Source organism: Argopecten irradians, chromosome 5, assembly GCF_041381155.1.
Source record: "Argopecten irradians isolate NY chromosome 5, Ai_NY, whole genome shotgun sequence".
NCBI lineage: Eukaryota > Metazoa > Mollusca > Bivalvia > Pectinida > Pectinidae > Argopecten > Argopecten irradians.
In genome coordinates this window covers 2254674-2326762 of record NC_091138.1, presented here as the reverse complement: position 1 = coordinate 2326762, position 72089 = coordinate 2254674, and the positions used below count along the sequence as shown (strand labels likewise).

At 38.8% G+C, this 72089-nt stretch overlaps 4 protein-coding genes across 5 annotated transcripts; 1 reads left to right on the top strand and 3 right to left on the bottom strand.

Moving 5' to 3' along the window:
• Positions 1–33477: 33477 nt before the first annotated feature.
• LOC138322642 (decapping and exoribonuclease protein-like) lies at positions 33478–44305 on the bottom strand. The gene is made up of 6 exons (XM_069266635.1): positions 43851–44305; positions 37641–37867; positions 37392–37487; positions 35273–35393; positions 34766–34901; positions 33478–33591 (listed from the first exon to the last, which is right to left on the bottom strand). Exons 1-6 carry the CDS (start codon positions 44189–44191, stop codon positions 33493–33495), a joined length of 1020 nt encoding a protein of 339 aa, XP_069122736.1. The 5' UTR covers positions 44192–44305; the 3' UTR covers positions 33478–33492.
• Positions 44306–44346: 41 nt separating this feature from the next.
• LOC138322643 (inactive serine/threonine-protein kinase 19-like) lies at positions 44347–56045 on the top strand. Its single transcript, XM_069266637.1, has 9 exons — positions 44347–44393; positions 44537–44595; positions 45257–45394; positions 46569–46714; positions 47038–47179; positions 47460–47556; positions 49275–49431; positions 49896–49984; positions 50397–56045. The coding sequence occupies exons 3-9, from the start codon at positions 45265–45267 to the stop codon at positions 50437–50439; spliced, it is 804 nt and encodes a 267-aa protein (XP_069122738.1). The 5' UTR covers positions 44347–44393; positions 44537–44595; positions 45257–45264; the 3' UTR covers positions 50440–56045.
• Positions 56046–60299, bottom strand: LOC138322644 (uncharacterized). The gene is made up of 5 exons (XM_069266638.1): positions 59240–60299; positions 57858–57939; positions 57416–57532; positions 57002–57162; positions 56046–56650 (listed from the first exon to the last, which is right to left on the bottom strand). Exons 1-5 carry the CDS (start codon positions 59552–59554, stop codon positions 56603–56605), a joined length of 723 nt encoding a protein of 240 aa, XP_069122739.1. The 5' UTR covers positions 59555–60299; the 3' UTR covers positions 56046–56602.
• Positions 60300–60493: 194 nt separating this feature from the next.
• On the bottom strand, positions 60494–63042 carry LOC138322645 (mammalian ependymin-related protein 1-like). 2 transcript variants are annotated; one of them, XM_069266639.1, is made up of 5 exons: positions 62654–63026; positions 61960–62047; positions 61598–61702; positions 60802–60956; positions 60494–60648 (listed from the first exon to the last, which is right to left on the bottom strand). In XM_069266639.1, exons 1-5 carry the CDS (start codon positions 62918–62920, stop codon positions 60592–60594), a joined length of 672 nt encoding a protein of 223 aa, XP_069122740.1. In that variant the 5' UTR covers positions 62921–63026; the 3' UTR covers positions 60494–60591. The 2 variants fall into 2 exon arrangements, with proteins under 2 accessions (XP_069122740.1, XP_069122741.1); XM_069266640.1 differs by lacking the exon at positions 61598–61702 and having other exon boundaries at positions 62654–63042.
• Positions 63043–72089: the final 9047 nt, after the last annotated feature.

Sequence of the window (72089 nt, the reverse complement as noted above, 5' to 3'; positions counted from 1 at the left end):
TTGTTCTTATTACAGAGACAGAAGGTTAGGGGATTGTTCTTATTACAGAGACAGAAGGTTAGGGGATTGTTCTTATTACAGAGACAGAAGGTTAGGGGATTGTTCTTATTACAGAGACAGAAGGTTAGGGGATTGTTCTTATTACAGAGACAGAAGGTTAGGGGATTGTTCTTATTACAGAGACAGAAGGTTAGGGGATTGTTCTTATTACAGAGACAGAAGGTTAGGGGATTGTTCTTATTACAGAGACAGAAGGTTAGGGGATTGTTCTTATTACAGAGACAGAAGGTTAGGGGATTGTTCTTATTACAGAGACAGAAGGTTAGGGGATTGTTCTTATTACAGAGACAGAAGGTTAGGGGATTGTTCTTATTACAGAGACAGAAGGTTAGGGGATTGTTCTTATTACAGAGACAGAAGGTTAGGGGATTGTTCTTATTACAGAGACAGAAGGTTAGGGGATTGTTCTTATTACAGAGACAGAAGGTTAGGGGATTGTTCTTATTACAGAGACAGAAGGTTAGGGGATTGTTCTTATTACAGAGACAGAAGGTTAGGGGATTGTTCTTATTACAGAGACAGAAGGTTAGGGGATTGTTCTTATTACAGAGACAGAAGGTTAGGGGATTGTTCTTATTACAGAGACAGAAGGTTAGGGGATTGTTCTTATTACAGAGACAGAAGGTTAGGGGATTGTTCTTATTACAGAGACAGAAGGTTAGGGGATTGTTCTTATTACAGAGACAGAAGGTTAGGGGATTGTTCTTATTACAGAGACAGAAGGTTAGGGGATTGTTCTTATTACAGAGACAGAAGGTTAGGGGATTGTTCTTATTACAGAGACAGAAGGTTAGGGGATTGTTCTTATTACAGAGACAGAAGGTTAGGGGATTGTTCTTATTACAGAGACAGAAGGTTAGGGGATTGTTCTTATTACAGAGACAGAAGGTTAGGGGATTGTTCTTATTACAGAGACAGAAGGTTAGGGGATTGTTCTTATTACAGAGACAGAAGGTTAGGGGATTGTTCTTATTACAGAGACAGAAGGTTAGGGGATTGTTCTTATTACAGAGACAGAAGGTTAGGGGATTGTTCTTATTACAGAGACAGAAGGTTAGGGGATTGTTCTTATTACAGAGACAGAAGGTTAGGGGATTGTTCTTATTACAGAGACAGAAGGTTAGGGGATTGTTCTTATTACAGAGACAGAAGGTTAGGGGATTGTTCTTATTACAGAGACAGAAGGTTAGGGGATTGTTCTTATTACAGAGACAGAAGGTTAGGGGATTGTTCTTATTACAGAGACAGAAGGTTAGGGGATTGTTCTTATTACAGAGACAGAAGGTTAGGGGATTGTTCTTATTACAGAGACAGAAGGTTAGGGGATTGTTCTTATTACAGAGACAGAAGGTTAGGGGATTGTTCTTATTACAGAGACAGAAGGTTAGGGGATTGTTCTTATTACAGAGACAGAAGGTTAGGGGATTGTTCTTAATACAGAGACAGAAGGTTAGGGGATTGTTCTTATTACAGAGACAGAAGGTTAGGGGATTGTTCTTATTACAGAGACAGAAGGTTAGGGGATTGTTCTTATTACAGAGACAGAAGGTTAGGGGATTGTTCTTATTACAGAGACAGAAGGTTAGGGGATTGTTCTTATTACAGAGACAGAAGGTTAGGGGATTGTTCTTATTACAGAGACAGAAGGTTAGGGGATTGTTCTTATTACAGAGACAGAAGGTTAGGGGATTGTTCTTATTACAGAGACAGAAGGTTAGGGGATTGTTCTTATTACAGAGACAGAAGGTTAGGGGATTGTTCTTATTACAGAGACAGAAGGTTAGGGGATTGTTCTTATTACAGAGACAGAAGGTTAGGGGATTGTTCTTATTACAGAGACAGAAGGTTAGGGGATTGTTCTTATTACAGAGACAGAAGGTTAGGGGATTGTTCTTATTACAGAGACAGAAGGTTAGGGGATTGTTCTTATTACAGAGACAGAAGGTTAGGGGATTGTTCTTATTACAGAGACAGAAGGTTAGGGGATTGTTCTTATTACAGAGACAGAAGGTTAGGGGATTGTTCTTATTACAGAGACAGAAGGTTAGGGGATTGTTCTTATTACAGAGACAGAAGGTTAGGGGATTGTTCTTATTACAGAGACAGAAGGTTAGGGGATTGTTCTTATTACAGAGACAGAAGGTTAGGGGATTGTTCTTATTACAGAGACAGAAGGTTAGGGGATTGTTCTTATTACAGAGACAGAAGGGTCAGAGATTGTTCTTATTACAGAGACAGAAGGTTAGGGGATTGTTCTTATTACAGAGACAGAAGGTTAGGGGATTGTTCTTATTACAGAGACAGAAGGTTAGGGGATTGTTCTTATTACAGAGACAGAAGGTTAGGGGATTGTTCTTATTACAGAGACAGAAGGTTAGGGGATTGTTCTTATTACAGAGACAGAAGGTTAGGGGATTGTTCTTATTACAGAGACAGAAGGTTAGGGGATTGTTCTTATTACAGAGACAGAAGGTTAGGGGATTGTTCTTATTACAGAGACAGAAGGTTAGGGGATTGTTCTTATTACAGAGACAGAAGGTTAGGGGATTGTTCTTATTACAGAGACAGAAGGTTAGGGGATTGTTCTTATTACAGAGACAGAAGGTTAGGGGATTGTTCTTATTACAGAGACAGAAGGTTAGGGGATTGTTCTTATTACAGAGACAGAAGGTTAGGGGATTGTTCTTATTACAGAGACAGAAGGGTTAGGGGATTGTTCTTATTACAGAGACAGAAGGTTAGGGGATTGTTCTTATTACAGAGACAGAAGGTTAGGGGATTGTTCTTATTACAGAGACAGAAGGTTAGGGGATTGTTCTTATTACAGAGACAGAAGGTTAGGGGATTGTTCTTATTACAGAGACAGAAGGTTAGGGGATTGTTCTTATTACAGAGACAGAAGGTTAGGGGATTGTTCTTATTACAGAGACAGAAGGTTAGGGGATTGTTCTTATTACAGAGACAGAAGGTTAGGGGATTGTTCTTATTACAGAGACAGAAGGTTAGGGGATTGTTCTTATTACAGAGACAGAAGGTTAGGGGATTGTTCTTATTACAGAGACAGAAGGTTAGGGGATTGTTCTTATTACAGAGACAGAAGGTTAGGGGATTGTTCTTATTACAGAGACAGAAGGTTAGGGGATTGTTCTTATTACAGAGACAGAAGGTTAGGGGATTGTTCTTATTACAGAGACAGAAGGTTAGGGGATTGTTCTTATTACAGAGACAGAAGGTTAGGGGATTGTTCTTATTACAGAGACAGAAGGTTAGGGGATTGTTCTTATTACAGAGACAGAAGGTTAGGGGATTGTTCTTATTACAGAGACAGAAGGTTAGGGGATTGTTCTTATTACAGAGACAGAAGGTTAGGGGATTGTTCTTATTACAGAGACAGAAGGTTAGGGGATTGTTCTTATTACAGAGACAGAAGGTTAGGGGATTGTTCTTATTACAGAGACAGAAGGTTAGGGGATTGTTCTTATTACAGAGACAGAAGGTTAGGGGATTGTTCTTATTACAGAGACAGAAGGTTAGGGGATTGTTCTTATTACAGAGACAGAAGGTTAGGGGATTGTTCTTATTACAGAGACAGAAGGTTAGGGGATTGTTCTTATTACAGAGACAGAAGGTTAGGGGATTGTTCTTATTACAGAGACAGAAGGTTAGGGGATTGTTCTTATTACAGAGACAGAAGGTTAGGGGATTGTTCTTATTACAGAGACAGAAGGTTAGGGGATTGTTCTTATTACAGAGACAGAAGGTTAGGGGATTGTTCTTATTACAGAGACAGAAGGTTAGGGGATTGTTCTTATTACAGAGACAGAAGGTTAGGGGATTGTTCTTATTACAGAGACAGAAGGTTAGGGGATTGTTCTTATTACAGAGACAGAAGGTTAGGGGATTGTTCTTATTACAGAGACAGAAGGTTAGGGGATTGTTCTTATTACAGAGACAGAAGGTTAGGGGATTGTTCTTATTACAGAGACAGAAGGTTAGGGGATTGTTCTTATTACAGAGACAGAAGGTTAGGGGATTGTTCTTATTACAGAGACAGAAGGTTAGGGGATTGTTCTTATTACAGAGACAGAAGGTTAGGGGATTGTTCTTATTACAGAGACAAAGAAGGTCAGGCGATTGTTCTTAATAAAGAGACAGAAGGTTAGGCGATTGTTCTTATTACAGAGACAGAAGGTTAGGGGATTGTTCTTATTACAGAGACAGAAGGTTAGGGGATTGTTCTTATTACAGAGACAGAAGGTTAGGGGATTGTTCTTATTACAGAGACAGAAGGTTAGGGGATTGTTCTTATTACAGAGACAGAAGGTTAGGGGATTGTTCTTATTACAGAGACAGAAGGTTAGGGGATTGTTCTTATTACAGAGACAGAAGGTTAGGGGATTGTTCTTATTACAGAGACAGAAGGTTAGGGGATTGTTCTTATTACAGAGACAGAAGGTTAGGGGATTGTTCTTATTACAGAGACAGAAGGTTAGGGGATTGTTCTTATTACAGAGACAGAAGGTTAGGGGATTGTTCTTATTACAGAGACAGAAGGTTAGGGGATTGTTCTTATTACAGAGACAGAAGGTTAGGGGATTGTTCTTATTACAGAGACAGAAGGTTAGGGGATTGTTCTTATTACAGAGACAGAAGGTTAGGGGATTGTTCTTATTACAGAGACAGAAGGTTAGGGGATTGTTCTTATTACAGAGACAGAAGGTTAGGGGATTGTTCTTATTACAGAGACAGAAGGTTAGGGGATTGTTCTTATTACAGAGACAGAAAGGTTAGGGGATTGTTCTTATTACAGAGACAGAAGGTTAGGGGATTGTTCTTATTACAGAGACAGAAGGTTAGGGGATTGTTCTTATTACAGAGACAGAAGGTTAGGGGATTGTTCTTATTACAGAGACAGAAGGTTAGGGGATTGTTCTTATTACAGAGACAGAAGGTTAGGGGATTGTTCTTATTACAGAGACAGAAGGTTAGGGGATTGTTCTTATTACAGAGACAGAAGGTTAGGGGATTGTTCTTATTACAGAGACAGAAGGTTAGGGGATTGTTCTTATTACAGAGACAGAAGGTTAGGGGATTGTTCTTATTACAGAGACAGAAGGTTAGGGGATTGTTCTTATTACAGAGACAGAAGGTTAGGGGATTGTTCTTATTACAGAGACAGAAGGTTAGGGGATTGTTCTTATTACAGAGACAGAAGGTTAGGGGATTGTTCTTATTACAGAGACAGAAGGTTAGGGGATTGTTCTTATTACAGAGACAGAAGGTTAGGGGATTGTTCTTATTACAGAGACAGAAGGTTAGGGGATTGTTCTTATTACAGAGACAGAAGGTTAGGGGATTGTTCTTATTACAGAGACAGAAGGTTAGGGGATTGTTCTTATTACAGAGACAGAAGGTTAGGGGATTGTTCTTATTACAGAGACAGAAGGTTAGGGGATTGTTCTTATTACAGAGACAGAAGGTTAGGGGATTGTTCTTATTACAGAGACAGAAGGTTAGGGGATTGTTCTTATTACAGAGACAGAAGGTTAGGGGATTGTTCTTATTACAGAGACAGAAGGTTAGGGGATTGTTCTTATTACAGAGACAGAAGGTTAGGGGATTGTTCTTATTACAGAGACAGAAGGTTAGGGGATTGTTCTTATTACAGAGACAGAAGGTTAGGGGATTGTTCTTATTACAGAGACAGAAGGTTAGGGGATTGTTCTTATTACAGAGACAGAAGGTTAGGGGATTGTTCTTATTACAGAGACAGAAGGTTAGGGGATTGTTCTTATTACAGAGACAGAAGGTTAGGGGATTGTTCTTATTACAGAGACAGAAGGTTAGGGGATTGTTCTTATTACAGAGACAGAAGGTTAGGGGATTGTTTCTTATTACAGAGACAGAAGGTTAGGGGATTGTTCTTATTACAGAGACAGAAGGTTAGGGGATTGTTCTTATTACAGAGACAGAAGGTTAGGGGATTGTTCTTATTACAGAGACAGAAGGTTAGGGGATTGTTCTTATTACAGAGACAAGGTTAGGGGATTGTTCTTATTACAGAGACAGAAGGTTAGGGGATTGTTCTTATTACAGAGACAGAAGGTTAGGGGATTGTTCTTATTACAGAGACAGAAGGTTAGGGGATTGTTCTTATTACAGAGACAGAAGGTTAGGGGATTGTTCTTATTACAGAGACAGAAGGTTAGGGGATTGTTCTTATTACAGAGACAGAAGGTTAGGGGATTGTTCTTATTACAGAGACAGAAGGTTAGGGGATTGTTCTTATTACAGAGACAGAAGGTTAGGGGATTGTTCTTATTACAGAGACAGAAGGTTAGGGGATTGTTCTTATTACAGAGACAGAAGGTTAGGGGATTGTTCTTATTACAGAGACAGAAGGTTAGGGGATTGTTCTTATTACAGAGACAGAAGGTTAGGGGATTGTTCTTATTACAGAGACAGAAGGTTAGGGGATTGTTCTTATTACAGAGACAGAAGGTTAGGGAATTGTTCTTAATACAATGACAGAGATCGAAGGTTAGGGGATTGTTCTTATTACAGAGACAGAAGGTTAGGGGATTGTTCTTATTACAGAGACAGAAGGTTAGGGGATTGTTCTTATTACAGAGACAGAAGGTTAGGGGATTGTTCTTATTACAGAGACAGAAGGTTAGGGGATTGTTCTTATTACAGAGACAGAAGGTTAGGGGATTGTTCTTATTACAGAGACAGAAGGTTAGGGGATTGTTCTTATTACAGAGACAGAAGGTTAGGGGATTGTTCTTATTACAGAGACAGAAGGTTAGGGGATTGTTCTTATTACAGAGACAGAAGGTTAGGGGATTGTTCTTATTACAGAGACAAAGGTTAGGGGATTGTTCTTATTACAGAGACAGAAGGTTAGGGGATTGTTCTTATTACAGAGACAGAAGGTTAGGGGATTGTTCTTATTACAGAGACAGAAGGTTAGGGGATTGTTCTTATTACAGAGACAGAAGGTTAGGGGATTGTTCTTATTACAGAGACAGAAGGTTAGGGGATTGTTCTTATTACAGAGACAGAAGGTTAGGGGATTGTTCTTATTACAGAGACAGAAGGTTAGGGGATTGTTCTTATTACAGAGACAGAAGGTTAGGGGATTGTTCTTATTACAGAGACAGAAGGTTAGGGGATTGTTCTTATTACAGAGACAGAAGGTTAGGGGATTGTTCTTATTACAGAGACAGAAGGTTAGGGGATTGTTCTTATTACAGAGACAGAAGGTTAGGGGATTGTTCTTATTACAGAGACAGAAGGTTAGGGGATTGTTCTTATTACAGAGACAGAAGGTTAGGGGATTGTTCTTATTACAGAGACAGAAGGTTAGGGGATTGTTCTTATTACAGAGACAGAAGGTTAGGGGATTGTTCTTATTACAGAGACAGAAGGTTAGGGGATTGTTCTTATTACAGAGACAGAAGGTTAGGGGATTGTTCTTATTACAGAGACAAAGGTTAGGGGATTGTTCTTATTACAGAGACAAGAGCGGACAGAAGGTTAGGGGATTGTTCTTATTACAGAGACAGAAGGTTAGGGGATTGTTCTTATTACAGAGACAGAAGGTTAGGGGATTGTTCTTATTACAGAGACAGAAGGTTAGGGGATTGTTCTTATTACAGAGACAGAAGGTTAGGGGATTGTTCTTATGTTCTTATTACAGAGACGAAGGTTAGGGGATTGTTCTTATTACAGAGACAGAAGGTTAGGGGATTGTTCTTATTACAGAGACAGAAGGTTAGGGGATTGTTCTTATTACAGAGACAGAAGGTTAGGGGATTGTTCTTATTACAGAGACAGAAGGTTAGGGGATTGTTCTTATTACAGAGACAGAAGGTTAGGGGATTGTTCTTATTACAGAGACGAAGGTTAGGGGATTGTTCTTATTACAGAGACAGAAGGTTAGGGGATTGTTCTTATTACAGAGACAGAAGGTTAGGGGATTGTTCTTATTACAGAGACAAAGGTTAGGGGATTGTTCTTATTACAGAGACAGAAGGTTAGGGGATTGTTCTTATTACAGAGACAGAAGGTTAGGGGATTGTTCTTATTACAGAGACAGAAGGTTAGGGGATTGTTCTTATTACAGAGACAGAAGGTTAGGGGATTGTTCTTATTACAGAGACAGAAGGTTAGGGGATTGTTCTTATTACAGAGACAGAAGGGTCAGAGATTGTTCTTATTACAGAGACAGAAGGTTAGGGGATTGTTCTTATTACAGAGACAGAAGGTTAGGGGATTGTTCTTATTACAGAGACAGAAGGTTAGGGGATTGTTCTTATTACAGAGACAGAAGGTTAGGGGATTGTTCTTATTACAGAGACAGAAGGTTAGGGGATTGTTCTTATTACAGAGACAGAAGGTTAGGGGATTGTTCTTATTACAGAGACAGAAGGTTAGGGGATTGTTCTTATTACAGAGACAGAAGGTTAGGGGATTGTTCTTATTACAGAGACAGAAGGTTAGGGGATTGTTCTTATTACAGAGACAGAAGGTTAGGGGATTGTTCTTATTACAGAGACAGAAGGTTAGGGGATTGTTCTTATTACAGAGACAGAAGGTTAGGGGATTGTTCTTATTACAGAGACAGAAGGTTAGGGGATTGTTCTTATTACAGAGACAGAAGGTTAGGGGATTGTTCTTATTACAGAGACAGAAGGTTAGGGGATTGTTCTTATTACAGAGACAGAAGGTTAGGGGATTGTTCTTATTACAGAGACAGAAGGTTAGGGGATTGTTCTTATTACAGAGACAGAAGGTTAGGGGATTGTTCTTATTACAGAGACAGAAGGTTAGGGGATTGTTCTTATTACAGAGACAGAAGGTTAGGGGATTGTTCTTATTACAGAGACAGAAGGTTAGGGGATTGTTCTTATTACAGAGACAGAAGGTTAGGGGATTGTTCTTATTACAGAGACAGAAGGTTAGGGGATTGTTCTTATTACAGAGACAGAAGGTTAGGGGATTGTTCTTATTACAGAGACAGAAGGTTAGGGGATTGTTCTTATTACAGAGACAGAAGGTTAGGGATTGTTCTTATTACAGAGACAGAAGGTTAGGGGATTGTTCTTATTACAGAGACAGAAGGTTAGGGGATTGTTCTTATTACAGAGACAGAAGGTTAGGGGATTGTTCTTATTACAGAGACAGAAGGTTAGGGGATTGTTCTTATTACAGAGACAGAAGGTTAGGGGATTGTTCTTATTACAGAGACAGAAGGTTAGGGGATTGTTCTTATTACAGAGACAGAAGGTTAGGGGATTGTTCTTATTACAGAGACAGAAGGTTAGGGGATTGTTCTTATTACAGAGACAGAAGGTTAGGGGATTGTTCTTATTACAGAGACAGAAGGTTAGGGGATTGTTCTTATTACAGAGACAGAAGGTTAGGGGATTGTTCTTATTACAGAGACAGAAGGTTAGGGGATTGTTCTTATTACAGAGACAGAAGGTTAGGGGATTGTTCTTATTACAGAGACAGAAGGTTAGGGGATTGTTCTTATTACAGAGACAGAAGGTTAGGGGATTGTTCTTATTACAGAGACAGAAGGTTAGGGGATTGTTCTTATTACAGAGACAGAAGGTTAGGGGATTGTTCTTATTACAGAGACAGAAGGTTAGGGGATTGTTCTTATTACAGAGACAGAAGGTTAGGGGATTGTTCTTATTACAGAGACAGAAGGTTAGGGGATTGTTCTTATTACAGAGACAGAAGGTTAGGGGATTGTTCTTATTACAGAGACAGAAGGTTAGGGGATTGTTCTTATTACAGAGACAGAAGGTTAGGGGATTGTTCTTATTACAGAGACAGAAGGTCAGAGATTGTTCTTATTACAGAGACAGAAGGTTAGGGGATTGTTCTTATTACAGAGACAGAAGGTTAGGGGATTGTTCTTATTACAGAGACAGAAGGTTAGGGGATTGTTCTTATTACAGAGACAGAAGGTTAGGGGATTGTTCTTATTACAGAGACAGAAGGTTAGGGGATTGTTCTTATTACAGAGACAGAAGGTTAGGGGATTGTTCTTATTACAGAGACAGAAGGTTAGGGGATTGTTCTTATTACAGAGACAGAAGGTTAGGGGATTGTTCTTATTACAGAGACAGAAGGTTAGGGGATTGTTCTTATTACAGAGACAGAAGGTTAGGGGATTGTTCTTATTACAGAGACAAGGTTACAAAGGTTAGGGGATTGTTCTTATTACAGAGACAGAAGGTTAGGGGATTGTTCTTATTACAGAGACAGAAGGTTAGGGGATTGTTCTTATTACAGAGACAGAAGGTTAGGGGATTGTTCTTATTACAGAGACAGAAGGTTAGGGGATTGTTCTTATTACAGAGACAGAAGGTTAGGGGATTGTTCTTATTACAGAGACAGAAGGTTAGGGGATTGTTCTTATTACAGAGACAGAAGGTTAGGGGATTGTTCTTATTACAGAGACAGAAGGTTAGGGGATTGTTCTTATTACAGAGACAGAAGGTTAGGGGATTGTTCTTATTACAGAGACAGAAGGTTAGGGGATTGTTCTTATTACAGAGACAGAAGGTTAGGGGATTGTTCTTATTACAGAGACAGAAGGTTAGGGGATTGTTCTTATTACAGAGACAGAAGGTTAGGGGATTGTTCTTATTACAGAGACAGAAGGTTAGGGGATTGTTCTTATTACAGAGACAGAAGGTTAGGGGATTGTTCTTATTACAGAGACAGAAGGTTAGGGGATTGTTCTTATTACAGAGACAGAAGGTTAGGGGATTGTTCTTATTACAGAGACAGAAGGTAAGAGATTGTTCTTATTACAGAGACAGAAGGTTAGGGGATTGTTCTTATTACAGAGACAGAAGGTTAGGGGATTGTTCTTATTACAGAGACAGAAGGTTAGGGGATTGTTCTTATTACAGAGACAGAAGGTTTAGGGGATTGTTCTTATTACAGAGACAGAAGGTTAGGGGATTGTTCTTATTACAGAGACAGAAGGTTAGGGGATTGTTCTTATTACAGAGACAGAAGGTTAGGGGATTGTTCTTATTACAGAGACAGAAGGTTAGGGGATTGTTCTTATTACAGAGACAGAAGGTTAGGGGATTGTTCTTATTACAGAGACAGAAGGTTAGGGGATTGTTCTTATTACAGAGACAGAAGGTTAGGGGATTGTTCTTATTACAGAGACAGAAGGTTAGGGGATTGTTCTTATTACAGAGACAGAAGGTTAGGGGATTGTTCTTATTACAGAGACAGAAGGTTAGGGGATTGTTCTTATTACAGAGACAGAAGGTTAGGGGATTGTTCTTATTACAGAGACAGAAGGTTAGGGGATTGTTCTTATTACAGAGACAGAAGGTTAGGGGATTGTTTCTTATTACAGAGACAGAAGGTTAGGGGATTGTTCTTATTACAGAGACAGAAGGTTAGGGGATTGTTCTTATTACAGAGACAGAAGGTTAGGGGATTGTTCTTATTACAGAGACAGAAGGTTAGGGGATTGTTCTTATTACAGAGACAGAAGGTTAGGGGATTGTTCTTATTACAGAGACAGAAGGTTAGGGGATTGTTCTTATTACAGAGACAGAAGGTTAGGGGATTGTTCTTATTACAGAGACAGAAGGTTAGGGGATTGTTCTTATTACAGAGACAGAAGGTTAGGGGATTGTTCTTATTACAGAGACAGAAGGTTAGGGGATTGTTCTTATTACAGAGACAGAGGTTAGGGGATTGTTCTTATTACAGAGAAGAACAAAGGTTAGGGGATTGTTCTTATTACAGAGACAGAAGGTTAGGGGATTGTTCTTATTACAGAGACAGAAGGTTAGGGGATTGTTCTTATTACAGAGACAGAAGGTTAGGGGATTGTTCTTATTACAGAGACAGAAGGTTAGGGGATTGTTCTTATTACAGAGACAGAAGGTTAGGGGATTGTTCTTATTACAGAGACAGAAGGTTAGGGGATTGTTCTTATTACAGAGACAGAAGGTTAGGGGATTGTTCTTATTACAGAGACAGAAGGTTAGGGGATTGTTCTTATTACAGAGACAGAAGGTTAGGGGATTGTTCTTATTACAGAGACAGAAGGTTAGGGGATTGTTCTTATTACAGAGACAGAAGGTTAGGGGATTGTTCTTATTACAGAGACAGAAGGTTAGGGGATTGTTCTTATTACAGAGACAGAAGGTTAGGGGATTGTTCTTAATACAGAGACGAAGGTTAGGGGATTGTTCTTGATAAAGAGACAGAAGGGTCTGAGATTGTTCTTATTACAGAGACAGAAGGTTAGGGGATTGTTCTTATTACAGAGACAGAGGGGTCAGAGATTGTTCTTATTACAGAGACAGAAGGTTAGGGGATTGTTCTTATTACAGAGACAGAAGGTTAGGGGATTGTTCTTATTACAGAGAGACAGAAGGTTAGGGGATTGTTCTTATTACAGAGACAGAAGGTTAGGGGATTGTTCTTATTACAGAGACAGAAGGTTAGGGGATTGTTCTTATTACAGAGACAGAAGGTTAGGGGATTGTTCTTATTACAGAGACAGAAGGTTAGGGGATTGTTCTTATTACAGAGACAGAAGGTTAGGGGATTGTTCTTATTACAGAGACAGAAGGTTAGGGGATTGTTCTTATTACAGAGACAGAAGGTTAGGGATTGTTCTTATTACAGAGACAGAAGGTTAGGGGATTGTTCTTATTACAGAGACAGAAGGTTAGGGGATTGTTCTTATTACAGAGACAGAAGGTTAGGGGATTGTTCTTATTACAGAGACAGAAGGTTAGGGGATTGTTCTTATTACAGAGACAGAAGGTTAGGGGATTGTTCTTATTACAGAGACAGAAGGTTAGGGGATTGTTCTTATTACAGAGACAGAAGGTTAGGGGATTGTTCTTATTACAGAGACAGAAGGTTAGGGGATTGTTCTTATTACAGAGACAGAAGGTTAGGGGATTGTTCTTATTACAGAGACAGAAGGTTAGGGGATTGTTCTTATTACAGAGACAGAAGGTTAGGGGATTGTTCTTATTACAGAGACAGAAGGTTAGGGGATTGTTCTTAATACAGAGACAGAAGGTTAGGGGATTGTTCTTATTACAGAGACAGAAGGTTAGGGGATTGTTCTTATTACAGAGACAGAAGGTTAGGGGATTGTTCTTATTACAGAGACAGAAGGTTAGGGGATTGTTCTTATTACAGAGACAGAAGGTTAGGGGATTGTTCTTATTACAGAGACAAAGGTTAGGGGATTGTTCTTATTACAGAGACAGAAGGTTAGGGGATTGTTCTTATTACAGAGACAGAAGGTTAGGGGATTGTTCTTATTACAGAGACAGAAGGTTAGGGGATTGTTCTTATTACAGAGACAGAAGGTTAGGGGATTGTTCTTATTACAGAGACAGAAGGTTAGGGGATTGTTCTTATTACAGAGACAGAAGGTTAGGGGATTGTTCTTATTACAGAGACAGAAGGTTAGGGGATTGTTCTTATTACAGAGACAGAAGGTTAGGGGATTGTTCTTATTACAGAGACAGAAGGTTAGGGGATTGTTCTTATTACAGAGACAGAAGGTTAGGGGATTGTTCTTATTACAGAGACAGAAGGTTAGGGGATTGTTCTTATTACAGAGACAGAAGGTTAGGGGATTGTTCTTATTACAGAGACAGAAGGTTAGGGGATTGTTCTTATTACAGAGACAGAAGGTTAGGGGATTGTTCTTATTACAGAGACAGAAGGTTAGGGGATTGTTCTTATTACAGAGACAGAAGGTTAGGGGATTGTTCTTATTACAGAGATGTTTTCAGAGACAGAAGGTTAGGGGATTGTTCTTATTACAGAGACAGAAGGTTAGGGGATTGTTCTTATTACAGAGACAGAAGGTTAGGGGATTGTTCTTATTACAGAGACAGAAGGTTAGGGGATTGTTCTTATTACAGAGACAGAAGGTTAGGGGATTGTTCTTATTACAGAGACAGAAGTTAGGGGATTGTTGTTCTTATTACAGAGACAGAAGGTTAGGGGATTGTTCTTATTACAGAGACAGAAGGTTAGGGGATTGTTCTTATTACAGAGACAGAAGGTTAGGGGATTGTTCTTATACAGAGACAGGTTAGGGATTGTTCTTATTACAGAGACAGAAGGTTAGGGGATTGTTCTTATTACAGAGACAGAAGGTTAGGGGATTGTTCTTATTACAGAGACAGAAGGTTAGGGGATTGTTCTTATTACAGAGACAGAAGGTTAGGGGATTGTTCTTATTACAGAGACAGAAGGTTAGGGGATTGTTCTTATTACAGAGACAAGAAGGTTGTTTAGGGGATTGTTCTTATTACAGAGACAGAAGGTTAGGGGATTGTTCTTATTACAGAGACAGAAGGTTAGGGGATTGTTCTTATTACAGAGACAGAAGGTTAGGGGATTGTTCTTATTACAGAGACAGAAGGTTAGGGGATTGTTCTTATTACAGAGACAGAAGGTTAGGGGATTGTTCTTATTACAGAGACAGAAGGTTAGGGGATTGTTCTTATTACAGAGACAGAAGGTTAGGGGATTGTTCTTATTACAGAGACAGAAGGTTAGGGGATTGTTCTTATTACAGAGACAGAAGGTTAGGGGATTGTTCTTATTACAGAGACAGAAGGTTAGGGGATTGTTCTTATTACAGAGACAGAAGGTTAGGGGATTGTTCTTATTACAGAGACAGAAGGTTAGGGGATTGTTCTTATTACAGAGACAGAAGGTTAGGGGATTGTTCTTATTACAGAGACAGAAGGTTAGGGGATTGTTCTTATTACAGAGACAGAAGGTTAGGGGATTGTTCTTATTACAGAGACAGAAGGTTAGGGGATTGTTCTTATTACAGAGACAGAAGGTTAGGGGATTGTTCTTATTACAGAGACAGAAGGTTAGGGGATTGTTCTTATTACAGAGACGAAGGTTAGGGGATTGTTCTTATTACAGAGACAGAAGGTTAGGGGATTGTTCTTATTACAGAGACAGAAGGTTAGGGGATTGTTCTTATTACAGAGACAGAAGGTTAGGGGATTGTTCTTATTACAGAGACAGAAGGTTAGGGGATTGTTCTTATTACAGAGACAGAAGGTTAGGGGATTGTTCTTATTACAGAGACAGAAGGTTAGGGGATTGTTCTTATTACAGAGACAGAAGGTTAGGGGATTGTTCTTATTACAGAGACAGAAGGTTAGGGGATTGTTCTTATTACAGAGACAGAAGGTTAGGGGATTGTTCTTATTACAGAGACAGAAGGTTAGGGGATTGTTCTTATTACAGAGACAGAAGGTTAGGGGATTGTTCTTATTACAGAGACAGAAGGTTAGGGGATTGTTCTTATTACAGAGACAGAAGGTTAGGGGATTGTTCTTATTACAGAGACAGAAGGTTAGGGGATTGTTCTTATTACAGAGACAGAAGGTTAGGGGATTGTTCTTATTACAGAGACAGAAGGTTAGGGGATTGTTCTTATTACAGAGACAGAAGGTTAGGGGATTGTTCTTATTACAGAGACAGAAGGTTAGGGGATTGTTCTTATTACAGAGACAGAAGGTTAGGGGATTGTTCTTATTACAGAGACAGAAGGTTAGGGGATTGTTCTTATTACAGAGACAGAAGGTTAGGGGATTGTTCTTATTACAGAGACAGAAGGTTAGGGGATTGTTCTTATTACAGAGACAGAAGGTTAGGGGATTGTTCTTATTACAGAGACAGAAGGTTAGGGGATTGTTCTTATTACAGAGACAGAAGGTTAGGGGATTGTTCTTATTACAGAGACAGAAGGTTAGGGGATTGTTCTTATTACAGAGACAGAAGGTTAGGGGATTGTTCTTATTACAGAGACAGAAGGTTAGGGGATTGTTCTTATTATACAGAGACAGAAGGTTAGGGGATTGTTCTTATTACAGAGACAGAAGGTTAGGGGATTGTTCTTATTACAGAGACAAAGGTTAGGGGATTGTTCTTATTACAGAGACAGAAGGTTAGGGGATTGTTCTTATTACAGAGACAGAAGGTTAGGGGATTGTTCTTATTACAGAGACAGAAGGTTAGGGGATTGTTCTTATTACAGAGACAAAGAAGGTTAGGGGATTGTTCTTATTACAGAGACGAAGGTTAGGGGATTGTTATTACAGAGACAGAAGGTTAGGGGATTGTTCTTATTACAGACAGAAGGTTAGGGGATTGTTCTTATTACAGAGACAGAAGGTTAGGGGATTGTTCTTATTACAGAGACAGAAGGTTAGGGGATTGTTCTTATTACAGAGACAGAAGGTTAGGGGATTGTTCTTATTACAGAGACAGAAGGTTAGGGGATTGTTCTTATTACAGAGACAGAAGGTTAGGGGATTGTTCTTATTACAGAGACAAGAAGGTTAGGGGATTGTTCTTATTACAGAGACAGAAGGTTAGGGGATTGTTCTTATTACAGAGACAGAAGGTTAGGGGATTGTTCTTATTACAGAGACAGAAGGTTAGGGGATTGTTCTTATTACAGAGACAGAAGGTTAGGGGATTGTTCTTATTACAGAGACAGAAGGTTAGGGGATTGTTCTTATTATAATTGATTCTGTTATACACAGCATTATATGAGATCAATTGTTTAGTGATGACATTGGGCTAATATGTGACATTTTGTTTATACTCTATACAGCTGACGACTAACTTATTTACATAAACATTTGATGTATTCAATTTATCTCTAGTGGTTGATCACAGTGAGATAATTCAGTATGACGTAAATATATAATGGGGAGATATGAGAATATAAAATAACAGATCCAAGAGGATGTTCATATTCACAAGCAGATCCAAGAGGATGTTCACATCCAGATCCAATACATCCACATATTCCACAGCAGATCACAGCAGATCCAAGAGGATGTTCACATCCAACATATTCACAGCAGATCCAAGAGGATGTTCATATCCACATATTCACAGCAGATCCATTAGAGGATGTTCAAATCCACATCACAGCAGATCCATGTTCACATCCATATCCAGAGGATGTTCACATCCACATATCACAGCAGATCCAAGGCAGGATCCATGTTCACATCCACATACTTCACAAGCAGATCCAAGAGGATGTTCACATCACACATATTTCACAGCACATATTACAGCAGATCCTAAGAGGATGTTCACATCCACATATATCACATCAGAATCCAGAGAGATGTTCACATCCACATATTCACAGCAGATGCCAAGAGGATGTTCACATCCACATATTCACAGCAGATCCAAGAGGATGTTCACATCCAGCATATTCACAGCAGATCAAGAGGATGTTTCACATTCCACACAGGTATGTTCACAGCAGATCCAAGAGGATGTTCACATCCACATATCCACAGCAGAATCCAAAGAGGATGTTCACATTCACATCCCACATATTCACATAATTCAGGCATCCAAGAAGATGTTCACATATCCACATATTCACAGCAGACTCCATGAGGATGTTCACATCCACATATTCACAGATCCCATGTTCACAGCAGGATCCAAGAGATGTTCACATCTCACATATTCACAGCAGATCCACAGAGGATGTTCACATCCACAATATATCACATCAGATCCAAGAGGATGATGTTCACATGCCACATATTCACAGCAGATCCAAGAGGATGTTCACATCCACATATTCACAGCAGATCCAAGAGGATGTTCACATCCACATATTCACAGCAGATCCAAGAGGATGTTCACATCCACATATTCACAGCAGATCCAAGAGGATGTTCACATCCACATATTCACAGCAGATCCAAGAGGATGTTCACATCCACATATTCACAGCAGATCCAAGAGGATGTTCACATCCACATATTCACAGCAGATCCAAGAGGATGTTCACATCCACATATTCACAGCAGATCCAAGAGGATGTTCACATCCACATATTCACAGCAGATCCAAGAGGATGTTCACATCCACATATTCACAGCAGATCCACATATTCACAGCAGATCCAAGAGGATGTTCACATCCACATATTCACAGCAGATCCAAGAGGATGTTCACATCCACATATTCACAGCAGATCCAAGAGGATGTTCACATCCACATATTCACAGCAGATCCAAGAGGATGTTCACATCCACATATTCACAGCAGATCCAAGAGGATGTTCACATCCACATATTCACAGCAGATCCAAGAGGATGTTCACATCCACATATTCACAGCAGATCCAAGAGGATGTTCACATCCACATATTCACAGCAGATCCAAGAGGATGTTCACATCCACATATTCACAGCAGATCCAAGAGGATGTTCACATCCACATATTCACAGCAGATCCAAGAGGATGTTCACATCCACATATTCACAGCAGATCCAAGAGGGATGTTCACATCCACATATTCACAGCAGATCCAAGAGGGATGTTCACATCCACATATTCACAGCAGATCCAAGAGGATGTTCACATCCACATATTCACAGCAGATCCAAGAGGATGTTCACATCCACATATTCACAGCAGATCCAAGAGGGATGTTCACATCCACATATTCACAGCAGATCCAAGAGGGATGTTCACATCCACATATTCACAGCAGATCCAAGAGGGATGTTCACATCCACATATTCACAGCAGATCCAAGAGGATGTTCACATCCACATATTCACAGCAGATCCAAGAGGATGTTCACATCCACATATTCACAGCAGATCCCTAAGAGGATGTTCACATCCACATATATTCACATCAGCAGATCCAAGAGGATGTTCACATCCACATATTCACAGCAGATCCAAGAGGATGTTTCACATCCACATATTCACGCAGATCAGAGGATGTCATCACATCCACCATATTCACAGCAGATACAAGAGGATGTTCACATCCACATATTCACAGCAGATCCAAGAGGATGTTCACTTCCACACATATTCACAGCAGATCCAAGAGGATGTTCACATCCACATATTCACAAGCAGATCCAAGAGGATGTTCACATCCACATATTCACAGCAGATCCAAGAGGGATGTTCACATCCACATATTCACAGCAGATCCAAGAGGATGTTCACATCCACATATTCACAGCAGATCCAAGAGGATGTTCACATCCACATATTCACAGCAGATCCAAGAGGATGTTCACATCCACATATTCACAGCAGATCCAAGAGGATGTTCACATCCACATATTCACAGCAGATCCAAGAGGATGTTCACATCCACATATTCACAGCAGATCCAAGAGGATGTTCACATCCACATATTCACAGCAGATCCAAGAGGATGTTCACATCCACATATTCACAGCAGATCCAAGAGGGTAATGTTCACATCCACATATTCACAGCAGATCCAAGAGGATGTTCACATCCACATATTCACAGCAGATCCAAGAGGGATGTTCACATCCACATATTCACAGCAGATCCAAGAGGATGTTCACATCCACATATTCACAGCAGATCCAAGAGGATGTTCACATCCACATATTCACAGCAGATCCAAGAGGGATGTTCACATCCACATATTCACAGCAAGATCACATCCACATATTCAAGAGGGATGTTTCACATCCACCATATTCACAGCAGATCCAAGAGGGATGTTCACATCCACATATTCACAGCAGATCCAAGAGGATGTTCACATCCACATATTCACAGCAGATCCAAGAGGATGTTCACATCCCATATTCACAGCAGATCCAAGAGGGATGTTCACATCCACATATTCACAGCAGATCCAAGAGGGATGTTCACATCCACATATTCACAGCAGATCCAAGAGGGATGTTCACATCCACATATTCACAGCAGATCCAAGAGGATGTTCACATCCACATATTCACAGCAGATCCAAGAGGGATGTTCACATCCACATATTCACAGCAGATCCAAGAGGGATGTTCACATCCACATATTCACAGCAGATCCAAGAGGATGTTCACATCCACATATTCACAGCAGATCCAAGAGGATGTTCACATCCACATATTCACAGCAGATCCAAGAGGGATGTTCACATCCACATATTCACAGCAGATCCAAGAGGGATGTTCACATCCACATATTCACAGCAGATCCAAGAGGGACATCCACATATTCACATGCAGATCCAAGAGGATGTTCACATCCACATATTCACAGCAGATCCAAGAGGGATGTTCACATCCACATATTCACAGCAGATCCAAGAGGGATGTTCACATCCACATATTCACAGCAGATCCAAGAGGGATGTTCACATCCACATATTCACAGCAGATCCAAGAGGATTTCACATCCACATATTCACAGCAGATCCAAGAGGGATGTTCACATCCACATATTCACAGCAGATCCAAGAGGATGTTCACATCCACATATTCACAGCAGATCCAAGAGGATGTTCACATCCACATATTCACAGCAGATCCAAGAGGGGATGTTCTCACATCCACATATTCACAGCAGATCCAAGAGGATGTTCACATCCACATATTCACAGCAGATCCAAGAGGGATGTTCACATCCACATATTCACAGCAGATCCAAGAGGATGTTCACATCCACATATTCACAGCAGATCCAAGAGGGATGTTCACATCCACATATTCACAGCAGATCCAAGAGGGATTGTTCACATCCACATACAGCAGATCCAAGAGGGATTCCACAGCAGATCCAAGAGGGATGTTCACATCCACATATTCACAGCAGATCCAAGAGGATGTTCACATGTTTCACATCCAAGAGGATATTCACAGCAGATCCAAGAGGATGTTCACATCCACATATTCAACAGCAGATCCAAGAGGGATGTTCACATCCACATATTCACCAGCAGATCCAAGAGGGATGTTCACATCCAAATATTCACAGCAGATCCAAGAGGGATGTTCACATCCACATATTCACAGCAGATCCAAGAGGGATGTTCACATCCAAATATTCACAGCAGAGTCCAAGAGGGATGTTCACATCCACATATTCACAGCAGATCCAAGAGAGATGTTCACATCCACATATTCACAGCAGATTCAAGAGGGATGTTCACATCCACATATTCACACAGATCCAAGAGGATGTTCACATCCAAATATTCACAGCAGATCCAAGAGGGATGCTCATATCCACATATCCACAGCAGATCCAAGAGGGATGTTCACATCCACATCTTCATAGCATAGGGACACTCGTGGCTACATAATATGATTTTTTTTAATCAAGTTCAATTAATTCCATGATTCTTTACCTATTCTGATCACATTGAAACTGAATAAAATTTACACAATGAACCTGACACTGTAAAGTATTTTCAAGAAGAAAGTACAACAAATGTAAATGTTCTCTAAAAATAAATTGACTTTAATATAGTACCGTGACAATTTAAAAATACAAACAATGCATCAAATATCGATTGTTGTTTGTGATAGTAAATCACAATTAAAACTCCTGTTTGAGGCATGTCCCTGCGTATGTCTGTTTACATTTTGTAAATGCTTCCCATTGGACAGTCTATCAGATCTTCATGCAGAAGATCCCATGGGGGTGTTGTCCATGATGTTTATCAATTCTACATCACCATCATCTTAATTACCAGCTCAATCAACAACCATGTCAGTCATTAATTATTAACACAGTAAGTGAAAGCTTCAGTAAAATCTAAGGAATTGATAAATCTATTTGAATACTGTTTACAGTAAAACAGAACAGGTTTGACAAGTCAGTTTTCAGGCTGTGGCTTGGATAAGTTGTGCTAGCTGGACCATGTGTAAAATAATGAGTTTCCTTTGTACTTATCTCTCTCAATCATCTCTTGATAAATGATATACAATTACTACCGGTAAACTCTACTGTCTTGTATTCAGTTGAATTAAACACTGTACTGCCATGCACCACTATTTTCTCCTCTCTTTTAAAAGAAAGATAGATTATTTACAGTGTTTTCTGTGTTTAGTAGGTATCAAAGGATTGGTAACTAGAGATTTCGTTTTAATGTGAACAACAAAGTAGTTTCCCCTTTATTGGTTAAAATTGTGAGGAACAAGTCACAAATACAGTGTACTACATGTTTGAATACTTCAAAGAGAAAAAATGATATCTGATCTTTGTGAAAATGTCTAACCGATCCAATTATATCACTCTAATCTATAATGCTGGGTCATGTTCATTACATAATTCTTATTCAACAAGTTTCATAAACAAGAGGCCCAGAGGGCCTGTATTGCTCACCTGGTTTGTATGCCAAGTAATGTTCTGAATACAGGTTCATTGTTTCTTTTCTGAAGGAATTTTAATATTAACCTCTAAATCCCCTATTGGGCCCCACCCCTCCCGCCCCCAGGGGGTCAGAGCCAAACTTTATACAAGTTCTGTTCCCCTTCTTCCAAGGATGTTTATGGCCAAATTTGGTCACAATCCAAACAAAACTCTAGGACAAGAAGTGATTTATAGGATTTACCTCTATTTCCCCTATTGGGCCCCACCCATCCTGCCCCCGGGGGACCAGAGCCAAAATTTATACAAGTTCTGTTCCTCTTCCCCAAAGAATGTTTGTGGCCAAATTTGGTTACATCACATTCAGAACTCTATGACAATCAGTGATTTAAAGGATTTACCTCTATTTCCCCTATTCGGCCCCGCCCCTCCTGCCCCTGGGGGATCAGAGCCAAAATTTATACAAGTTCTGTTCCCCTTCCCCCAAGGATGTTTGTGGCCAAATTTGGTTACAATTCATGTAGAGCTCTAGGACAAGTAGAGATTTAAAGGATTTACCTCTATTTCCCATATTGTGCCCCGCCCCTCCTGCCCCCAGGGGGTCAGAGCCAAAATTAATACAAGGTCTGTTCCCCCTCCCCCAAGGATGTTTGTGGCCAAATTTGGTTACATTCCATTCAGAACTCTATGACAAGTAGCGATTTAAAGGATTACCTCTATTACCCCTATTGGGCTCCGCCCCTCCTGCCCCCGGGGGGTCAGAGCCAAAATTTATACAAGTTCTGTTCCCCTTCCCCCAAGGATGTTTGTGGCAGAATTTGGTTACAATTCATGTAGAACTCTATTACAAGTAGCGATTTAAAGGATTTACCTCTATTTGCCCTATTGGGCCCCGCCCCTCCTGCCCCCGGGGGACCAGAGCCAAAATTTATACAAGTTCTGTTCCCCTTCCCCAAAGGATGTTTGTGCCCAAATTTGGTTACATTCCATTCAGAGCTCTATGACAAGAAGCGATTTAAAGGATTTACCTCTATTACCCCTATTGGGCCCCGCCCCTCCTTCCCCCGGGGGGTCAGAGCCAAAATTTACACAAGTTCTGTTCCCCTTCCCCCAAGGATGTTTGTGGTCAAATTTAGTTACATTCCATTCAGATCTCTACGACAAGTAGCGATTTAAAGGATTTACCTCTATTTCCCCTATTGGGCCCCGCCCCTCCTGCCCCCGGGGTGTCAGAGCCAAAATTTATACAAGTTCTGTTCTTCTTCCCCCAATGATGTTTGTGGCCAAATTTAGTAACATTCCATTCAGAACTCTATGACAAGTAGCGATTTAAAGGATTTACCTCTATTTGCCCTATTGGGCCCCGCCCCTCCTGCCCCCGGGGGACCAGAGTCAAAATTTATATACTAGTTCTGTTCCCCCTTCTTCCAAGGATGTTTATGGCCAAATTTGGTCACAATCCAAACAAAACTCTAGGACAAGAAGTGATTTATAGGATTTACCTCTATTTCCCCTATTGGGCCCCACCCGTCCTGCCCTCAGGGGGGGGGGGGGTGTTACATTCCATTCAGAACTCTATGACTAGTAGCGATTCATAGGATTTACCTCTATTACCCCTATTGGGCCCCGCCCCTCCTGCCCCCGGGGGACCAGAGCCAAAATTTATACAAGTTCTGTTCCCCTTCCCCAAAGAATGTTTGTGGCCAAATTTGGTTACATTACATTCAGAACTCTATGACAATTAGTGATTTAAAGGATTTACCTCTATTTCCCCTATTCGGCCCCGCCCCTCCTGCCCCTGGGGGATCAGAGCCAAAATTTATACAAGTTCTGTTCCCCTTCCCCCAAGGATATTTGTGGCCAAATTTGGTTACAATTCATGTAGAGCTCTAGGACAAGTAGAGATTTAAAGGATTTACCTCTATTTCCCATATTGTGCCCCGCCCCTCCTGCCCCCAGGGGGTCAGAGCCAAAATTAATACAAGGTCTGTTCCCCCTCCCCCAAGGATGTTTGTGGCCAAATTTGGTTACATTCCATTCAGAACTCTATGACAAGTAGCGATTTAAAGGATTGCCTCTATTACCCCTATTGGGCTCCGCCCCTCCTGCCCCCGGGGGGTCAGAGCCAAAATTTATACAAGTTCTGTTCCCCTTCCCCCAAGGATGTTTGTGGCAGAATTTGGTTACAATTCATGTAGAACTCTATTACAAGTAGCGATTTAAAGGATTTACCTCTATTTGCCCTATTGGGCCCCGCCCCTCCTGCCCCCGGGGGACCAGAGCCAAAATTTATACAAGTTCTGTTCCCCTTCCCCAAAGGATGTTTGTGCCCAAATTTGGTTACATTCCATTCAGAGCTCTATGACAAGAAGCGATTTAAAGGATTTACCTCTATTACCCCTATTGGGCCCCGCCCCTCCTTCCCCCGGGGGGTCAGAGCCAAAATTTACACAAGTTCTGTTCCCCTTCCCCCAAGGATGTTTGTGGTCAAATTTAGTTACATTCCATTCAGAATCTCTACGACAAGTAGCGATTTAAAGGATTTACCTCTATTTCCCCTATTGGGCCCCCCGCCCCTCCTGCCCCCGGGTGTCAGAGCCAAAAATTTATACAAGTTCTGTTCTTCTTCCCCAAGGATGTTTGTGGCCAAATTTGTAACAATTCATTCAGAACTCTATGACTAGTAGCGATTTAAAGGATTTACCTCTATTTGCCCTATTGGGCCCCGCCCCCCTCCTGCCCCCGGGGGACCAGAGTCAAAATTTATACTAGTTCTGTTCCCCTTCTTCCAAGGATGTTTTGTGGCCAAATTTGGTCACAATCCAAACAAAACTCTAGGACAAGAAGTGATTTATAGGATTTTACCTCTATTTCCCCTATTGGGCCCCGCACCCGTCCTGCCCTCAGGGGGGGGGGGGGTGTTACATTTTGTTACCATTCAGAACTCTATGACTAGTAGCGATTCATAGGATTTACCTCTATTACCCCTATTGGGCCCCGCCCCTCCTGCCCCCGGGGGATCAGAGCCAAAATTTATACAAGTTCTGTTCCCCTTCCCCCAAGGATGTTTGTGGCCAAATTTGGTTACAATTCATGTAGAGCTCTATGGACAAGTAGAGATTTAAAGGATTTACCTCTATTTCCCATATTGTGCCCCGCCCCTCCTGCCCCCAGGGGTCAGAGCCAAAATTAATACAAGTCTGTTCCCCCTCCCCCAAGGATGTTTGTGGCCAAATTTGGTTACATTCCATTCAGAACTCTATGACAAGTAGCGATTTAAAGGATTGCCTCTATTACCCCTATTGGGCTCCGCCCCTCCTGCCCCCGGGGGGTCAGAGCCAAAATTTATACAAGTTCTGTTCCCCTTCCCCAAAGGATGTTTTGTGGCCAAATTTGGTTACATTCCATTCAGAACTCTATGACTAGTAGCGATTTAAAGGATTTACCTCTATTTCCCCTATTGGGCCCCGCCCCTCCTGCCCCCAGGGGAACCAGAGTCAAAATGTATACAAGTTCTGTTCCCTTCCCCCAAGGATGTTTGTGGCCGAATTTGGTTACAATTCATGTAGAACTCTATGACTAGTAGCGATTTAAAGGATTTACCTCTATTTCCCCTATTGGGCCCCGCCCCTCCTGCCCCCGGGGGATCAGAGCCAAAATTTATACAAGTTCTGTTCCCCTTCCCCCAAGGATGTTTGTGGCCAAATTTGGTTACATTCCATTCAGAGCTCTATGACAAGTAGCCATTTAAAGGATTTACCTCTATTACCCCATATTGGGCCCCGCCCCTCCTGCCCCCGGGGGTCAGAGCCAAAATTTATACAAGTTCTATTCCCCTTTCCCGAAGGATGTTTTGTGGCCAAATTTGGTTACATTCCATGCAGAACTCTATGACTAGTAGCGATTTAAAGGATTTACCTCTATTTCCCCTATTGGGCCCCGCCCCTCCTGCCCCCTGGGGACCAGAGCCAAAATTTATACAAGTTCTGTTCCCCTTCCCCAAAGGATGTTTGTGGCCAAATTTGGTTACATTACATTCAGAACTCTATGACAAGTAGTGATTTAAAGGATTTACCTCTATTTCCCCTATTGGGCCCCACCCCTCCTGCCCCTGGGGGATCAGAGCCAAAATTTATACAAGTTCTGTTCCCCTTCCCCAAGGATGTTTGTGGCCAGAATTTGGTTACAATTCCATGTAGAGCTCTAGGACAAGTAGCGATTTAAAGGATTTACCTCTATTTGCCCTACATTGTGCCCCACCCCTCCTGCCCCCAGGGGGTTCAGAGCCAAAATTTATACAAGTTCTGTTCCCCTTCCCCAAAGGATGATTGTGGCCAAATTTGGTTACATTCCATTCAGAGCTCTATGACAAGAAGCGATTTAAAGGATTTACCTCTATTACCCCTATTGGGCCCCGCCCCTCCTGCCCCCGGGGGGTCAGAGCCAAAATTTTATACACAAGTTCTGTTCCCCTTCCCCAAAAGGATGTTTTGTGGCCAAATTTGGTTACATTCCATTCCTGAGCTCTATGACAAGTAGCCCATTTAAAGGATTTACCTCTATTTTTTTTTTTCCCCTATTGGGCCCCGCCCCTCCTGCCCCCGGTGGACCAGAGCCAAGAATTTAATACAAGTTCTGTTCAAAGGATGGTAGAACTCTATGTGGAGCGATTTCAAAGGATTTAAGCCAAAAATCTACACCAATTTCAGTATACAAGTTCTGTTCCCCTTCCCCAAAGGATGCTTAACCATTTTTTTTAATAGAGGAATTTTACCTATGGGAACAAATGTTCCCCTAGTGGGCCACACCCCCTCTTTTGTGCCACCGCGGGAGGGAGACCAGAAGACCAGAAAGAACATGTCCCATAAAATGTATCACAAGGTGTCTGTTTCCCCCCTTCCCCATAGTGGAGATGATTTAATTGGCCGATAGACTTTTTGGTTACACCTATTTCAGTGGTTTGATCTTTATTTCTAGTGTGGGAAAGCCGATATTAATGATTTTGACTATTGCTCTTAATTTTTCACCCTTTCGTGAATGGTTCCCCGCCCCTCCTGTTTATCTATTGTGACACCGGTAGGCGGTCTGAGCATTTAAAAATTTTTAATACTTGGTGTGGGGGGAACCCAACTCCCCCCAAATGAAATGGTTTTTGTGGCCACTAAATTTTGTTTTACAATCACATGCCAAGAAACTTTATGCACTAGTAGCGTTTAGCCATTTTTTTTAATGGTATTTTACCCTCTAGCATACTTCCCCCTATATCATTATTTGGTCCCCTCGCCCACCTCCTGCCCCCGGACCGCGGGGTGGTTCAGAGCGTCCTCGTCAGAGCCTAAAATCAAACTTTTATTACAATGGTTTTTATGTTTCCCCCTTCCAGCCCAAAGAATGTTGTGTGCCAAATTTGAGCTACAATTCTTGTAGATATCTCTGGACATGTTTTGAGATTTAAAGGATTGTACCGCTTATTTCCTCATATTGTGTTGCCCCGCCCCTCCACTGTTTGCCCCTGGGGTGATCGGAGCCCCCGCCATATAATAATTTACACTGAAGGTATGTACCCCCCTCTCCTAGGGGATTTCTTGTGGCCCCACCCCCACCAAATTTGGTTTATCAATTCCATGTCAGGTGCTTATTATGACTAAGTGGCGATTTAAAGGATTTACCGATCTTACATTTCGCATTATTACCCTTTGGGACTCCCGCCCCCCCTCTTTTGCCCCCCGGTCGGAGACGGGGCGAGCGTGACTCGATAGCCCAAAAAAAACAAAAATTTAATACAAAGTTTCTAGTATCCCCTTCCCCGAACAGGTGTTTATGCTTTGTGGCCATAATTTAAGGTTTACATAACATTCATAAACTCTATGTACTTGGAAGGCGATATTTTTTTTTAATGGGATTGATTTACCTACAAGATTACCCTGAAGGACCTGGGGGAGGCTCCACCGCCTACTGCCCCCCGGTGGTATCAGAGGCCACACAAAAAAAATTGTATACCAAGTTTCTGTATCCCCATTCCCCCGCAAACACCTTCGCGGTGAGGATGTTTTGTATGGATTCCCCTGATTTTGGTGTTATCAATCCATCCAATTGCCAGCAGAACTCTATTACATTTATCGATTTTAAAAGATATTAACCTCTTTTATGGCCCTATTGGGCCCCTCCCCACCTGCCAATGCTGTGGGTACCCTGAGCCATAAAATTGGTATTCATGTTCTCTTTCCCCCCTTCCCCCAAAGGAGTTTTTTGGCGTCTTCTCTAATTTGGTTTAGCTATCCATGCCATAACTCTAGGAAAGCGAGTCAGTTGCGATCTATAAAGTGGATTTTTACCTCTGTATATTTTTCCTCTGATTTTGGGACCCGACCCTCCTTGCCCGCGTGAACGGCGTATGCGGGGGACAGTAGCCTATATTTTTATACACATGGTTTTGTTTCCCACCATCCCCCATGTTTGATGTATGTGTGGCACCAAAATATTGTTTACCAATTCATGTAGAACTCTATTAAATAGTTGCGATTTTTTTAAAGGATTTACCTCTATGTAACCCCTATTGGGCCCCGGACCCTTCCAGCACCATGCGTGTGAACCAGAGCCAATATTTATACATACGAGTTACCTGTTCCCCTTCCCCAGAAGGTTGTATATGTGGCACAAAATTTGGTATTACATACCATTAAGAGCTCTATGGACATTGTTTAAAGCCATTTTAAAGAATTTACCTCTTAAATACCCCTATTGGGCCCCGCCCCTCCTGGCCCCCCCCTGGGTTCAGGAGAGCCAAAATTTATACAATTCTTTTCCCCCTTGTTCCGCCAAAGGATGTATTGGCCAAATTAGTGGTTACATTACATTACAGAACTCTATGAACAAAAGCGATAAAAGATTTACCATCTATTACACCATTAATTTGCCACGACCCTCATGCTCCCCGATGGGACTGATCCAGTGCAATTAAATTGATACAAAGTTTCTTGTTCCCATTTCCCAAAGGATGTTTTGTGGCCAAATTTGGTTTACTTTACATGTTCAGGAACTCTATGACAAGTATTGATTTTTTAAGGAATTTACCTCTAATTTCCATATTGGGGCCCTGCCCCTCCCCTGCCCCGGAGGGATCAGAGCCAAAATTTAATACAAGTTTCTGTTCCCTTCCCCTTCCCCCAAGGATGTTTGTGGCCAAATTTGGTTCCACATCATGTAGAGAGCACAGGACAAGTAATAATTAAAGGATTTACCTCTATTTCCCCTATTGGGCCCGCCCCTCCTGCCCCCTGGGGACCAGAGCCAAAATTTATACAAGTTCTGTTCCCCTTCCCCAAAGGATGTTTGTGGCCAAATTTGGTTACATTCCATTCAGAGCTCTATGACAAGAAGCGATTTAAAGGATTTACCTCTATTTCCCCTATTGGGCCCCGCCCCTCCTGCCCCCAGGGGGTCAGAGCCAAAATTTATACAAGTTCTGTTCCCCTTCCCCCAAGGATGTTTGTGGCCAAATTTGGTTACAATTCATGTAGAACTCTATGACAAGTAGCGATTTAAAGGATTTACCTCTATTTGCCCTATTGGGCCCAGAGCCAAAATTTATACAAGTTCTGTTCCCCTTCCCCCAAGGATGTTTGTGGCCAAATTTGGTTACAATTCATGTAGAACTCTATTACAAGTAGCGATTTAAAGGATTTACCTCTATTTGCCCTATTGGGCCCCGCCCCTCCTGCCCCCGGGGGACCAGAGCCAAAATTTATACAAGTTCTGTTCCCCTTCCCCAAAGGATGTTTGTGGCCAAATTTGGTTACATTCCATTCAGAGCTCTATGACAAGTAGCGATTTAAAGGATTTACCTCTATTTCCCCTATTGGGCCCCGCCCCTCCTGCCCCCGGGGGGGTCAGAGCCAAAATTTATACAAGTTCTGTTCCCCTTCCCCCAAGGATGTTTGTGGCCAAATTTGGTTACATTCCATTCAGAACTCTATGACAAGTAGCGATTTAAAGGATTTACCTCTATTTCCCCTATTGGGCCCCGCCCCTCCTGCCCCCGGGGGGTCAGAGCCAAAATTTATACAAGTTCTGTTCCCCTTCCCCCAAGGATGTTTGTGGCCAAATTTGGTTACATTCCATTCAGAACTCTATTACAAGTAGCGATTTAAAGGATTTACCTCTATTTGCCCTATTGGGCCCCGCCCCTCCTGCCCCCGGGGGACCAGAGCCAAAATTTATACAAGTTCTGTTCCCCTTCCCCAAAGGATGTTTGTGGCCAAATTTGGTTACATTCCATTCAGAGCTCTATGACAAGTAGCGATTTAAAGGATTTACCTCTATTTCCCCTATTGGGCCCCGCCCCTCCTGCCCCCGGGGGACCAGAGCCAAAATTTATACAAGTTCTGTTTCCCTTCCCCCAAGGATGATGTTTGTGGTCAAATTTGGTTACATTCCATTCAGAACTCTATGACAAGTAGCGATTTAAAGGATTTACCTCTATTTCCCCTATTGGGCCCCGCCCCTCCTGCCCCCGGGGGGGTCAGAGCCAAAATTTATACAAGTTCTGTTCCCCTTCCCCCAAGGATGTTTGTGGCCAAATTTGGTTACATTCCATTCAGAACTCTATGACAAGTAGCGATTTAAAGGATTTACCTCTATTTCCCCTAACCTCTAAATCCCCTATTGGGCCCCACCCCTCCTGCCCCTGGGGTATCAGAGCCAAACTTTATACAAGTTCTGTTCCCCTTCCCCCCCCCAAGGATGTTTGTGGCCAAATTTGGTTACAATCCATGCAGAACTCTAGGACAAGTAGCGATTTATAGAATTTACCTCTATTTCCCCTATTGGGCCCCGCCCATCCTGCCCCTGAGGGACCAGAGCCAAAATTTATACAAGTTCTGTTCCTCTTCCCCCAAGGATATTGTTTGTGGCCAAATTTGGTTACATTCCATTCAGAACTCTATGACTAGTAGCGATTTAAAGGATTTACCTCTATTTCCCCTATTGGGCCCCGCCCCTCCTGCCCCCGGGGGGTCAGAGCCAAAATTTATACAAGTTCTGTTCCCCTTCCCCCAAGGATGTTTGTGGCCAAATTTGGTTACAATCCATGTAGAACTCGAGGACAAGTAGCGATTTATAGAATTTACCTCTATTTCCCCTATTGGGCCCCGCCCCTCCTGCCCCCGAGGGACCAGAGCAAAACTTTATACAAGTTCTGTTCCCCTTCCCCCAAGGATGTTTGTGGCCAAATTTGGTTACAATCCATGTAGAACTCTATGACTAGTAGCGATTTAAAGGATTTACCTCTATTTCCCCCTTTGGGCCCCGCCCCTCCTGCCCCTGGGGGATCAGAGCCAAAATTTATACAAGTTCTGTTCCTTTTCCACCAAGGATGTTTGTGGCCAAATTTGGTTACATTCCATTCAGAACCCTATGACTAGTAGCGATTTAAAGGATTTACCTCTATTTCCCCTATTGGGCCCCGCCCCTCCTGCCCTCGAGGGACCAGAGCAAAACTTTATACAAGTTCTGTTCCCCTTCCTCCAAGGATGTTTGTGGCCAAATTTGGTTACAATCCATGTAGAACTCTATGACTAGTAGCGATTTAAAGGATTTACCTCTATATCCCCATTGGGCCCCGCCCCTCCTGCCCCTGGGGGGTCAGAGCCAAAATTTATACAAGTTCTGTTCCCCCTCCCCCAAGGATGTTTCTGGCCAAATTTGGTTATAATCCATTCAGAACTCTATGACTAGTAGCGATTTAAAGGAAATGTTGACGGACAGACGGACGCCGACGGACGCCGACGGACGACGGACGACGGACGCCGCGCCATGACATAAGCTCACCGGCCCTTTGGGCCAGGTGAGCTAAAAATTATCTGTCGGCCATCTTTTTGGCCGATCTGAATAAACAATATGCACAACTAAGGTCCTAGGGGAACTTACATATCAAATGTTAGGCAGATCATTTTCAGACCCCTAGAAGAACCTGCACATGCAATTTGACACAGATCCCTTCAGTACTTTCTGAGAAAAGGCGGTAAAAAAAATTCAATTGTCAAAATCAAAGATGGCGCCCTGTCGGCCATCTTGTTCACCGACTGGTACCAAAATGCAATATCCATAACCAGGGACCTAGGGGACCATGCACATGAAATTTGAGACAGATCCCTTCAGTGCTTTTTGAGATATAGCGGTAACAAACTTCAATTGTCAAAATCCAAGATGGCGGCCTGTCAGCCATCTTGTTGATCGATCAGTCCCTAAATGCAATTTGAACAATTAGGGACCTAGGGGAACCTATATGTGAAATTTGAGAAGAATCCCTTCAGCACTTTCCAAGAAATAGCAGTAACAAACTTTAATTGTCAAAATCCAAGATGGCGGCCATTGTTGGCCATCTTGTTGACCGATCAGTCCCAAAATGCAATATGCACAACTAGGGCCCTAGGGAAACCTACATTGGAAATTTGAGAAGAATCCCTTCAGCACTTTCCAAGAAATAGCGGTAACAAACTTTAATTGTCAAAATCCAAGATGGCAGCCTGTCGGCCATCTTGTTGACCGATTGGTCTCAAAATGCAATGTGCACAACTAAGGCCCTAGGGGAACCTACATGTGAAATTTGAGAAGAATCCCTTAAGCACTTTCTGAGAAATAGCGGTAACAAACTTTAATTGTCAAAATCCAAGGTGGTTGCCTGGCGGCCATTTTGTAGACCGATTGGTACCAAAATGCAATATGCACAACTAGGGCCCTAGGGGAACCTACATATGAAATTTGAGAGAGATCCCTTCAGTCCTTTCTGAGAAATAGTGGTAACAAGAATTGTTAAAGGACGGACGGACAACATACCACAGACGAAAAGCGATTTGAATAGCCAACCATCTGATGATGGTGGGCGAAAAATAGAGCGTATCCTTGAATAAAATATTTTCGAATATCATTTTCTCCTAAAGATGTTTTGAAAGTGCATACATATTCTCAGTAAATATTAAATTTGTTCAAGGATGCGCTCTATAGTTTCATAGACAAAAACTTTCCACATTTCATAATTTATGCATATTACTTTGGATGGTTACCATGGCTACTACACCTGCAGATTAAAAAACAGTCATTATTATCGAATCAGGGATGTACTTAATATTTCAAATACAACGACTTAATCACAATTTATGCTCACACTGTGTCACCACAACTGTCAAGATTTGAGGGAAACATGACAATCAACAAGAATTGATTACCTGGGGTCATTTGTGGTGATGGTTTTCTTGATAAACTTTAGAATCTGGTCTAGAAAGTTGAAGCAAACATTGGGCTTCCATGGATCTCTGATGTCCTACAATACATTATTGATGTGACATTAGATATTAGATAGAAGCTGGTCACTTTTAAGAAAGGTTTAAGGTAACTGATGGCCTTGAACATACTTTATAGGTAAGACTGTTGGCCTGTGACCAGACTATATATGACAGCTGTTTCATTTTATTTACCTTTTCATATCATCCATCCTTCATTGCCTAACTTATGACTTTGACTATATGAGAAAACAAGAGAAACATTTGTAACAACCATACCAAAATTGTAAATGTCCCTATTCTATATGGTGTACTTAAACTGGCAGTGTGAGGTCCCCTGGGTATTGGTGTACTCATTGTAACTACATTATGAAATACTGTATAGTCAGAGTCTCTAGTCTACGTCTCATGCTTTATACTTACACTGGTGATATGAGGTAGGTCCCCTGTAATACTTACACTGGTGAAATGAGGTAGGTCCACTGTAATACTTACACTGGCGATATGAGGTAGGTCCCCTGTAATACTTACACTGGTGATGTGAGGCAGGTCCACTGTAATACTTACACTAGTGATGTGAGGTAGGTCCCCTGTAATACTTACACTGGCGATATGAGGTAGGTCCCCTGTAATACTTACACTGGTGATGTGAGGTAGGTCCCCTGTAATACTTACACTAGTGATGTGAGGTAGGTCCCCTGTAATACTTACACTGGCGATATGAGGTAGGTCCCCTGTAATACTTACACTGGTGATGTGAGGTAGGTCCCCTGTAATACTTACACTAGTGATGTGAGGTAGGTCCCCTGTAATACTTACACTGGCGATATGAGGTAGGTCCCCTGTAATACTTACACTGGTGATGTGAGGTAGGTCCCCTGTAATACTTACACTGGCTATGTGAGGTAGGTCCCCTGTAATACTTACACTGGCGATGTGAGGTAGGTCTACCGTAATACTTAAACTGGTGATGTGAGGTAGGAACCCTGTAATAATTACACTGGCTATGTGAGGTAGGTCCCCTGTAATACTTACACTGGCTATGTGAAGTAGGTCCCCTGTAATACTTACACTGGCGATATGAGGTAGGTCCCCTGTAATACTTACACTGGCAATGTGAGGTAGGTCCCCTGTAATACTTACACTGGCCATGTGAGGTAGGTCCCCTGTAATACTTACACTGGCGATGTAGGGTAGGTCCCCTGTAATACTTACACTGGCTATGTGAGGTAGGTCCCCTGTATTGAAGGTTTGCAGTCTGTGAACTATTCCATCCTTGTCACGGAAACCTGCCACAATCTTCTGAATACCAACAAGGAAACTCTGGGCCCACCATTTTATCAGCTTGTACCTGGAAGTAGATAGAACTCGGCTATAGTTGCAGTTTCTTATTACAAAGGGAGATAATTCTATACTAAAACGGAGAGATGCTTGTTACAATGTCCCTTTCGCAGCTCCTTATTTAACATGAAGGTCATAATTTAATTGAAATGGCTTTTAGAAGATGATAAAAAATATTCAAACAAAATAATATTTACCTGGCTTTACAATTTATTAGCAAATTCTATCTTTTATTCAGCATTGATTGGAAAGGTAAATCTACTGAAAATGTTATATATGTAGTATTCCTCAAATATATATCCTTCTTTCACTCTTATTTCATATCAAAGGGAGACATGATATGAGCTGCTTTACAACATCCTGTCTTTCTGGTTCTCCCACCTTTTGAAGCTGAAATCCTGTTTCTGTGACTCGATCTCTACATTGGTTTTAAACTCCACATATTGATGCTGCTCCCCAGGTCCCGGTACTGTAACAGCAGCATCCATCTCACCACCATATACTGGAAATATAGGACACAAATCTAAAATACTTTTCATCACATAACCTACATTCAAAGAATTACGTTGCAAAAATGTGCTGCAAAAATGACAGGAACAGCTATATATTATCTTGTTGTCCTTAAAATAACATATGCAAAAATATTATTTAGGTAAAATCACTGGATATCAGGCTAATTATGTGATAAATAAAACAAGAGATCACAGAGGGGCATCCACCAAAGAATGATCTACATTTGACAACAGAAAGAGAGATCTTTTCTCTGCTTTTCAAATTTTTATTACATCCTACATATAAAATTTGAGAGAGATCCTTGCAGTACTTTCTAAAATATAACAAACTTCAACTATCAAAATCCAAGATGGTGGCCTGTCGGCCATCTTGTAGACCAATCGGTCCCAAAATGCCATATGCACAACTGGACCTCTAGGGGAACATGCACATGAAATTTGAGACAAATCCTTTCATTACTTATGAGTAGCGGTAACAAACTTCAATTGTCAAAATCCAAGATGGCGTCCTGTCGGCCATCTTGTTCACCAATCGATACCAAAATGCAATATGCACAACTAGGGACGTAGGAGAACCTGCACATGAAATTTGAGACAGATTCCTTCAATACTTTCTGAGAAATAGTGGTAACAAACTTCAATCATCAAAATCCAAGATGGCGGCCTGTCGGCCATCTTGTTCACCGATCAGTCCGAAAATTCAATATGCATATCTAGGGACCTAGGGGAACCTGCACATGAAATTTGGGACAAATCCCTTCATTACCTTCTGAGAAATAATGTTAACAAACTTTAATTGTCAAAATCCAAGATGGTGGACTGTCAGCCATTTGTTCATCGATCGGTACCAAAATGCAATATGCATAACAAGGGACCTCAAGGGAACCTGGACATAAAATTTGAGACATATCCCTTAAGTACTTTCTGAGAAATAGCGGTTTCCAAAATTCAATTGTCAAAATCCAAGATAGCAGCATGTCAGCCATCTTGTTGACAGATCGGTACCAAAATGCAATATGCATAACTAAGGACCTAGGGGAAGCTACATGTGAAATTTGAGAAGGATCCTTTCAGTACTTTCTGAGAAATAGCGGTAACAAGAATTGTTAACGGATGGAAGGAAGGAAGGATGGAAGGATTGAATGACGGACAGACAGACGACAGACCACAGACGAAAGGCGATTTGAATAGCCAACCATCTGATGATGGGCTGAATTTATCTGAACATTGGAAATCTATATAGAATATAGCTAATCAGGATAATTAAAGTTTAACCTTGACCTTGAGATATTTAATTAAAGGACAGCTCACAGTGATATAACTTATCTAGGGAATACAAGTTCAACCTTGACCTTGAGATATAGTAAAAGACTGATGAGCATATATAGTAGCTTGCCTAGGGAATACAAGTTTAACCTTGACCTTGAGATATAGTATTAAAGGACTGATGAGCATATGCAGTAGCTTGCCTAAGGAATACAAGTTTAACCTTGACCTTGAGATATAGTAAAGGAATGCTCTAGCATATACAGTAGCTTTCCTAGGGAATACAAGTTCAACCTTGACCTTGAGATATAGTAAAGGACTGCTGTAGTATAAACAGTAACTTAATAACCTAAGAAATACAAGTTTAACCATGACCTTGAGATATAGTAAAGGACTGCTGTAGTATATACAGTAACTTAATAACCTAAGAAATACAAGTTTAACCTTGACCTTGAGATATAGTAAAGGACTGCTGTAGTATATACAGTAACTTAATAACCTAAGAAATACAAGTTTAACCTTGACCTTGAGATATAGTAAAGGACTGCTGTAGTATATACAGTAACTTAATAACCTAAGAAATACAAGTTTAACCTTGTCCTTGAGATATAGTAAAGGACTGCTGTATTATATATACAGTAACTTAATAACCTAGGAAATACAAGTTTAACCTTGACCTTGAGATATAGTAAAGGATTTCTGTAGTACATACAGTAACTTACCTAGGGAATGCGAGTTCAACCTTGACCTCACAACAGAACAGAAACCCTCATTTGTGTTAACAAGACTTTGAGTGTCAGGGGTTCCATTTTGTGAACCTAAAAATACATACAATAATTTGACATCAAACATTTAAATCTTAACATTCAAAAGAATTTTAATTATTTTAAGAGCATTGTGGTTATCCAGAATGGCATCATATGTATGTGGTTATGAAAAATCAGACTCAGAAAAGGTTTCTCTGTACTTACTAGCAGTCACATACTGTTCAAATTTCCACCCCCAGTAGCACATCTCATCCTGCATGGTGCTCCTATTTCTCTTCATCTCTGCATTTTTTTCTGTTTCGAATTCACACATATAAAATGTGTCTTGGAAACGAGTGATTGCAATCTTCCATCCCTCTGAGTTTTGGAAGGGGGTACATAACAGTTTGGTCAGCAACCCCCGCCAGCAAACAAAGTCAGTATTTATACTTCTGTTAAAACAAAACATTTCATCAACATTCATTCACTTCTACACTAGATACCCATCCCAATCAGATACAAAGTATACATGTAAATCCTTAGTTTCCTTTCGTCTTGATGAAGACATATATGACCCAGTATCAATATCTCTATCTTGCAACCAGTCATGATTGAATCCCTGACAATCAGTTTACCAGTCTGTCCCTCAGCTCAAATTTTAAAATTCTGGTCTAACGTGATGTTTTAATTTTACTTGGGCTATTCACCTGATTTAATGTGCATTGGTATATGCATTTGCAATAGAAAGAATGGAATCTCTGATCATCTTTCTACACTACACGTCCTCGACATTACTAAGGATTACTATTACTGCCATTATATATCAACTTTTGAAATAGGTATATAATAGCAAAACTGAAAGCGATTCAGTAGAAAATGATCAAGCCTAGGCCTAACACAAACTTCCCTTGAGGATTTACAGACAGCATGTCTAACTTCAAGCCTTACAGGGTATGTAAAAAAGGATAAACTGCATGTATCACTAGAGCAACAAACAAATGAAACTGCGGACTCATTATGGAACAAATTCAAATCTACACTACACAATTCAGTGGAAAAGAACATATCCCAAAAACATTTGACATACAAACATAAACTTCCATGGATAATAAACTCTCTACGTAGACTCATCAACAAATCTAAACGACTTCACGACAAATGTCGCTCAAATCACCAACAAACACAAACATACAAAACACTAAAAGCAGAGGTACAAAAACAGATACGAAATGCATACCGTTCTTACTTAGAAAAAATGATTAAAGATCTCCCTACAGACGAGCAAACCACACCAAAAACATACAAACGATATAACCCTAAGAAATTATTTAGCTACATCAAAACAACTCGAAAAGAAAACACTGATATTACAGCCCTACGTGAAGATGGTCAACTTGTAACAGACACCACCACAAAAGCAAACATTCTCAATCAACAGTTTCAAAAAGCATTCACAACAGAACAAAACCATAACATACCAAACAAAGGCCAATCACCACACCCCATTATGCCTTAAATACACATAACATGCTTGGGAATTACAAAACTCTTAGAAAACATAAACCCACATAAAGCTTCAGGGCCAGACCAAATACATGGGAAAATACTCAAAGAACTAAAAGACGTAACAGCACCCATTCTCACAAAAATATTCACAACATCTCTCACCACAGGAAAACTACCACAAGACTGGAAGCATGCTCATGTTCACCCTATATATAAAAAAGGAGACAAACACAACCCTACAAATTATAGACCAGTCTCACTCACCTCAATTTCATGCAAACTCATGGAACATATTATAACAAGCTCTACAATGAAACACCTCGAAAACAATAACATTCTCTATGATTTACAACATGGATTCAGAGCGTCCTGATCATGCGAAACATAACTAGTCACCTTTATACATGAATTAACACAAAACCATAACAACAACAACAAACAAACAGACATTATCATCATGGACTTTGCAAAAGCATTTGACAAAGTCCCGCACCATCGCCTACAATACAAACTCAAATATTACGGTATTACAGGACAAACACTTACATGGATTACAGACTTCTTATCACACCGCACCCAAACAGTTGTACTTGAAGGGAAACAATCAGAAAAAATACCAGTTACGTCAGGAGTACCTCAAGGAACCTGTTTGGGCCCAATACTCTTCCTCATATACATAAACGACTTCCCAGAATACATCAAACACAGCACCCTCAGACTCTTTGCAGATGACAGCATATTATACAAAACCATACATAACACACAAGATGCACTCAAATTACAAGAAGATCTAGAAGCAGCAGGTAGGTGGGAGGAAGATTGGTTAATGTCCTTCCACTCGGACAAGTGTAACGTCCTTAGCATCTCAAACAAACGCACAAAGACCAATTATACATACAAACTCCATGAACACAAATTACAACAAGTAACATCTTGCAAATACCTAGGAATCACAATACAAAATAACTTACGATGGGACACGCACATCAACAACATAACAGCCAATGCTAACAAGACACTAGGATTCTTGAAACGAAACCTACAGATAAACTCACAACATATAAAAGAACATGTATACAAAGCCATAGTCAGACCCAAACTGGAGTACTGCTCCTCCGTATGGGACCCCCACCAGACAAATCAAATCATGCAAATCGAAAAAACACAACGCAGAGCAGCACGCTACACAACAAGTAGATACCACAACACAAGTTCAGTACAAGACATGATGGAAAACCTCAACTGGACCTCACTACAAACACACAGAACAAGAACATGTTTAATTTTATTTTATAAAATCATACACCATCATGTGGCAATAAACTATAGTCAAATTCTCAATCTGACAGACTTCAGGACGAGAAAATCACACCCATTCACATATAGACATATAGCTGCCACCAAGGACATATTCAAACGCTCATTTTTTCATTTTTTCCACACACAATTAAACAATGGAACATCCTACCGGTGGCTACAGTACAAAGCACTACACTAGAGGTCTTCAAGTCACATATCCTAACAAGAGGCCCAAAGGGCCTTACCGGTCATCTGACTACCTTGGCAATGGTAAATTTAATTTCATATGGTGTCACTTTGTCAGGACAATGTCAGAATCATTTTCAATTTCTTTCAACAAATTTTCTTTCAAACAAGAGGCCAAAGGGCCTTAACATGTAGGAAGTTAATTAGATATAGTGCCATGGTAGCCATCTTCGATTTGGGATCAACCAGAGATGTAACAACACTTTGTCGGGACGATGTCAGGATCATTTCATGCAAGTTTCAGCCAAATCGCACCAGTAGAACTTGAGAAGAAGTTCAAAATGTGTTTTAAAGATGGCGGCTGTGGCAGCCATCTTGGTTTTCGGATTGACCCGAAAAATAACAACACTTTGTCGGGACCATGTCAGGATCATTTCATGCAAGTTTCAGCCAAATCAAACTGGTAGAACTTGAGAAGAAGTTCAAAATGTGTTTTCAAGATGACGGCTTTGGCGGCCATCTTGGATTACGGATCGACCCGAAAAATAACAACACTTTGTCGGGACCATGTCAGGATCATTTCATGCAAGTTTCAGCCAAATCGCACCAGTAGAACTTGAGAAGAAGTTCAAAATGTGCTTTCAAGATGGCGGCTTTGGCGGCCATCTTGGATTTCGGATTGACCCGAAAAATAACAACACTTTGTCGGAACCATGTCAGGATCATTTCATGCAAGTTTCAGCCAAATCGCACCGGTAGAACTTGAGAAGAAGTTCAAAATGTGTTTTCAAGATGGCGGCTGTGGCGGCCATCTTGGATTTCGGATCTACCCGAAAAGTAACAACACTTTGTCGGGACCATGTCAGGATCATTTCATGCAAGTTTCAGCCAAACCGCACCGGTAGAACTTGAGAAGAAGTTCAAAATGTGTTTTCAAGATGGCGGCTGTGGCGGCCATCTTGGATTTCGGATCGACCCGAAAAATAACAACACTTTGTCGGGACCATGTCAGGATCATTTCATGCAAGTTTCAGCCAAATCGCACCGGTAGAACTTGAGAAGAAGTTCAAAATGTGTTTTCAAGATGGCGGCTGTGGCGGCCATCTTGGATTTCGGATCTACCCGAAAAGTAACAACACTTTGTCGGGACCATGTCAGGATCATTTCATGCAAGTTTCAGCCAAACCGCACCGGTAGAACTTGAGAAGAAGTTCAAAATGTGTTTTCAAGATGGCGGCTGTGGCGGCCATCTTGGATTTCGGATCGACCCGAAAAATAACAACACTTTGTCGGGACCATGTCAGGATCATTTCATGCAAGTTTCAGCCAAATCGCACCAGCAGAACTTGAGAAGAAGTTCAAAATGTGCTTTCAAGATGGCGGCTTTGGCGGCCATCTTGGATTTCGGATTGACCCGAAAAATAACAACACTTTGTCGGGACCATGTCAGGATCATTTCATGCAAGTTTCAGCCCGATTACACCGGTAGAACTTGAGAAGAAGTTCAAAATGTGTTTTCAAGATGGCGGCTGTGGCGGCCATCTTGGATTTCGGATCGACCCGAAAAGTAACAACACTTTGTCGGGACCATGTCAGGATCATTTCATGCAAGTTTCAGCCAAATCGCACCGGTAGAACTTGAGAAGAAGTTCAAAATGTGTTTTCAAGATGGCGGCTGTGGCGGCCATCTTGGATTTCGGATCGACCCAAAAAATAACAACACTTTGTCGGGACCATGTCAGGATCATTTCATGCAAGTTTCAGCCAAATCGCACCGGTAGAACTTGAGAAGAAGTTCAAAATGTGTTTTCAAGATGGCGGCTGTGGCGGCCATCTTGGATTTCGGATCGACCCAAAAAATAACAACACTTTGTCGGGACCATGGCAGGATCATTTCATGCAAGTTTCAGCCAAATTGCACTGGTAGAACTTGAGAAGAAGTTCAAAATGTGAAAAGTTAACGCACGGCGCACGGCGCACGGCGCACGGCGGACGACGACGGACGAAACATGACGACTATAGGTCATCCTGACCCTTCGGGTCAGATGACCTAAAAACAGAACTTGAAGACCTAAACCCCACTCCCTAAAATTTCTATCATATTTTTATCTTATAACTGTCACTAAAAGAAAATAATAAAAAATAACATGCACCTTCACGATCACTGTAAATAACTTCACTCTTTTTTTTCCACAATCACGCCTCTGCCAATCCGCACAATATAATCATCGGCATCGATGGATTTGTGTTCTTTAAGAAGAAGAAGAAGAGGGTACTGTACGCTATTTGATTCTTTTGACATATAAAATGTATATCAAAGCACCGAACTACACTATACACACACAACTGTACCAGTTTCATCTGTTGCTCAGAGAGACTTCAGTTTTGCTATGAGTGTTCTTTGGTAGATATGTAGAAGAACAGGGAAAGTACACATATGATTCCTGTTGAGTGCCCTGACCAGGAATTGAACCCGGGTCTCCGGCGTGGAAAACTTACGGCTCTACCACAGGGCCATATATAGTTTCTATATGAAAAAATAGCCAGAAATACATACAAAATAACACAAGGGATTCATTTCATACTTAATCGTCACCTACCTACGTATTTATAACACTGATATCTTCATAAAGGTTCAATCTTTTCATCCATATCAGTGATCACACGTCTCTTTCTCTCTACAAGTTGTAATACAACTTTAATCGGGACGTGCATTGCTCATTTCGTGCCATTTTGATTTGGGTCGCCAGCGACCTTGACACTTTTCTGAGCTCCTCTGCTCTCACCAATCCAGGTAAGTGTAAAAAACAAAAAGTTCCAAAGTCTAGCAATTGTTCCTTTTTGTTTTTTACACTTACCTGGATTGGTGAGAGCAGAGGAGCTCTGAAAAGTGTCAAGGTCGCTGGCGACCCAAATCAAAATGGCATGAAATGAGCAATGCACATCCCGATTAAAGTCTAGCAATCGTTCCTTTTTGTTTTTTACACTTACCTGGATTGGTGAGAGCAGAGGAGCTCTGAAAAGTGTCAAGGTCGCTGGCGACCCAATTCAAAATGGCACGAAATGAGCAATGCACGTTCCGATTAAAGTAGTATTACAACTTGTAGAGAGAAAGAGACATGTGAACACTGGTATGGATGAAAAGATTGAACCTTTATGAAGATATCGGTGTTATAAATATGTAGGTAGGTGACGATTAAGTATGAAAATACCGAGTTACAAAAATATAGGTCAGATTTCTGGCAAGTGATTGATTAATCCCTTGTGTTATTTTATATGTATTTCTGGCTATTTTTTCATATAGAAACTATACATGGCCCTGTGGCTCTATCGACTGAGCCAAAGAAGCATGCTCCGTCAGCTGAGTGACAGAGAATGTATTTAACACCATGTACAAACCACACTGACCTACTATGATACCGTCTCCCAAGTGTTTAAGCTTACTTTGAAGGGATGTCGTTTTCTGCTGGTTGATGTTTGCCATAGTTTATTTGAAATACTGAAGAATGATTGCTAATCCAGTTCAATAAATCATTCAAAAGTTCTGGTTTAGATTCGTCTTTCCTGATATAATCTTGGTATCCTATTTTGAGATCAAAGCAAACATCACTGGGATCCTCTGGAACAATATAATATCTCATCTGCTGTCTACTAAAAACCACTTGTCTTCTGCTATCCTGGGAAAAGTAACCAATTTCTGACGGTTTTCTAAAATAGGGAAAGTCTTTGTCATATTTAGATTTTGGAACTATTATAAGAAAAGTCTCTGAATTCGTGTATGCCATGACTGTTATTTCAAGATAATGCCATACTGGTTACCAACAGACAGATACAAAGTAGAAGATGAATATGGACCTCACTCACTGCTCGTTGCTCTTGTTTACACATTAACCGGAAGTGTGTCTTTTTACCCAATCAGATATAGAGTTTCCATTTAGCCCTGAGCCGAAACATGGATGCGCCCTGTGCTTTCCTGTGACAAGAAAGGTTGTGAAATAGGACAAAATACATCTTGTGCGCTTATATTGTCATTTAAAATATTGAAGTAACTAAAGAAGAGCAAATATGTTTGATATCTTTATGTTTTAATGTAGATTTTTACTTTTATATGCTGCTTTCTGAACAAACAGCGAACGGAAGTGTGCCGTCGCGTTCACATTCATTGCCCGGCGTGTGAAACCCGAGAAGTGTGAGTATTTGTTCTGCTACTTTTAGGAAATACGATCGTATCATACGTACTCAGAGATCATGACATATCGCTTTATTTGTTTCAACGTAAACGAGTGATATTTCTTTATTATTTAACTGTCGTAGCGATGTTAACGATGATTGGGTTGATTAGCATGCTTACAGAACTGCGGAACAGATGCATTTTGTCTAGCTCTAACAAGTCAACGGGCTAAAGGTTGATCGTTTTATTGGCGATATCATTACAATCATCTCCTGTGAAATGTATTACATTGTAAACCGCTGTGTATTATTAACAAAGAACATTGCTATTTTATATATCTGGCCAGTCTTGAAACCACGTGGTCCGAAATTCGTGTCTACCCTATTACATTTGTATATTCAGGTTATTCTAGTTATTTACAGTGAAAGTATCAATATATTTAAAGTAAAATATCGTACCTGTAATATTTAATCGCAAACTGAATTTAAGGCCAGTGAGTCACTTACTTACAATTATTGTACATAATATGTACAAAAAGAACTGTACATGTCTAAAGGCTATTGCAGATTTTTTCTTAGCATAGTCATACATGTACATGTACCTTGTTTAGTTTTACAAATACAAAAAATAAAGAAATTTTCATCATCCCCATATTAATATCATGAAAATGATATTGTAGAACTAGTGATGAATCGGAAGAGGACCCAGACATTACCAGATATCTACAAACCAAAACGGAGATTATGTTCTACTGCAGCAGCAGCGTTAGCCACCAACGGCCAGACAGCGACCACGTTACATGGAGATGTTGAAGATGGTTTGTAAATATTATGTCATCTGTTTAGAGGTGTTTGCTTACAGTGATCAAAGATGAACATCAGATTAACATTGTATACACAGGGATTTTATTTAGGTACATTTGGGGCCGAATAAAGGCCCCTTCCCCTAGAGAAATTTTACTGTAGTTTCCCAATTTTACGTATATATTTTCCCAAATAAAGAAAAAATCTCAAAAATATACATATTTCAAGAAAACTACAATGTTAATTTTTCCCAATTGAAATGGTACAGGATCCTGAAATTATTGAGTAAGAAAATCACTTATGCAATTTCCAATTTAGATTCCTTCAAGTTTGTAAAAGAATATTTCAAAAGACTGGTGATGAATTTTCAGGATATATAATCAAAATTTCCCTTGTAATGAAGTGAATCATTTATAGTGCTCAAAGATGAACACAAGACAATTTATGATTTCTCAAATTTTTAGATTGCCTCGAGAATTTGACAGTATTTTGTCTGCACTGTTGGAATACACATTGTATATGCAAAATGTGTTACCGAGCAGACTAGTGATTACACTGATGTACTATACATTGAGTCTTCCTTCATTTCTACTTTATGATGTACTATACATTGAGTCTTCCTTTATTTCTACTTTGTCATTATGTGATATATTATGAAAGTTTTTACACTGATATAATTAATTTTTCTTTGTTTTCATACCAAATTTGGCTTTCTGATTGGACAATATTTTTTTTGCATACCACTATGAAAAAAAATCCGAGAATGGCGCGAAACCCTGACGTTATCGTGACGTGACAATAGAGACATTGACGTTGCGTATTAATTCGGAAAAAAGAATCCCTTGAAAAACCACTATAATATTATATTTAAAAATACTTTATTTTATCAAATAGAGCATAAAATTAATTATAAGTATTGATGTCACTATTTTTTAATTTTATCGGGGTATTAAAAAAAATTTGTTTGCAAACCCCGATAAAATTAAAAAATAGTGACATCAATGCTTGAGTACTATACATTGAGTCTTCCTTCATTTCTACCTTGTCATTATGTGATATATTATAAAAGTATAGTGATACTTATGCTTTCTCAAAATGAAGAATTACTAAATTAGGGATGAATTTGACATGAAAGATTATCAAAATATCCATTGTAATGTACATGTTCTCTTCAACTGTTTCTTTCAGTAATTCTAAATGATACACACGCCTTTTTAAAACGACTGAGGGGACTTTTCCCTGAGGACAAATTTAAACACAAACTCCCACCGATTGTCCTTAAGCACCAGTTGTATGGAATGATGAATGATCGCACCAAAGTCGACCAGGAACTGGTAAGATCAATGTGTCAGGTGAAAGTCATAGCTATAGGCCATAACACAAAGTTTTATCTGATATTGTTCACCTGGTAGTATGAATACAATGGAAACAATCATGTACATTATCTATCTGCATCAAATATGAGAATTTTTTACTAGATGTTTGTGTATATCCATGTATATTTGCTATGTGCAGAATTGCATATTTGAATTTATAAGAAGAGAGAACTTTTTTTGAGTGCCAACATATAAGAATGAACCTACATATGTTTTGTTTCCAGAACAGTAAATGTATGTATTATCATTTACAGAGTGTTACTATTGTTTGATATTTGTAGAATGATCTGAGGAAGCGTGGGCTGGTGAAGCTCTTCAAGCTCGGATCTGAAGCTGACGAGTACTGTATCCTATTTACCAACGACTATGAGGAGCATGTGACAAAAACAATGACAGGCTTGTCCATGAGTCCTATCTTAATTGGTGAGGTCACATTTAATTTTCATTTTTGTTTTTTTCATACTACAGGAATAATTCATTCATATCCAACACTCATTACTGTTCACATACTTCAACATCAGACAGTTAGCAATCTACCATGGCTTTCCTAACAAGTCAAACTATTTTGCTTGAACCTCAGTTTTGTCTGTTGCATATTACATTTGTATCTGACTCAATGTAAAATACAATTGAGTTTGTTCTTAAAATTTTCTTTGAAAATTCATTTGTTGTCTTATAATACATTGGTTTTGTTTTCTTTCAGAGAGATTTAGTGCTAATGTTGTTAAAAAGTGTCAAGACGTGTGTGTAACTAAGGAGACGCTGATGACAGATTATAGATTCTCAGACTTAGAGATCACGTAAGTACACGTTGTATACAGATATAGGGTCAAGACGTGTGTGTAACTAAGGAGACGCTGATGACAGATTATAGATTCTCAGACTTAGAGATCACGTAAGTACACGTTGTATACAGATATAGGGTCAAGACGTGTGTGTAACTAAGGAGACGCTGATGACAGATTATAGATTCTCAGACTTAGAGATCACGTAAGTACACGTTGTATACAGATATAGGGTCAAGACGTGTGTGTAACTAAGGAGACGCTGATGACAGATTATAGATTCTCAGACTTAGAGATCACGTAAGTACACGTTGTATACAGATATAGGGTCAAGACGTGTGTGTAACTAAGGAGACGCTGATGACAGATTATAGATTCTCAGACTTAGAGATCACGTAAGTACACGTTGTATACAGATATAGGGTCAAGACGTGTGTGTAACTAAGGAGACGCTGATGACAGATTATAGATTCTCAGACTTAGAGATCACGTAAGTACACGTTGTATACAGATATAGGGTCAAGACGTGTGTGTAACTAAGGAGACGCTGATGACAGATTATAGATTCTCAGACTTAGAGATCACGTAAGTACACGTTGTATACAGATATAGGGTCAAGACGTGTGTGTAACTAAGGAGACGCTGATGACAGATTATAGATTCTCAGACTTAGAGATCACGTAAGTACACGTTGTATACAGATATAGGTGGATACAAACTATTCCCATAAAAAAATGAAGGCAGTGTAAGCAGTCACCAGTATACTATATTTTGTATGGAGGTTACAATCTGCTATTCAGGATCGATATGATAATTAACTAATTCATTTTATCGTAAGTCATTTGAAGTACATTAAGTGAGAAATTATATGTGTGCAAATTTAAATTGGATAGTATTGTGTTCAACAACATTATGGATCTGGTGTGGAATGTTCTCCTTCTTAAATCTTGATTTATCACATAACTGGCCCCTCAGCCATGTCATACAGCCATGTCATAAATATCGTAAGATACATGTGTAATAATCTATATATTACGTCGTATGATTGTCTATGTAGACAAACGTCAGATCAGAGCCAGATTTCTACTGTTTTATATGGAGACAAAGTTTTACTTATATTTCTATTAATAAAAATTATGTGATAAATAGAATCTCACACACATGACTATGTGATATGACATTTATCAAACCCGTCAAATAATTTGATAAAGGTTCGTTGCATATCAAAGTATTGAACTCGTTTGATAAATTTCATATCGCATAGCCGCTCATGTAAGATCCTCTATTTATAATAAGGCCTAAAACAAAATATGTCTGTTTAGAGTTACCCGACCGACCCTAATTTTTTTTCCACTTTTCACAAAAAAAATATTAAAAAGTCGGGATTTCAATCTCTGAATCCGGTTCTAGCCATCATTTTAGAATGAAAAACACTAAGAAAAAAAAAAAAAATCTTCCCGACCAACCGACCCTATTTTTTTGCCAATGTAACCCTAAACAAACATTTATTTTTATGTGTATAATCTTGGAACCTGACTATACCACCAAATATGCTGGCCCCAGTAAAATCCAGTTTAATATATAATTACACTGTAATATTAGTTCTGCAATATTGAAACTAATGTAGGTAATAGGTGTTCAGTATACATTTCCATATTATTGAATTTGTTGTTTAGAGAGATTAAGTTTTTCAGTAAATGCTGTATTTTGCTATATTGTTGTTACTATTGTAGACAACTGGTGAAAGCTTCTGTGATAACAGTAAAAGACCTTGGAAACTGGTGGCTGTCTATTCCCAATGCTGGCACCTTTATGAAGTGTTTCCTGCGGGGCAGGAAAGCGGTCCTTACAATGATCAGGAAATGTAAATACAAAGAGATCCTGAGAAAGGTTGGTATACTCTCTCTAAATATTGTTGATCAGTTGTGGTATTTTGTGCAACAAAATAATTAAAAGTTGAATGGTTGTGTTTTCTTTCCTGACATTTTACATCTCATTTGAAATGTGGTATTGATATGTGCTCTAGTGTTTAACACTGTGATATGTGTTAATTATTACAAATCACTTACTGTAAATGTGGATATTTATTTTATGGGAGAAATTAGCACCCCCCCCCCCCCCACACACACACACACACACAATATTTTGTAAATATAAATATACAAGGGAGAAATTAGCATATAAAATTCTCCTCTCCATCCCATCCCCCCCCCCACCCACCCACAATGAAATGTTTACCTTTGCTAATGGCGAAATGAAAATTTCCAGCTGACTATTAGTGTATTTCACTCTCACCCTTTTATTGCACAGCAGTTGGAAATCTTACTTTTAAAAAACAAAAATGTATATTTTAGGATCTTGAACAGAGAAAGTGGCCAAAGATCTGTCGTTTGGGACTGATTTACCACGTACACGACATCATTGGTGGTGAATTAGTCCATTGGTGAGTAGAAGGTTGTGTGTGTGTGTGACTGTGTGTTTGTGACTTTGTGTGTTGTGTGTGTGGGGTGTATGTGTGTGTGTGTGTGTTGTCACGGGTCAATACAAGAAATAGAAAGGTTTTAAGTACTGAAGGTCCCTCAGAACACGACAGTTTTCATAACTGTTCTTTAATTTAGTAATGCCACTCATGTCACTGTCATTGGGAACAAAACGCCTTTAATAGGAAAACGTGGTAACCAATTCAGTTTTCTTCAATTCTTGTTAATTATGCCTCAATTTTGTTTGGATATATAAGAAATTAGAAAACTAAAAATTGTTTTTTCTTTAATTAGGGTAACTCTCAAATATTTAATATGATATTTTCATTGTATAAGACATTGTGGTTATTAAAACTGCCTGTGTTTTGTTTTCAGTGTTCAGACTACCTCGGGACAGCTGCTTAGACTGAAGGAATGATAGCTAAGGGGTATACAGTTGTCGGAGAGATGAACAAAGGGTTGAGGGATCTCAAATACCCAGGAAGGAGAGGTGGACAAAGGGTAGAGGGGATCTCAAATACCTAAGAAGGTGCAGATCACAAGTTTTATATTCTTGGTGCTTCGTCACTTCAAATGAGACAATATCACACCCGGTACTATCAAATTTATTTAAAACAGGGTCATTGTCTTACACGGATAACAAACAGGGTCGTCATACAGAAAATCAATGAATTACACAGTTGTTTATCTGTATAATGGTGATAATCAACTGTCCAATCATCAACAGCTTTGTTTGTCTTATATCAGAAGATTTTCACATCAGTAATTTTCCTGAAGTCTTTTTGAATTCAGAAATTTCCTTTACATGGCCCAGACATTAATTAGAGACAGGAAGTTCTGTGTCCGAAACTGCAGGAATCCTAGCCTGATTGATATAAAGATGTCTGAGTGTTTGATACCCTAAAATACAGAGTGATTTTATGTGAATGTTTAGTCATCAGAGCTGTATCATATTGTTTATGTTAAGGTTAGCCCACCATTGATCAGTTTAGGGCTGTTACAAAAACAAGTTTTGTTTGAAAATATTTGATTTGGTACAATAAGAATTTTATCCCAATGGAATTTTAATATAAATGCCCCTATCCCTCTGAAAGGTCATTCAGAAGTAGCTTAGAACCGATATGATAATTATTTTGGTTGACTTCGTCAAAAGACATGTTCAGATCAACGATACCTAGTTTTATGATTTTTCACTTGATCAAATCAATGATTTTTAGTGTTATTTGCATTTTTGTTACAGTGTCCATTAAATTATTTTACTATTTTTTAAGCAGTTATATGCCACTGTTGGCTTATAAAAATACCCAAACAGAGGAATGTAAGTGAGAGATGTCTGTGAAAGTTATATCTTGCGAGAAAGTTGTGCATTTTAATTTTCGATATGCTCTGAAGATCTTAATCAAAGTGAGATAATACAGGTTGTTGGTGCACAAAGTAGATATTAAATCAATATACATGTTGTACTGATTACCTTTTGAATGAACTTTCTAACATAAGGGTACAAACTTCCTGTGTTGTTGATATGTCTTGCCTCCGTCCGATGATTCTGTTTCAACTTCTCAAAAACTAGTCAAAATAAGTCTCTGAGATGGCCTTCATGTAGATTTATCCTAGTCAGTATTAAGATTAACATGCATCTCTGCAGACAAAGTGATTGATTTTGATATACGACATTTCATTCATGAACCTTAAAAGATCTATTAAATATTCCTACAGGTCATGAAGGTTTTAGACAAGGCTGGTCCAAAGAGATGATTATTTTTTCTAAAATAGGATAGATTCTATTAAAAACTCCCCAATGTTTTCACCACAATTACCACTAATGTGTTTTGTTTGACTGTGTGTTTTCTCTACGTGCGAGTTAAATTTCACTTCCGTATTCTATGGTGTTTACCCTAAATCTTTGATAAACCATCCATGTCTAGTTCTTCGATATTTTCAGAGCTCGCTGCAGAATCGAACTAAGGTCTATAAACAGTTTGTATCATTTATATCAGTTTAGAAAATACCCCATGTGCCTCTTGTTAGCTCACTTGCTCAAACAACCTTTTGTCATAGTGACACCTTTAAGTTTTCCTTCCTTTATGATAAACTTGTTGATTTTTTTCTCACTACTTTTAAAACTTTTCTTCTAAATCATCACTGAAGTTAATCTATTTGTTTATATTGAAACTTAATTTATCACATAACGGGATCGTTCAGCTATGTCATACGGCCATGTCATAAATATCGTAAGACACACGTGTAATAACACTATTATGACGTCACACATAGTTTTGGCGTTATAATCTATAGGACGTCGCATGATTGTCTCAGTATACGGAAATGTCATATCCGAGCTGGATTTCTACTGTTGTGTATAGAAAGGAAATTGAAAGTTTTACTTATATTTCTATTACTAAAAGTTATGTGATAAATAGAATCTTACACTCGTGACTATGTGATATGAAATTTATCAAACTCGTTAAATATTTTTGATATGCCACTCACTTTAAGGTTCCTGGCATCCCAAATTGAACTTGTTTGATAAATTTCATATCACATAGCCACTCATTTGAAATCCTTTATTTTCATAATGTGAAGAAAAATAATAGCATATTATTCAAACTTTATTGATTTACAAAGCAATTAAAAGAATAATAAATTTGTAAATTTCTTTTTAGTGTTGATAAGAAGTGTAACATGATAACATTCTTTTGTTCTTTTACTTTAGTCTAGAACACAGGCCTTCTATACAGTTCTGTAATGTACAGGATTTTCTGATTCAATTTCTGATTTATTTTGGTGAATCTATTTCACAAGTTATTTGTGATGCAGGTTCATCCCTGCCATACAATGTAAATAATGTGTGTGTGAGAAGTAGTCGGCGTATAGACCACTGGATACATGTTATCTCATGACTAGATGTCTTTGTTAGGACTATTTTATATCTGGTTTATACTGTGTAATGTCAAAAGCTGTGATTTTGTTAAATCGTTTCTGATTGTTGAGATTGATCATGTTATTGTTTAAAACTTTGTGTCTGTCCCCTGGAGTTAAGATTTGTTTTATGGCTCTCATTATATGTTACAGGAGCTTTGTAGTGAAAACACAGGAGCTTGGAATTAATCCAAACTCATGCCCTTGTGTTAACTTGTACATTGATCGCATTTTTAAAGAAGATATTACCTGTGCACATGGAAGATATGCTTGTTCATTGTGACGGATAATGGGAAACCTAAACTTCTACCCTAAAACTGAACTGGACACAATGATATATGATATTAAAGCATACAAGATATCATATCTCTCTAGACAAGGAATCTTGCCTACTTTATTTTGATGAAATCTCCATGATCATAGTCTTACTTAAACCTCTCATAACATTAGCAATAAATAGCCAATTACAGCAATAAAAAAGAAAAGATTTGTATATATTAAGCCTTTTCTAAGATTCTGTTGTGTATTTGATAATGCACTCTTTGTGATTTTACGTGAAATCTCCCCATCCTAATTTTGTAGGGCTTATATTGTAAATGTCATGTGTATAATGTTTTGTTTCATTGCTCCAAAAACTCCATATTTTTCTTTCGTTTTCATATTTATCCACAAAAGCTGTCCCAGTCTTCACTTTTATAAGTAGGTTGGTATTCACTACTGCATCATCACGATATACTGGCACATTGATGTAATCACAAAAATTTCATTCCATTTTAAATAGTTTAAGATAAATCCTATATATACACTTATAGCCTTATCAGGAAATTCTAATTTGTCAGAATTGATTCATAATAATCATGGAACTACAGAGAAAACTGACGGCTATACGGTATAAAAATAACCTTCCAGAGTGAATACCAGGGGAAATGTTCACATTATATTTGTATAATAGATTATAGTTGAGGATCTGTGATAAACAAAGTGGCTATATCAGGCTAGGCTGCATGAAATGAAAAAGGCCAGTGCTTATAGCATGAATGAATTGTTTTTACTGATATAATGCATGTTTTATAGCCAGGGCATTTTAACAAATTTTTCCACATGTAACTGCTTTTTCTCTCATTTAATGTTAACTAGCCAGGGCATTTTAACAAATCTTTCCACTCATTACTGCTTTAAGAGAGATCTGTTACAATTTGTATGTATAACTTAATTATTGCCAACTTCATATATTTATAGCATAATCTTATTTATTTGTTTAATGGTAAGGAGATGGTATACCCTGACTCCACAATGACAATCATCAGTATATGTTTGTGTTTAAATATTTATGTGGTGCAGATTGTCATATTTTAATTAAAATATACTGCATTCTTATCTACCAGAGTTATGTCCCTTTTTATCACTCTGTACTCAGTACTGACAGCAGAGTAAAACAAAGGGGAGTAACTCTGATTGACCGGGATGAAAATACATGTAGTATAAAATACTGTAGACATCTTTATTTTTCAGAGTGGTTAATTTGCTAAATCTGATTGGGATAGTTGATTAACCCTCATAACTACCAAATCAAGCAAGAAGTAATGCTTACACATCGTATAGAAATTATAGTGGTAGCATTGCTAAAATTTATAGCAAAAATGTTCCTATCTCCATGTTTACATTATACTTTTGTAGAAACTGGTGCACATATTTAGAATAAGTAACATCTAAATGTTTAGTAAATATAGAACACATAGAAACCTACAAACAGAGGATATTCCTTATGCTCAGATTTCATGATAATATTTTTTTGCTGACGTCAGAAATCTGCAAATTGAGGATGTTGCTGTAGAGTAAATAAAGCGAAATCCTCATTGGGTTCCAGGTAATGACTTTTCAGTGGTAAATTGTTATATGTGTAGTAGTTTATTATCAACTAAAGTGTTGTAAACATACAGCTAGCTACTGTGATCGTATTTATAATATATATTGGTAACTATTTATAAGGATGAGTGAGTCTGCGTGGAGGAGATGAGATTGACACATACAAATAGATTGACCTAAACTCATGGTATACATATTGTCATAGTTAGCTGTAGCTTTCTACTACTGCAATGTAGTAGGATGTTTATATTGATCGCAGGTCAAGGTCAACTGGGGTTTAGAGGCCGGAAAGGTCACACATTTTGTAATATGTTGTTGATATAAGGTCCAATAGTTTACAACTGTTCAGTAGGCGGCTGGAAAGGATCACACATCAGTAGAATGTGTACTCATTAGCGCAACAATGTATGTGATCTTAGATCAAGGTCAATATATAAGTGAAGGTCAGAGGTCAAGGTGAATATTAGAAGGAAAACTAAGAGCAAAGTTAATTATAAGTAAGCGGTCAATGTGAGTAACTGTGTGAAGGTCATATGAGGTGAATGTAGAAGCAAAAGCCCAAGTTGGATAAAACATCAAAGGCCAAGTTAAAAGTACGATGTGGAGTTGAAGACCAAGAAAATGTTTATTATAGTTATAACATGGAGTGAATAGCAAGTCATTTACAAAGGTAAATTGGTAAGGTCATAGTTGGATATGAATATATTATGTTGGCTGAAGGGTATCAAGCAGAATACAAGGTTGTTAGCAAATTGGCCGTTAGATAAAGTCAGAGGTTAAGTGAATTATGAGGTCAAAGGTGAAGTAGAGGTTTGACGTGCGAGATGTGAGTTGATACGTGGTGCGGCATTGGTCAATATTAATGATGAGATGTCCGTGTGTAGTGTTAAACCAAAAGGTTAACAAAAATGTTGAAAGTGACTGTAAATGTGTGATATAATATTGAAGGTTAAAACACGTTGTAAATGTATATGCAGTACGAATTTTTTGTACGAGATCAAAGGTCAATGCAGTTTTAAAGAAAACATGCATGTAAAAAAATGTGTTTTTAAATGTGTTTGTTGCCTTCATGGAAAGATTTGTGTGGGATGAGAGATGTATTATTAGCAATAAGTGTAAAGTTGACTAAGCAGGAAGGTCTCTGTTGACCATCGTTGTATGAGAATCTTTTATCACTAAAGCAGTCCAAACACCTGTCTATGTTTGCAACTTTATAAATAAAGGTCAGTGAAACATTGATGGTTTTGTTGAGTGCTTTTTTTATTCACTCCACAATGAACGCTGTCACTGAAATGCAATTCAGTCTTTTACATAACAAAAAATTATGTCACAGAACAGCGCACGAAAATCATTCGAAAAACCCATTAATAACAATATCATTCTTGATTTGAAGATAATGCCGAGTGTTCCAGAAATTGTCTTTGTACTTTGTCTTGCTGTTGATTGTTTAGAATGTAACAATAAACGACCATCAGCTCTTGATGTTACAGCATCAGTGAGACACATTTCCCGAGACTGCAGCCCGGCCAGTGTTGGATTAGATGAACCATTTTGATAATGTATTGTACTCCATGACCATGATCATCTCTCAATCTTTTTTCCTTTTCACGATCTCTTGAAAAGTTTATTGTAATTGGATAATCTCTTAAGTTTTCACCTGCTAATATTGGATGATCTCTTAATCAGTTTGTAAGTAGTCAATAGATGAACTCAAAATTATCCTATTTACATGGTATATGGATGATTCCTTAATAAGTTGTCTGTTTTCTTGTGTGAATTTTCATCAACTTCCATTCTTAATGAAAGAAGCTTGAAAGAAAATGAAACATTGGATCCTTCGGTTTCTGAAAATCATTAAATAAAACATGAGTTTAATACGAAATATTATCATAGTTAATTGATGTATGTTTATATTTAACGTGAAGTATTATACATTGTACCTTTGAATGAGATGGTGATGTGTCAGGTCTTCGTGAATACTTTATTATACTGCAGTTATCTGTCAGATATCATAATGTACTAACCTCGGTAACAGTTTTCGGATAGGTACTCGGTGGTGTAAATACTTTTATTATAGTATAGTTATCTGTCAGATATCATAATGTACTAACCTCGGTAACAGTTTTCGGACAGTAACTCGGTGACGTAAATACTTTTATTATAGTGTAGTTATCTGTCAGATATAATGTACTAACCTCGGTAACAGTTTTCGGACAGTAACTCGGTGGTGTAAATATTGAAGGATCCTCTATACCAGACTTGATGTCCACAATGTCGGCACCACCAGCTCCTGCACTTCCTGATCCCGGCCAGTTGTTTGTGAGGGCTAGGTAGAGTGGCATGCAGTTCGTACCGTCTACAACAAGTTGTTAGGACGAGTAATAAAACACTTACAATCGACAGAAGTCAACATGTCAGAGAGCAAAAGTCCATTTGACATAGAAAAAGATGTATGCAGTTCTTGTATGCCCGCAAATAGTCAATCTGGCTAATTTTCAATGCATAAGAGAGAAAGAGGCCAACATCCCGGTCTGATATTGTCATTACGAAATTGCCGATGAAGAGAAATCGTCTGCCATTGCCATAACTTACTCCCTTGTCATGTATACCTTGGTAAGCTGTTACGTAGATACTGGAGAAGAAGTCGCCTGGTAGAATCTCCACATTGGTGACAGGTGTAAAACCCACAATATGTCCAAATGGAAACTTGTCGTTCTGTAGGAATTCTAAAATTATTGAAAACAAGATACATGAAAATAATCAGGATTACACTTAAGTTTAATTGAAGCCGTTACACAAATGTCAATATTTACTTTAGCATTATTTACGACCATGTCATTGGAATTACTTCACTAAGACTTGTTATTCATAGTTGATAATGCACAATTGAACTTTCTGCCGATAAAATCATGCTTTTTCCATATTTTTGAATATTTAAGTGACATTTTGAGGAATAAAGAAGGAAGATGCTTGTCTATTTTGTGTTGTCAATCACGAATGTTACTGATTAAGATAAAAACATTTAGGTTATCGTTGTTAAGCATAACTGACCTGAAGCACAATACGCCGTCATATTGTCTGTCAATGTGGATGTCTCGCATGTCTTGTTCTCGTACACTAAGTACTGAAGCCCCTGTGTAGTGGTCAAAACACATTGGTTTAATATATCAAAATACGACGAGTTGGTTTTGTAGTGATATCCATGTTGATATCCATGAACATTCAAACAGTGGTTTATGTTCTTGCTTGCAGTGCATCGCATCCAATAAGAAACACCGTGAGACACCTTAGATCTATCTACCATCAGTAATTGCGTTATATAGATCTATCTACCCATAATCGATCAGTAATTAGCGTTAACCATAGATCTATCTACCATCAGTAATTAGCGTTAGACCTACCCATCAGATAATTAGCTTAACCATAGATCTATCTACCCATCAGTAATTAGCGTTAACCATAGATCTATCTACCCATCAGTAATTAGCGTTAACCATAGATCTATCTACCCATCAGTAATTAGCGTTAACCATAGATCTATCTACCCATCAGTAATTAGCGTTAACCATAGATCTTCTACCCATCAGTAATTAGCGTTAACCATAGATCTATCTACCCATCAGTAATTAGCGTTAACCATAGATCTATCTACCCATCAGTAATTAGCGTTAACCATAGATCTATCTACCCATCAGTAATTAGCGTTAACCATAGATCTATCTACCCATCAGTAATTAGCGTTAACCATAGATCTATCTACCCATCAGTAATTAGCCGTTAACCATTTAATCAGTAATCTAACTAATATGATCTATCTTAACCAATAGATAGATTACCCCTCAGTAATTAGCGTTAATATCATAAAAGTAATTAGAACCATAGATCTATTAAAGTTAATCCTCATACCATCCTGAATTCTAAACTATTATGGTTTCGTTGTTTACTATATCATTAAAAATGATATATTGTTAAGGAAGTTTCGTTTTGAAAATCTACATACATACATATTTCTCATACCATTCACTGATTTTTCACCGGTTTTAGCCGTGAGAGATTTCTCTTGTCAACCCCTAGGGTATGACAAATTGCGCGCTCTAACCTTTTGAACCTAAAGGCAATTATGTGACGTCATGACTTCATGCGGGATGAAAATGCTTCTGTTTAGGCTAATATCTCATCTTTTTCTTTTGTATGTGAGAGGAAAAGAATCGTTCCCTACCTATGAGGGTATGACAACAAAATCACAACCCCCGGGGAAATTCCTGAATGTCCAACCCTCGGCAAGCCTCGGGTTGGACGTTCATGAATTACCCCTCAGGTTGTGATTTGTTGTCACACCCTCTAGGTAGGGAAAGATTCTATTAGTCATTGGTTTTGGACATGTATTATACTACCAGTGTACCATGATATGTATAATTACAGTAAATACTTACCGTTTTATAATTAGATATTAGACTGCCTCGCGAGCGTTCTGGTGGTGACTGCACAGACCTGGTATACCTTTCGAAGCCGAGATATGTCAGTCCGTTGTCTAGGTCGTAAGACACGTGGACGGTACCATTGGTTATATACAAATCTGGCATGTCAGATGCATGTGTCCCTGCACCGTTCTGTCTATCCATCGCCCCGATACCGAAATAAAGCAGTCCCTCCCATTGGTTGATCATGCAACATTTCGGTTTGGATACTATAGGTGTAATGACTACCAACAGGTATACAAACACAAACCCGAACACAGACCTGGCCATTTTGCCGAGTGTGTGATTATATATCACTACATACTTAAGTTATAGGATGCTGATAGTGTCGATGTGTGATAAGATAATAACAGTAAGGTCACATTGATGTGTCATACAAAGAAAGCATTAAAGTTTACATTGTAACTCTGGAGAGTTTATTCTCTAATAATGCCATCATCAACAACACAATGTCTTTGGGTGATGCTATGGGCTTCCATTGCTCCCTCTCAGTTTGTTCCCTGTTCGCTCATTTATGTGACAGGCTATTGCCTCTAGCATCACCTGCTGTTAGGCAGACCTCTTTCCACGTGTCTGTCACGTCAGGACTTGGCGTGAGACGCTAGATGCTGACTCCATGACGTTATGTCCTAACCAGTCCCACTTTTGAATTAGAGAATCTGTTTGGCCATTAGTTCTTTACCCGTATGTTTTCACTGCATGACCTTCATTCCTCTCTGCAGATATGTCGCAAACACGTATTAAAATGTTTTGATTTTTTGTTAGCGTCGCCACTAGTGCTCTCCATACATAGTACAGTACAGATCGTGCCTTTCATTCACGAAATAGGCGTTCAAATAAAGTGTTTGTGAAATGAAAGAGAGTGTGAAGCATTGAGCACAAATCAATTTTTACAATATGATGAACACTTCAGAAAAGGATACCGTTATAAATGCCATTGCAATATTTTCCCCATTATTCGGGTGATGTGCTTGAAATATCTAATAGGGGTTACATTGTCATGATGAAGAATTATAAGATATTGATGCAAATAACGATTCATAAGTAAAGCAAACAGGCTAGCGATAATAAAACAAAATCCGAATTTAATAAGAATTAGAAAATTATAACTAAGAATCCATCAACGTTATGTAAAAACAAAAGAACACCAGTTTTTTAAAAACCAAAAACCCAAACACCTTTTGGTTGAAAGAATAACAACACCACATGTTTGTCGCTGTACATTTGTTTAATTCGGGGATTCTCGCTTGATCTACCTACACGAGTAAAAGAGGATGGAACAAGATACATATACGATATTACATCAATTATTTCTGTTGTTTTTTGTGGAGAAGACTGGCAAAGAAAGAGTCGCCATCATTGTCCTGAAAATATACAGAACAGAAAGGAACACAATTTATTATCAGATAACATAAAAATACAAAGGTTGAAAAGCGATTGTTTCAAAAATGCATCAATAAAAAAACAGTTCTTGCTTTTTGTGCAAATAAAAGATTGATTAATATGTGTCCCCGTACCTTCGATGGCTGTTCTGAACAATACGACGGAGGAGTAAACACGTTTGGGTCTCTGATGCCCTCCTGTAGGTCCAGGAAGTCAGCAGCGCCCTCTATCCCCAGACCAGGAGCCTTAATGATGCCCGATACAAACAATGGCATGCAGTTTGAGCCATCTACAAAAGATTTCAGTGACAGATAAGGTTAAATTACGTGTACTGGAACAGATTACGTGGAAACTGCAAAACAAAGTTCATCCACGTATGCGTATTTCATTACAATTATTAAAGTGATGTTGATTTTTTTTCTCATTGTATGTTTGATATAATAACGAATGTTTTTTACTGCTGTACCATACTACCGTCTACGAATGATTGTTCACGTATGTTTATTTGCCATAAAACAAAATATGTTTCAGGAAGTTTGTTAGTCCCTAAGCATTCCATAGGATGAGGAAGCTGCTTATGTGGTACTAAGTATCTGCTAGGAAATGGTACATACAAAATGTAGTAACATATACACAAGTTTTAGTCGGATATGGTTCCGATTTTTTAAAATTTGATTTTCCTTATGTGAGAAACCATGGCCTATTATGTTCACGTTAATATCATTAATACTTTGTTAAAATAAATATATATTTTGCTCTTCCATTTATCACTTTTATTTTATGGTACACAAAAGTAAATAAAACACAGCTAAATATTATGAATTTATTCAGCTTTTAATAAACCTGCTTTAATATTTTAGAAACATTTCATTGAGAATGTGTTTTAACCATATAATAATAAAAACTATGTAGTGTTTAACTATATCCTACCTTGATATATTGTAGAGTATATAAACCCCTCGAGGATATCTATATTTGTCACCGCCATTGAACCTCCAACCTGCCCATGTGGATGGCCTTTACTGCCCTGAAATTCTTACAAACACCAACTCAAGCATTATTTGACATGTACATGACAGTGTATTCATCTTCGGCATGGTAAATATCAGAACTGATTCTACATTATGGCCTTGAAGTCATTACCGTAATTAAATCATAACGTAGTAACCGGTGTAAAGTGAAACATTTAATTAAGTATGTCCTAGTTAGGATTTGTTTAGCTACTCATAAGTTGTATTGTGGATACCATTTCTATGTTTTTATATGTTGATTATAGTTCCTGTGGCACTTACCAGATGCACAATACGTGGTCATTTTCGTTGATGAAACTGGTCCTTTTTCACACGTCTTGTTCACTGTGGATATCATGTACTTCACTCCCTATAATATAAATGTTGTAAATAAAAAAGTGCAGGTAATATTTTTGATGGAATTAATTTGATAAGCATGGTGTTTTGCATGAGAATACCGAGCTGTCAGCTGAACATTAGATAAAACAGTAGATTTCTCTTGGTGAATAATAAGTTTATATGGCAAGGAGTGAAAAATCTAATTACCATTATCTAATGCAATTTCCCTTGTTTAAGTTGCACATTTCAGTAATGGTGAAACATGCCTTACAGTATGTTTCCATCGATAACACTTTGGTTTTGTGAATTCTAGCTTAGAAATAACAAAAAAATGTCGGTGTCCTCGTTTAACCATTATGAAATATTTACATAAATCATTAAACACTATTTAGAATACAGTTCAAATTATCTTGACATGAACACTAAAATCGACTATTTTGAGAAACAAAATTTATGTATGTTCCTTCACAATACTATTTATAAAACAAAGTGTTTACAGAAAGGTTGAAACTGATGCACCTTACTTCAATGCTTCATATCTAAGATGTATTAATCAGGAGGTGAATTAAACCAACAGCACCAGCTCAATAGAGTAAACCATTCAAAACAAAGTGTAATGTGTAACAAACATCGTTACCTTATTGAAATGAGTGATGACGACGCCTTTGTCCACAGATATTGACGAAGCTGATCGTTTATAAATTTCAAAGTTGACAAATGTCATTGCATTAACTAGGTCATATGATACCGAAGCTGTCCCGTTACAGAAGATGAAGTCCTGTTGCCCAGACGACGCGTATCCAAAGAATAACACGCCCTCCCATTGGGTATACATACAGCATTGAGAGGTGGCAGACGTGAGCACCAACAATGATGACAACAATATGGACAACAAAACGGCCATGATTTTACTGCCCGCGGATAGGAGTTGTGTTTACACTAACCATGATAAAGAGATCAGGGTGATAAACTATCACTGTAACATAATAATACTAGTAGTAGGCGACTAAAATTGAAACTGCAAAACAAATAGCCAAAAGTAGAAATGTGGCGGTGCAAATGAGCCATAATAAAGGCCATACAAAGTTTAAATATAAAATTATTTTTTCAAGTAGTAGACTTCTTCAAATATTACTTTGAATATTGACAGCATTGATTTGTTTTTTCTCCTATATGATCTACACCAATACATCACAATCCTTGCTACTGTAGGCTAAAATAAAACTAATTAGGACTGACCTTTGTCAGTATGTCACCAGTCTTACATACAGTACCACAGACACACCTGTGGTCCTGATCACCACAGACACACGAATCTGTGGTCCAGATCCTAGGGGGTGGGGGGAGAATACGGAGATCCTTTGTCAGTATGTCATCAGTGTCTTACATACAGTACCACAGACACACCTGTGGTCCTGATCCTAGGGGGTGGAGTATACGGAGATCCTTTGTCAGTATGTCACCAGTCTTACATACAGTACCACAGACACACCTGTGGTCCTGATCCTAGGGGGTGGAGTATACGGAGATCCTTTGTCAGTATGTCACCAGTCTTACATACAGCACCACAGACACACCTGTGGTCCTGATCCTAGGGGGTGGAGTATACGGAGATCCTTTGTCAGTATGTCACCAGTCTTACATACAGTACCACAGACACACCTGTGGTCCTGATCCTAGGGGGATGGGGTGGAGTATACGGAGATCCTTTGTCAGTATGTCACCAGTCTTACATACAGTACCACAGACACACCTGTGGTCCTGATCCTAGGGGTGGAGTATACGGAGATCCTTTGTCAGTATGTCACCAGTCTTACATACAGTACCACAGACACACCTGTGGTCCTGATCCTAGGGGGTGGAGTATACGGAGATCCTTTGTCAGTATGTCACCAGTCTTACATACAGTACCACAGACACACCTGTGGTCCTGATCCTAGGGGGTGGAGTATACGGAGATCCTTTGTCAGTATGTCACCAGTCTTACATACAGTACCACAGACACACTGTGGTCTGATACACCACACACACCTGTGGTCCTGATCCTAGAGGGTGGAGTATACGGAGATCCTTTGTCAGTATGTCACCAGTCTTACATACAGTACCACAGACACACCTGTGGTCCTGATCCTAGGGGATGGAGTATACGGAGATCCTTTGTCAGTATGTCACCAGTCTTACATACAGTACCACAGACACACCTGTGGTCCTGATCCTAGGGGGTGGAGTATATCGTCTTACGGAGATCCTTTGTCAGTATGTCACCAGTCTTACATACAGTACCAGTCTTACATACAGTCACCACAGACACACCTGTGGTCCTGATCCTAGGGGGTGGAGTATACGGAGATCCTTTGTCAGTATGTCACCAGTCTTACATACAGTACCACAGACACACCTGTGGTCCTGATCCTACCACAGAGTGATGTAGTAGATACGGAGATCCTTTGTCAGTATGTCACCAGTCTTACATACAGTACCACAGACACACCTGTGGTCCTGATCCTAGGGGGTGGAGTATACGGAGATCCTTTGTCAGTATGTCACCAGTCTTACATACAGTACCACAGACACACCTGTGGTCCTGATCCTAGGTAGGTCCTAATCCTAGGGGGTGAGAATACGGAGATCCTTTGTCAGTATGTCACCAGTCTTACATACAGTACCACAGACACACCTGTGGTCCTGATCCTAGGGGGTGGAGTATACGGAGATCCTTTGTCAGTATGTCACCAGTCTTACATACAGTACCACAGACACACCTGTGGTCCTGATCATCACAGACACATCCCGTGGTCCTGATCCTAGGGGATGGAGTATACGGAGATCCTTTGTCAGTATGTCACCAGTCTTACATACAGCACCACAGAGACACACCTGTGGTCCTGATCCTAGGGGGTGGAGTATACGGAGATCCTTTGTCAGTATGTCACCAGTCTTACATACAGTACCACAGACACACCTGTGGTCCTGATCCTAGGGGGTGGAGTATACGGAGATCCTTTGTCAGTATGTCACCAGTCTTACATACAGTACCACAGACACACCTGTGGTCCTGATCCTAGGGGGTGGAGTATACGGAGATCCTTTGTCAGTATGTCACCAGTCTTACATACAGTACCACAGACACACCTGTGGTCCTGATCCTAGGGGGTGGAGTATACGGAGATCCTTTGTCAGTATGTCACCAGTCTTACATACAGTACCACAGACACACCTGTGGTCCTGATCCTAGGGGGTGGAGTATACGGAGATCCTTTGTCAGTATGTCACCAGTCTTACATACAGTACCACAGACACACCTGTGGTCCTGATCACCACAGACACACCTGTGGTCCTGATCCAGAATGGAGTATAAAAAAAACGGAGCATCCTTTGTCATATGTCAGTCCTTACATACGTGTACCACCTGTGGTCCTGATCCTAGGGGGTGGAGTATACGGAGATCCTTTGTCAGTATGTCACCAGTCTTACATACAGTACCACAGACACACCTGTGGTCCTGATCACCACAGACACACCTGTGGTCCTGATCCTAGGGGGTGGAGTATACGGAGATCCTTTGTCAGTATGTCACCAGTCTTACATACAGCACCACAGACACACCTGTGGTCCTGATCCTAGGGGATGGAGTATACGGAGATCCTTTGTCAGTATGTCACCAGTCTTACATACAGTACCACAGACACACCTTAGTGGTCCGGATCCACAGACACACTGTTGTCCTGGGGATGGAGTATACGGAGATCCTTTGTCAGTATGTCACAATGTCAGTTTACATACAGCATCACAGACACACCTGTGGTCCTATACGGAGATCCTTTGTATTACAGGAACCACCCGTGGTCTTACCTATACAGTATGTACCAGTACCCACAGATATGGTCCGGATTCTTGGGGGATGGAGTATACAGATGTCCTTTTGTCAGTATGCACAACAAGTCTTACAGTACAGCATCACAGACACACCTGTTCCTGTGAAGGAATATCTTAATACATGTTACCAAGATATAACTTTAACAAATTTCATTTAAGTTTCCCATTCTGGTGAAATCATGTCCTTGACCTAGGCTTTCAGCAGTGGCTATAACAGAGTATTACTGAGATTTAAACTTAGTAGTGTAGAACAAAATTATAGAAAATACTATTGAAGTAATGCTTAACAGTATCACTGATTTGTTTTATATCTATTTTCCCTATTTTTTAAATGATCTAATGTTACCGAACCTAAGAAAATGCTTTAGTCACATTTGTGTTAAATGTATATGTGAAATAATTTCATCACATTTAATGTCAATGCATTTTGAGCTTATGGAAAAAAAAAACTAGTTTATTGATTTTTTTATTGTTGTTATCATTTAGAAATATATTCAAGTATCATCAATTTAATTTAAAAGTTAGATAATGAGTTGTTTTTCCTTTTTTTCTTTTGTCTGATTCTACTAATATCTAATTAATTGTTACTTTTTTGTGTATTTAGATTTCTTTCAAGACAGAAAGCCATATAACCTATAAAGAATACCTGGTGTTACTTGTAAGGCAAGTATAAAACGTGTCTTAAAAATTTGGTTCATATTTACATAAGTTTGGATCGAATAATAGTAAAATTAACCACTTTTTCTATAGCATTTTGTTTGCATGATTTGCTTTCATAATTTAATATATGATTACATGAAATAACTCATCATAGGCAAAATTTGTGTGACTATCATATTCAGACTTAATTGTGAAAGTGGTCTTTGCTTGAATATTACTATTGATATTTTTATCTATCTCTCTGGTATTGACTTCACGCGATAGTCTACCAATTATATATGTACAGAAGAATTTTTTTTTTCTAATTGTGTTTTAAGTAAATTTGCCGAAAACACATTATTTTTAATTGTCCTGCTAATATATGTTACTGTATATACGTTTTGCTGAGATGTCAAGGAATTTATAAGTAAAAGGTAACTGCCAAAAACTTTAAAAGCATTTGCATCTGTTCTTCATTTTAAGAACGTGGCAATTTTTGTAAAATTAGAAATAAGACGCACAGTAAATAGATTTTCTTTCACTTCAAACCAACCCACTGAAGTAAGAAAGATAACTCTTTCAGTCTTATTAGTATCTCTTTAAGTTTACCACAATGTATATATTTTAATTTGATTTTTAATTCATCTCGTGATTAAATTGATAGATCAATCCTATTTTATCATTTGATTAATCAAGAAAAAATATTTTAAACAATGTTATATAATAACAACTCTGAAAATGAAATATCCCTATAAACTTTATAGTCTATTAGTTTGCAATGCATTAAGTTCTAATCTTGCTTTGCATCATCCCAAAGATAAATCCTATTTTGTATTTGTTTTATTGGCAGATCCATGCTAAAAAGAGGATCAATATTGTTTAAAAGTGGCTTCCCTCTTTTTGTGCAGCATGATATTAACTACAGAATTCATGGTTAGGTGGTGGAATATTAGTGGTTATCATTTTCTAATACAATGTATTGTGAAGGTTTATTATCTCAGAGTAACACATCTTTTATTCAAGAACTGTTTTGAGTTTGTGATACAGTTGATCGTGTCTTCTATCACTCTCTTGTGAGGTAAATACTTGTTACAATTATCACACATTAAGTATGCCAAAAGGGCTAAACAAATAACAAATAAAATAGATAAAAGTATAGATGATTATATAACCCTCCGCCTCCCCTATAACTGTGATTTGCCTTATTCTGTAGATCCTGGTGTCTTCACCTTGTTACGTCATCACTCATTACAGCTGATGTGTCAGTGACAGCTGATTGTCACACAAGTCGGCCCAGTTTTACACATCTATATGCAGCACATGAGCCATCACTAGAAACAGCTGAAACAATACACAAAATGTCTACTGATATTATATAAGGTCAATGACTATTTCAATAAAAAAAATCATAATTTACAGATTTATACTTTATGTGTTCTTTGGTGGTATGTATAATATGTTTATGATATAACTGTCAAATGTCCCATCCACACTATAACTACAATCCTTGAACGTCATTAACATCAAAGATTCACTGCATTTTTGCTTTTTTTTTATTCTTATTCAGTTAAGTATATACAATTCTCATCTCGTTATCAACGTTATTTAGTTCTTTAAAAACATGTCCGATACAGTAATTTTTATTAAAAAAAAGATTGTGTTAATGTAAGTCGTATTGGTGTTATTTAAGTCAATTCTTTGTGATTTACTATCGGTTTATGTATTTTCTTATCGATATTTTATAAAAATGAATTTAATATTTATTTTGATGAATAAATGTCATAACCATGTATTTTAGTATCATTATTAAATCAAGTATTTATAGTAACCTTATTTTATCGAATATCTTATTAGATATTAAAAATCTTATTTTATAAAGTACCTGAGTATTTGTAGTAACCTTATTTTGTCAATTTCTCATTAGATTTTCAGAAATCTTACTTCACAAAGCACCTGATTACCTGTGAAATTAACATCCGCCTGCATTGATGTGAGCTTAATACACCTGTAGAGAGTGTGATCTATGCAAAATGTGTTCGTTTATATGAAACACTATATGTATTACAATATTATCATGTTATATACTCTGTTCAAACGAAACAACCTCTACATCATTATTTTATAAATGATTTGTGCAAAAGACACTTGCTTTTTGGAGTAGACGACACTTTTCGTTCATAGGTTGACCTTGAATAAACTGTGACCTTGAGTGTTGTAACATGAACAGTGCATTGACACATCATTCAGGAAACAGGTTTGTTTATGACAATAAGTGAACAATATACATGTGTAAATCCATTCGTATGTCATAAAGATCCTTACATACAGTATCACAGATCACACCTGTGGTCCTGGTCATAGGGGGTCTATTTGTATGGAGTATACGGAGATCCTTTGTCATTATGTCACCACCATGGACAGATATATAAACTTACAGTTTTGTTAGTTACATGTACCACACATGACACACCTGGGGTATGGTTAACCCTTGATCTATGGGGTAACACCAGTAAGGAAATATACGGAGATCCTTTGTCATGTTATGTCACCAGTAATTACATATGAACCACAGCTGACACTTATTGATCAAGTCGCTAGGGGGTGGAGAAGCATATCACAGCAATATACGGAGATCCTTTGTCAGTATGTCACCAGTCTTACAATGATTCTTTGTCTAATACAGTTACCACAGACACACCTGTGGTCCTGATCACCACAGACACACCTGTGGTCCTGATCCTAGGGGATGGAGTATACGGAGATCCTTTGTCAGTATGTCACCAGTCTTACATACAGTACCACAGACACACCTGTGGTCCTGATCCTAGGGGGTGGAGTATACGGAGATCCTTTGTCAGTATGTCACCAGTCTACACACTGTGGTCCTGATCACCACAGACACACCTGTGGTCCTGATCCTAGGGGGTGGAGTATACGGAGATCCTTTGTCAGTATGTCACCAGTCTTACATACAGTACCACAGACACACCTGTGGTCCTGATCCTAGGGGGTGGAGTATACGGAGATCCTTTGTCAGTATGTCACCAGTCTTACATACAGTACCACAGACACACCTGTGGTCCTGATCCTAGGGGGTGGAGTATACGGAGATCCTTTGTCAGTATGTCACCAGTCTTACATACAGTATCACAGACACACCTGTGGTCCTGATCCTAGGGGATGGAGTATACGGAGATCCTTTGTCAGTATGTCACCAGTCTTACATACAGTACCACAGACACACCTGTGGTCCTGATCCTAGGGGGTGGAGTATACGGAGATCCTTTGTCAGTATGTCACCAGTCTTACATACAGTACCACAGACACACCTGTGGTCCTGATCCTAGGGGATGGAGTATACGGAGATCCTTTGTCAGTATGTCACCAGTCTTACATACAGTCATACAGACAGTACACAGACACACCTGTGGTCCTGATCCTAGGGGGGGAGTATACGGAGATCCTTTGTCAGTATGTCACCAGTCTTACATACAGTACCACAGACACACCTGTGGTCCTGATCCTAGGGGATGGAGTATACGGAGATCCTTTGTCAGTATGTCACCAGTCTTACATACAGTACCACAGACACACCTGTGGTCCTGATCACCACAGACACACCTGTGGTCCTGATCCTAGGGGGTGGAGAATACGGAGATCCTTTGTCAGTATGTCACCAGTCTTACATACAGTACCACAGACACACCTGTGGTCCTGATCCTAGGGGATGGAGTATACGGAGATCCTTTGTCAGTATGTCACCAGTCTTACATACAGTACCACAGACACACCTGTGGTCCTGATTCTAGGGGATGGAGTATACAGTATTCACCTCTTAGATCAATTAACAAGTTTCATTACACCTACGAACAATTTTGCATTTTCGTTTTGTAAAGGAATATCTTAATACATGACCAAAATATACTTTAACAAAATTCATTAAGTTCCCATTTCGTGAATCATGTCCTTGACCTTTACTGTAGGCTTTCAGCAGTGGCTATAACAGAGTATTACTGAGACTTAAACTTAGTAGTGTAGAACAAAATTATAGAAAATACTATTGAAGTAATGCTTAACAGTATCTGATTTGTTTTATATCTATTTTCCCTATTTTTAAATGATCTAATGTTACCGAACCTAAGAAAATGCTTTAGTCACATTTGTGTTAAATGTATATGTGAAATAATTTCATCACATTTAATGTCAATGCATTTTGAGCTTATGAAAAAAACTAGTTTATTTCATTTTTTTATTGTTGTTATCATTTAGAAATATATTCAAGTATCATCAATTTAATTTAAAAGTTAGATAATGAGTTGTTTTTCCTTTTTTTCTTTTGTCTGATTCTACTAATATCTAATTAATTGTTACTTTTTTGTATTTAGATTTCTTTCAAGACAGATAGCCATATAACCTATAAAGAATACCTGGTGTTACTTGTAAGGCAAGTATAAAACGTGTCTTAAAAATTTGCTTCATATTTACATAAATTTGGATCGAATAATAGTAAAATTAACCACTTTTTCTATAGCATTTTGTTTGCATGATTTGCTTTCATAATTTAATATATGATTACATGAAATAACTCATCATAGGCAAAATTTGTGTGACTATCATATTCAGACTTAATTGTGAAAGTGGTCTTTACTTGAATATTACTATTGATATTTTTATTTATCTCTCTGGTATTGACTTCACGCGATAGTCTACCAATTATATATGTACAGAAGATTTTTTTTTTCTAATTGTGTTTTAAGTAAATTTGCCGAAAACACATTATTTTTAATTGTCCTGCTAATATATGTTACTGTATACGTTTTGCTGAGATGTCAAGGAATTTATAAGTAAAAGGTAACTGCCAAAAACTTTAAAAGCATTTGCATCTGTTCTTCATTTTAAGAACGTGGCAATTTTTGTAAAATTAGAAATAAGACGCACAGTAAATAGATTTTCTTTCACTTCAAACCAACCCACTGAAGTAAGAAAGATAACTCTTTCAGTCTTATTAGTATCTCTTTAAGTTTACCACAATGTATATATTTTAATTTGATTTTTAATTCATCTCGTGATTAAATTGATAGATCAATCCTATTTTATCATTTGATCATTTTAAACAATGTTATATAATAACAACTCTGAAAATGAAATATCCCTATAAACTTTATAGTCTATTAGTTTGCAATGCATTAAGTTCTAATCTTGCTTTGCATCATCCCAAAGATAAATCCTATTTTGTATTTGTTTTATTGGCAGATCCATGCTAAAAAGAGGATCAATATTGTTTAAAAGTGGCTTCCCTCATTTTGTGCAGCATGATATTAACTACAGAATTCATGGTTAGGTGGTGGAATATTAGTGGTTATCATTTTCTAATACAATGTATTGTGAAGGTTTATTATCTCAGAGTAACACATCTTTTATTCAAGAACTGTTTGAATTTGTCATACAGTTGATCGTGTCTTCTATCACTCTCTTGTGAGGTAAATACTTGTTACAATTATCACACATTAAGTATGCTAAAAGGGCTAAACAAATAACAAATAAAATAGATAAAAGTA

Bases quoted from the DNA above. Each gene is read 5' to 3' on its own strand.
- LOC138322643 (XM_069266637.1), top strand. From the start codon at position 45,265: ATGAATCGGAAGAGGACCCAGACATTACCAGATATCTACAAACCAAAA. The intron at 47,180-47,459 runs GTGAGGTCACAT...GTTTTCTTTCAG, and splicing joins CATGAGTCCTATCTTAATTG to AGAGATTTAGTGCTAATGTT. The intron at 47,557-49,274 runs GTAAGTACACGT...TTACTATTGTAG, and splicing joins TTCTCAGACTTAGAGATCAC to ACAACTGGTGAAAGCTTCTG.
- LOC138322644 (XM_069266638.1), bottom strand. From the start codon at position 59,554: ATGGCCAGGTCTGTGTTCGGGTTTGTGTTTGTATACCTGTTGGTAGTC. The intron at 57,940-59,239 runs GTAAGTATTTAC...ACCACTACACAG, and splicing joins TAATATCTAATTATAAAACG to GGGCTTCAGTACTTAGTGTA. The intron at 56,651-57,001 runs GTTAGTACATTA...AATGATTTTCAG, and splicing joins GTCCGAAAACTGTTACCGAG to AAACCGAAGGATCCAATGTT.
- LOC138322645 (XM_069266639.1), bottom strand. From the start codon at position 62,920: ATGGCCGTTTTGTTGTCCATATTGTTGTCATCATTGTTGGTGCTCACG. The intron at 61,703-61,959 runs GTAAGTGCCACA...GGTGTTTGTAAG, and splicing joins GACCACGTATTGTGCATCTG to AATTTCAGGGCAGTAAAGGC. The intron at 60,957-61,597 runs GTAGGATATAGT...AATCTTTTGTAG, and splicing joins ATACTCTACAATATATCAAG to ATGGCTCAAACTGCATGCCA.
- LOC138322642 (XM_069266635.1), bottom strand. From the start codon at position 44,191: ATGGCATACACGAATTCAGAGACTTTTCTTATAATAGTTCCAAAATCT. The intron at 37,488-37,640 runs GTAAGTACAGAG...ATGTATTTTTAG, and splicing joins TGAACAGTATGTGACTGCTA to GTTCACAAAATGGAACCCCT. The intron at 33,592-34,765 runs GTAAGTATTACA...AATGTATTGTAG, and splicing joins ACCTACCTCACATAGCCAGT to GACATCAGAGATCCATGGAA.